The sequence below is a fragment of the Triticum aestivum genome, chromosome 4B (genome assembly GCF_018294505.1).
Source record: "Triticum aestivum cultivar Chinese Spring chromosome 4B, IWGSC CS RefSeq v2.1, whole genome shotgun sequence".
Taxonomy (NCBI): Eukaryota; Viridiplantae; Streptophyta; class Magnoliopsida; order Poales; family Poaceae; genus Triticum; species Triticum aestivum.
The window spans coordinates 300,710,063-300,782,151 of NC_057804.1; positions in this window are offsets into that span (position 1 = coordinate 300,710,063).

Here is a 72,089-nt window from a genome sequence, read left to right on the forward strand (position 1 = left end):
GTGTAACTAAAATAAAACATAAGAGAATAAAAAAACAAGAATAAAAGAAAATAAAATGAAAAGTGAAAAGAAAAGGCCAGGCTGCACTGTGCACTTGGCCCAGCCACGCAACACTGCAGCCCAGCCCAACTCCCCCTCCATCCTCATCCTCCTATTCACAGGAGGCACCGTGGACGCCCCTGCGTCGTCCATGGCGCGGAGGCCGCGCCGTGTCGGCAATCCCCGACCTCCCCGCCCCCCTTAAGAGAACCCCCACACCCCAACCCTAGCACGTTCCCCCCCTCTATCTCACCCCTCTCCCTCTCAGATTGGTTCGCGTCCGAGAGCATGGTCGCCGCCGTCTCGTCATTGCTGTGGTCTTCGGCCTCCCCGTGCCACGGGAGGTTGTCCGGGAGCTCCGCCGCATTGACACACGCCGTCCCCGCCCTTCTGCGTGAGTCCAGATCAACTACATCGATGGGATCGACGCATCTACCTCGCCAATGGCCGCCGCTGCCCCGCGCCCGATCTACCTCACTGGAGGTCCTCTGCCCCGCCGGACGCGTCCTCCACCTTCCCCTGTGAGCGCCACCCCCATTCCCCTCGTTTCCCCGTCTGTTCGTCGCTCTGTGGCGCCATCCCAGTGTGCCGCTGCGTCGTTGCTGCTGCGCTGCTGCTCTTACTTCCTACTAATGCTCTGGTTTCTACTTCGCTGCTCTACTATTGCTGCTGCTTTGCTGTTGCTGTTGCGCCATAGCCGCTACTGCTTGGACTGCTGCTGCTACTGCTGCCGCCGCTAGCTCTGCTACTAGTTGCTGCCACCGCGACCGCTGCTACCCGCTTCCGTATGCTACTGCTGCTGGTGATGCCCTGTTGCTGCTCTCACCGTTGTGCCGCTGCTACTGCAGTACCGCTTCTTATTCTTGCTACTGCTGGTGTTATACGCTGTTGTTGACCATGGCCATGGCCTGTGCCTTTGTGCATGGCCGTGAGATGGCCGGCCGGCTCTGTGGATGAGGCCGGCCCTGTTAGTCTAGCTTATACTCCCTCCATCACAGTTTAAAGGGCGTATCTCTAAAACCAGAATTTTTCACAATTAGAGGGAAATAGGGCGCAGGTCATTAATTAACCTATTAACTGCAATGTTTTGGGAGGAATTAGCTCCTTCCGCTTGCCTTCCTGGTGCGCATGCATGTGTGAACTGAAATTACTGCACCAATGCATGTGATGGTTTCCTTCTTTTACTGGACGGGGAGGTTACTATGCATTTTTTGGCGATTAATTAGGCGCATATCCTTAACTACCGCAGCTCCAGCGCATCAATTATTCCTTCCAATCGCTAGCAACCTTGGGCCCAGAGAGATGTGAGGTATGCCCTTTAAACTGTGATGGAGGGAGTAGTAGACTAATTAATGATTAGGTATAGCCTCACTTTGTTAAATAATCTTTTAATTAACTCCAACCAATGACATATGGGACCGGCTAGCTAATTAGTAAATTAAAACAATAGATAAATTCAGTTATAGATTGTGCATATGACATGTGGCCCCCTCTAGTGTAAATTAGCTTAAATACTTTTATTAGCACATGTGTCACTTACAAGTGGGTCCCTACTGACCCTGTTGACCAGTCAACCTTGACTGGTCAACTGTTGACTGACCCCCTGGCCCCATATGTAATAGACTCTGACTAGAGGAGTACTAGGTGACAAAAGTAATTCTTTTTTTTTTAAAAATCGAATTAATAATATTTGAGTAAATGGTTAAAACTGTGATAATTCATAGAAAAATAACCGCAGCTCGGATGAAAAAGTTTTACATATGAAAGTGGCTCAGAACAACGAGACAAATCCGAATACGCAGTCCGTTCGTCTGCCACTCATCCCTAGCATAGCGAACATGCAACCATCCCTCTCCGGTCCGACTGTCCGAAAACACGAAATACCGGGGATATTTTCCCGGATGTTTCTCCCTTCACCGATATCACCTACTACCGCGTTAGGGCACATCGAACACCGCATATTGCCTTGTTTCGCTTTGTGATGCTTTGATTGCTCTGTTATTTATTGTGTCCCCTCTCCGTTACTTCTTTCCGGTAGACCCCGAGACTGCCGACGACCCCAGTTCGACTACGGAGTTGACGACCTTCCTTCTTGCCAGAGCAACCAGGCAAGCCCCCCTTTGATCACCAGATATCGCCTATTCTTCTCTCTACTGCTTGAATTAGAGTAGTATAGCATGTTACTGTTCAGTTACTCCTATTCTGTTGCATATCTTGTCATTGTTGCTACAGTCATTGAAACCTTACCCGCAATCCTAAATGCCTAGTATAGGATGTTAGTTTATCATCATTGGCCCTACATTCTTGTCAGTCTGCCTTGCTATACTATCGGGCTGTGATCACCCGGGAGGTGATCACGGGTATATACTATACATATATACATACTATACAGATGGTGACTAAAGTCGGGTTGGCTCGTTGAGTACCCGCAAGTGATTCGGATAAGGGGGCTGAAAGGACAGGTGTCTCCATCTCGGTAGAGGTGGGCCTGGGTTCCCGACGGCCCCGACTATTACTTTGAGGCGAAGCAACAGGGCAGGTTGAGACCACCTAGGCGAGAGGTGGGCCTGGCCCTGGTCGGCGTTCACGGTTACTTCATAATAACCCGCTTAACGAGATCTTGGTATTTGATCTGAGTCTAGCCACTGGCCTATACGCACTAACCAACTACGCGGGAAAGATATGGGCACTCGACGTTGTGGTATCAGCCGAAGCCTTCGTGACGTCAGCGACTAAGCGGCGCGCGCCGGATTGGAACGTAAGCCTGCTCTTGTATTAATGGGGCTAGTTCTGCTTCCGGCCGCGTTCGCAACGTGCAGGTGTGCAATGGGCGATGAGCCCAGACCCCTGCGCGCATAGGATTTAGACAGGCGTGCTGACCTCTCTGTTGTGCCTAGGTGGGGCTGTGACGTGTTGATCTTCCGAGGCCGGGCATGACCCAGGAAAGTGTGTCCGGCCAAATGGGATCGAGCGTGTTGGGTTATGTGGTGCACCCCTGCAGGGAAGTTTATCTATTTGAATAGCCGTGTCCCTCGGTAAAAGGACGACCCAGAGTTGTACCTCGACCTTATGACTACTAGAACTGGATACTAAATAAAATACACCCAGACAAGTTCCACAGACAACCTGGTGATCGCTTTTTCACAGGGCGAAGAGGGGAGGATCGCCGGGTAGGATTATGCTATGCGATGCTACTTAGAGGACTTCAATCTACTCTCTTCTACATGCTGCAAGACGGAGGTTGCCAGAAGCGTAGTCTTCGATAGGACTAGCTATCCTCCTATCATTCTGGCATTCTGTAGTTCAGTCCACCGATACTGCCTCTTTACACATATACCCATGCATATGTAGTGTAGATCCTTGCTTGCGAGTACTTTGGATGAGTACTCACGGTTGCTTTGCTCCCTCTTTTCTCCCGCTTTCCTCTTCTTCTCGGATGCCGCAACCAAACGTTGGAGTCCAGGAGCCAGACGCCACCGTCGATGATGACTACTACACTGGAGGTGCCTACTACTACGTGTAGGCTGCTGACGACGACCAGGAGTAGTTAGGAGGATCCCAGGCAGGAGGCCTGCGCCTCTTTCGATCTGTATCCCAGTTTGTGCTAGCCATCTTATGGCAACTTGTTTAACTTATGTCTGTACTCAGATATTGTTGCTTCCGCTGACTCGTCTATGATCGAGCACTTGTATTCGAGCCCTCGAGGCCCCTGGCTTGTAATATGAAGCTTGTATGACTTATTTATGTTTTTAGAGTTGTGTTGTGATATCTTCCCGTGAGTCCCTGATCTTGATCGTACACGTTTGCGTGCATGATTAGTGTATGATTGAATCGGGTGCGTCATAAGTTGGTATCAGAGCCGACTGCCTGTAGGAATCCCGCTTCCACACTCCTTGGCCGAAGTCGAGTCTAGACATTGCAAAAACTTTTACTAACATGGCTATGTGTCTTACGGGCCCATGTCGCCATTTGGGTGGTATTAGGATCTTTTACTCCTCGTCTATACTCTGTGACTCTGGTCTCTCTTCTATTCGGGTTAAATGATTTTGCTAACTCTAACTCTAGGTTCTCGTAACAATTTCTCCCGAAGAGCCCTCATTCAGGAAGATCACCTGCTTTGTCAGAAGATTCTGAGGATATCCCTTGATATTTTCCTGAGACCCTTGTGCTCACCGCCTTTGCAATCCACTGTCCCCGATATATCCCTATGGATATCTGTATGCACTTGTCATTCTCTAGATCATTCCTCATCGCTCTTGTTGTTACAAGATGCCTCGAAATATTCGCCGTTGTCCTGAGAATCCTGTGAGTTTACTGTCTTGTAGTTTTATTTCGCATGAAAACCCTTATGGGTTTTTCCTCACATTTATCAAGGATCCGTTCTTCTCAATTGTTCATGTGTTTCACAAAAGTCTTCAAAATATCATTCGACCTTCCGAAAATCCTCAGGAGCCTTTTGCTCTTGAAATTCTTGCTTACTTGCATTATGATTAACCCATAAGTCTAGTAATCTTATTGACATCCTTTGTCATTATCATTTTGAGTCTGTTGATTCAATATGTTGTGGTTGCTCACAATCCTCAACCAAATCGTAGAATTCACCGTTCCGGCTGAGAAACCAATTTTAAACATGAGCTGGATCTCGACCAATGAAATTGCCATCGATTGTACCCTTAAGCCTACTCAAGTTATCCATCCTTGATCAGAGTGTTTGCTTCTGATCCCTTGATTTGGACCTCATAATTCCTTTGCATTTGAGCTTTGAATTAGTCTCTTATTTCTATAATCCTATGCTTTTGCATTATTTCTTCCTCTAGTTGAGTACCGATGCTTACATCAGATCCCTTGAGGACCATCGGATCCTTTGTTGAATTAGTATCCGATAGTGTCCTTCGTATACATAACCCTCAAGAAATTCTTTCCCTAATACATAATGCCATTTGGTAAATCCTATTCTCTGATTTGGCCAACCATGCTATGATTTCGAGCTGGTGATATTTACTCTTGAAAGTTGGGGTATATGATGCGGAGCATCCCACGTTCATCCCCATGTACACTCTGACTACTCTCCAAATCATAAGAGGACTTATGAAGAGACCTCAACTATACGCCATTGGACACAAGGTGAACTCGCTCCTCTCCGAACCTTCACTTCCCACATGTGAGACATGGTTACTACCTCATATATATGTGCTATGCATGACCAGGAACAAGGAGGAAGACCATGGACAAGACGACGAGGACACCAAGTACAAGGACCAAGAGAAGGAGCTGCCCGAAGCTACAGCGGCCGGACGTCCGTCCAGGACCGGACGTCCGACGACTCCCAGGCTCCGGACGACCGGCCCCCTCCGGACGACCGTGCCAACGACCACCGAACCAAATCTGCGGACATCCGAAGAACTCCGGACGTCCGGGACCCCGCGAGCCTCCGGACGACCGGCCCCCTCCGGACGTCCGACCGAAGCGCACCCGAGCCGAATCTACGGAAGTCCGAAGAGCACCGGACGTCCGGACCTTCCCGAGCTTCCGGACGACCGGAACCCTCCGGACGTCCGACGCCTGTCTGCGCACAGTGTGTTGGGCCGCAGCCCATGTACCCCTTCACTTACCCCTTCGTGGCCCTAGACTATATATACTCCTCCACCTCCTCCTAGTTAGATTTAGCGTTGATTTAGCTCAAGTTAGAGATAGAGCTTCGCTCATCCATCGGATCTCCTCCTCGTGAGAGACCGCGGCCTCCTCGGAGAAGATCCTATCGGATTCAAGACCCCCTCGTGGGAAGATCCCCTCGTGGATTCAAGACCTCCTCACGGAGAAGAACGGTTCCTTTGTATCCTTACCTTTGTTGATTATGAATCATATGTTACTCTATGTTGTCTGTGATCTAGCACTTGTGTGATTGATTCCATGTCGGTTGAGTGTTTCTCTCGTTCTCCCCCGTGTTTTCCCTCTAGTTCTTCCGCGTGTTCTTCGTGATTCCCCGTAGGATCCACTCCAAACATGAAAGATCATCCACATAGGGTTCTGCCCTACATCATCTTGGTATCATGAGCCATGTTGATCACGTTTTTGGAGCCCCTACCCCTCTTTTTCTATCTTGATTTTGTTGTGTTCTTGCCTAAATCCGAAAATCCCCACCAAAAATAGCCCCAATTTTTTTTGTGATTTGTTGGTTTGATGATGTTTTGTTGATTTTGATCCATGGATTTGCTTGGTTTCGAGTGGATCTAGCATTTCCCCAAGTTTCCCCATCTTTCATCCACGAAATCCCGCGAATTTTGACCCCGAAATCTCCATTTTCCGCCCAAAATCGCGCCCCCGAACTCGCATCTCGCGTTGACCCCGACCCACCGGACGACCGGAGTTTTACGGACGTCCGGAGCCCCAGGAACGACCGGACGTCCGACCTTTTCTGGACGACCGGAACCCCTAACCCGAACCGAATTTACGGATTTCCGACTTTTCCGGACGTCCGACGCCCGGGACATCCGACCTTTCTGGACGTCCGTAACATGTAGGTTTTGACTTCGGCTGATTCTTGTTTCGGCCATAACTAATTCATCCGAACTCCGATTTTGACGTTCTTTAGCTCGTTTTGAAGCTCTTGACATCCCCCATCCCACAAAAATTCCACCAACACCATTTGACTCCATAAAAGTTTCGAAAATTTGGTAAGTTTGCCTAGGCCTTCCACCATATCATCCGCATAGCCACCACCGACTTCCGCAACCTAACCCATTTGTTCACCATAGCATTAGTGGTTGCTTGAGTAGTGATTCGAGTCTCCTAAGGTGTTTCGGCTACTTAGGGACGATTGCTTCTTCATCAACCACCACCACCACTTCCGCATAGGCTTACCCACCATACACTTCCACCCCAACTTAACCCAATTTGTTTGAGCTTTTTGAGTTGTGGCTTGTGTCTCCTAAGGTGTTTCGGCTACTTAGGGACGGCAACTTCAACTCGGACACGTGTATAGCCCATCATTCCACTTCCGCATTGCCAAGTGCAAACCACCGCCGCTTTCCGCTACCACCATTGACATTTGTCATTTGAGATTTTGAGTTCGCGGTTTTTCCGTTTCCTAAGGTGTTTCGGCTACTTAGGGACGAGTCTCCATCATCTTGGTATCTACATCAAGAACACCGCCACTCATCATCGCAAAGGACGGTAACCTCGACGACACCATTGTATATTCCCCTTGCAATTGCATTGTTAACCCCTAGCCCATTTTGCGTTACTTGCCTATCGAGACTAGCCATTTGAGTATTGCCGGCAACGTTACTTGTGCACATTAGTGATCATACTTCCCATTGCATACATACCATATCATATTGGTATCATATCTTGTGTCACAAGTTTGTTCCCGCATATACACAATTGCTATCTTGGTTTGTGCATTGTGCAAAAGTGGCCATAGAAAAAAAAGAAATAAAGCTTTTAAGCAAAAGAAAGAGAGCAAAGAAGCTTGTAAGCAAGTGCCATAGCATCATACCACATTGCATATAAGATTGTCATATCCGATCATCTTGGATCATCTTGAGAGAAACACCGGGAACCATACATACATAGCATACTTGGGATAGAAGTTTATCCATTTTGCATCTTATAGGTTGTGCACAAGTGTCGTATCCGCCTATTGAGCAATCGTGCTAGCGTCTCTCTTGAGTTGTGCAACACGAGCGTTTTCCGTGGATTCCACATTTTGTGCTCATTCCTTGGTTGCACGACCCCATTTATCTACCTGTGTGTGTGTTTCCGTGTGCCACATATTGCTATTGGTCCATTTGTTTCACTTGCGAATTTGTGAATCTCTTTCAACATTATTGACTCTTGCTAACATTTTGCATTAAATTTTTGTGCCACTATCCTCACCGAGCTCCACTATAAGCTTTACTTGTGTAGGTGTGAGAACCGACAAGAATTGGTACCAATAGTGCTATTTCATTGTCCGCATTTGAGTGAACTTGATTCATTGTCAACATCGGTCAAGGTACATTGGTATAAGTTCTTCTCTTTCTCCCACTCATATTTGCTCGAGTCTTGTGATGGATAGGCAAGGCATTTCCTCTCCGGTCCTCGACAACAACGACGGCGTGAACAACTACATAACCAAAGCGTCTATCTTCGATCTACAACGACAAGTGCAAGGCACACAATCAAGATTGCGAGAGCGCATCGAGAACATCTCCATCGACATTCATCACTCCGAAGCAAGGAGAAGGGACTACTTCGACAAGAAGCTTGCCGCACATAAAGAGGAGCAAGATGCAAGGATGGAGGAGATTAGAGCCTTGATCAAGTCTACTTCCCCTTCGTCATCTTCAAGGCGGCGGCGACCAAGTCGATCATCTTCGGAGCACAAACAAGATGCAAGCGCAAGTCGTCCAAGTCAACATCTACATGGCGACCACCATCACGTTCGTGATCCACATCGTCATGAAGGGCAAGTCACCTCCAAGCATCATGTGCACGACGACGACGAACGCCTTCGAGCTCAAGCGCGACAACGACACCATCATCATGAAGATGCTCCACAAGCGCAAATGCACAAGTCCCAACACGCCAAGTCCAAGCTTCATAAGCACAAAAGAAGACCGCGAGACGACCACCACCAAGACGGCGCTACGGCTACATCAACCACTTCGGCATCTTCGCCAAGTGTTCTCAAGGCATCTTCGCCTATGGACGTACGACATCTTCGCCTACTTCCCACAAGTACGCCTACAACGACTTCATCAAGTCCAAGGCGACCACCTTCGAGAGAGGGCGACACTTCCATCTTCGGAAGCCCCCCAAGGAAGATGGCCGAGCATGGGAAATTCCCTTCGGTCATGGAGACGAGCTACGAGGTGCCACATCATATGGGCCTCCAACACCAAGACGGCGACAAGACGGTCGAGCAAGGGCCATCCCCTTCGACCACGGCGACGAGCGCGAACCTCTTCAACAACATGAAGACGACGCCCACATTGGACTCCTCCTCCGAGTCAAGCTACGCGACCGCGCATGGAGACATTTGCACCTACATCTCTCCGACACCCACATATGTCGAGATGCCCCAAGTGCCATGTGAGGAGAGCCACCACCACATGAGTGACATGAGTGACTCCACCATACGTGACATTGAGAGCATTTCCTATGAGAGGATGAGTGTGACCACCACTAGCCCCACACATGAGAGCATGCCACACATCCTATGTGAGGTTGAGCGCCATTTGAGTGACTCCACCAACCATATGAGTGAGAGCATCCTTGAGGGAGTGAGTGAGCCACAACACTTAGTGAGTGAGGTAGTTGACACGGCATGTGAGGCCACTATGATTTCTAACGACTTAACCTCTACTCCTAGTGTGTTTTCTTCTTTGGTGCTAGGTCTCCTACATGACGACACGCCTATCCTCGACGAGTCCATCCCTCCGATGGAGAAACCGATGGCCATGGTGGACGATGATGCACCCCCCACATGGTTCCATCAAGATGAAGATGACAACGAGACTGATCTTCAACACCTCACCTACAACACATGAGCGACGCTCCAAAGGTAACATAGGTGATGGTGCTTCTCTTGTCCCACTAGTGGACTCTCTTGACCAATGATTGCTTCCATGATGTTGACCCACCTATTCCCATGCTTCATGCTAGTGAGACTTCTTCATGCCTTGAATTACCTATTTATGATGAATATGATGATGAGCATGTTGAGTTGCCTAGTTGTGATGCTATGCTTCATAGGATATCATGTGAAAATTCTATTGGTCACTTCATGTTTGAAAATCCATTGAACTTGTCATATGCTATGAGTGAGATCTCCCATATTGCATCATTACAATCTCAACATAGTAACTATGCATGCCCCATTAAATAAATCCTATTTGCACTTATGGCATAGATGACAAGCCATGGTTATTGGCATTTGTTTTTCATGTGATGATATTGCCATGCTTCCTTTACATGACTTGTGCAATTCATCTACTATGCCATGCCATGATCACATTGTTCCAAATATGCATTGTTTTGGATGTTGTCAATATTCTCCATGTGATGTTTCCATTAATGCTCATGAGGAGACCCCCATAGCTTCCTCATGCATATTAGGAGATTTTGATGCATTCCATACTTTGCATGATTTCCATAATTGCTTGCACCATATGCATTCCATGAATAACAATGCTCTAGATATTTCTCATGATGCATTACATCATTTGAGTCTCCATTATGCCATACATAATAACAAACCTATCATGATGGATGACATGTTTCTATATCACGCATCTCATTTATTTGAGCATTGGATATTTTGTGCTAACCGACACATGCCCGTGCGCATCATGATGGATGATGTGTACATATACCATGCACACACAATTTTCTCTTTGTCTTTGTTTTGTGTAGGTACTTATGAACACTCGTCAACCTCACAATCCCATGAGTTGACGAAACGAGCTCTTGAGAGCAACGATGACTTGGGATCCGTGGACTATCCTTACCACCGTTCCCTTCGCGCAAGGACTACGCGCATCTCTTCTACTTGGCTCTCACACGGCTATGGGCTATTTACCACTTGTCACCTTATGCTCATTTTCCCGTGTTCACTTTGCATGTTATACTTGCTTATATGCATTTTCCATGCAATTGTGACCCTTGCTTGCATCTACCCATGATTCACCATTATGATACTTCTATGTGTATTTGCATGCTTGGTGGAGATACTTGTTGCTATTGCCATGTTTATCATGTGCCTCATACTATTGTTGATTCTTGTGTTGGGAGAGTCATGATGTTACATTGCTATTTACATAGGACTTCTTGCCAACACCATGAACCTACTTTCCTCATACCTTGCTTTCATGCTTGTGCTATGACATGTGAATTATTCATGCCCACTATTTGCACACATGACATGCTTGCCATGATTCCTTCTAGTATGTTGCATCTTCGCACTACTAGCTTGCTTGACTTGATTGCTATGATTGCTTGCTTGGTTGCATCACCCATGTTCCACTCTTACTCGCTTTCTTGGGTTGATGACATCTATGCCCATGCCTCTCACATGATATATCTTGATCATTGTCTCATGTGTCCATTAGTTGCCTCTTTCATATCCACTTGTATTGAGTGCAACCATACTATGCTTATTGATCTTGGAGACTTTGACACCTTACTTGTGATGCATGCTTGTTTGATTGAGCCTATTGCATTTGGTTGTAATCGCATCATATGCCTCCATACTATGAAATGCTTCCTTGTCCTTTCTTATGATGAGCATGATGCATACACTTGTTGGGTATATTACCACTCGAATGATAGGTTTTGCATGTCCGCTAACCTCATTTGTTTTTCCAAGTGTTTGTCATGTTCTTTCATTTTGGAGGATTCACAAGGCGGTGCCGTTATGAGACATATTGGTTATGTGAAGGCATACATGATGTACAACTCCAACATCTTTGGGAAGCTTCTTAAGGTGAACTCCTTCTCTTTGAGCCATCCTCAAATACACATATTGGATGGGTCACTCTTTCATTGTTGTTTCCTTCTTGTTGTCTACATGATACATCTCGTGAACGGAGGAGCAACATTGGAGATTGGCTACATGGACCTTCACATTGAGGAGCGCTCGCACTTATTGGATGCACCTTCGAAACTCCACTCATGCCTCGACATCGAGCTTTGGTACACCAACACCTCCATATTTGTTGATTGTGCTCATACATGTCATGCTCGATGGACATATCATACTCACCACAAGTTTGCACCCTATGCATGGATTGACTCACATTATGCTTGTCTTGTTGCATCTATTTCCATGTCATCCATGATATATGAGCTTGTGCACTTCCTTAGCAAATTTGTTGTGATCTTCCTTGATGGCATATTCATACATAATGACCACATTGCCTTCCATCAATTGCATGATAACTTACACATATTGAGCATCCATTGCCATATTCATGCTATTGATAAACCGTCTCACTATGACATCATTTTGCACCGTGGTTGCATTGTTCATATTTACAACACATTTGTGTGCACAATGATTGCATTTCCTCCCATGAATGCTTTGCATCTCATTCTAGATCATCTTGATAAGCTTCATGCGCTTTGTCACGACCAATCTTGCCGCACGGACTCATTCTTACATGATGGACACTTTGTGTGTGCTAACCATTGTATTCCCGAGTGTTGCTTGTGTTTGCTCTTTTTGCATGTCTATCACTCCGGCGACACCTTGGACTACTTGGATTGCGCCATGTCTTCAACTTCGTCCAACTACAAGTCCGTCCACGACAACCGTTTCCATGGTGATGAGGATCACGATCCGAGGTCGGATCTTTCCCAAGGGGGGGGAGATGATGCGGAGCATCCCACGTTCATCCCCATGTACACTCCGACTACTCTCCAAACCCCAAGAGGACTTATGACGAGACCTCAACGATACGCCATTGGACACAAGGTGAACTCGCTCCTCTCCGAACCTTCACTTCCCACATGTGAGACATGGTTACTACCTCATATATATGTGCTATGCATGACCAGGAACAAGGAGGAAGACCATGGACAAGACGGCGAGGACACCAAGTACAAGGACCAAGAGAAGAAGCTGCCCGAAGCTACAGCGGCCGGACGTCCGACCAGGACCGGACGTCCGACGACTCCCAGGCTCCGGACGACCGGCCCCCTCCGGACGACCGTGCCAGCGACCACCGAACCGAATCTGCGGACATCCGAAGAACTCCGAACGTCCAGAACCCCGCGAGCCTCCGGACGACCGGCCCCCTCCGGACGTCCGACCGAAGCGCACCCGAGCCGAATCTACGGAAGTCCGAAGAGCACCGGACGTCCGGACCTTCCCGAGCTTCCGGACGACCGGAACCCTCCGGACGTCCGACGCCTGTCTGCGCATAGTGTGTTGGGCCGCAGCCCATGTACCCCTTCACTTACCCCTTCGTGGCCCTAGACTATATATACTCCTCCACCTCCTCCTAGTTAGATTTAGCGTTGATTTAGCTCAAGTTAGAGATAGAGCTTCGCTCATCCATTGGATCTCCTCCTCGTGAGAGACCGCGGCCTCCTTGGAGAAGATCCTATTGGATTCAAGACCCCCTCGTGGGAAGATCCCCTCGTGGATTCAAGACCTCCTCACGGAGAAGAACGGTTCCTTTGTATCCTTACCTTTGTTGATTGTGAATCATATGTTACTCTATGTTGTCTCTGATCTAGCACTTGTGTGATTGATTCCATGTCGGTTGTGTGTTTCTCTCGTTCTCCCCCGGGTTTTCCCTCTAGTTCTTCCGCGTGTTCTTCGTGATTCCCCGTAGGATCCACTCCAAATGTGAAAGATCATCCACATAGGGTTTTGCCCTACATCAGTATATGTTTCTAAGAATTCCCTATGGGTTGAACATATGCCTTCTCTAAACCGTGTGAACCAGAGAGTTTTCACGGGTCATACTCTTCTAGTGCTTTGCCAGAAAAAAATTTCAACACTGCAACTTCTTCAAAGACGAGAAGTGAATGAAAGGTTATGCATTAAAGAAGTGGGAGTCGACCTTGAACTTTGTGTTCATGCCCATGGACCCGATGTGGAACTTAGCATGAAAGCTTCTTGCAAAATATTTAATCATTTGGGTAATTCTTCCGGTGTGATTAAATTGGATCCCTTGCAGCTATGGTTTCGACCATATTGTTCTTCTTTGATTCCATTTCTCGGGCAAGTTTAAATATTTGTCTTCTACGGATCAATACCCCAGTACAACCTTTACTTTGATCTATCGTCGAGTATTACACTCTGGTATCCCGAGATTATCATGGAACTGCATAACTACTTATGAGTTCTTCATCAAGTGCTACATTCTCACTAATTCCAATTTTCCACGGGCTCTGAGTTATTAGTCACTCGAGAACACCGATAAGTGAATCGATTCCGCACTATGATTCAATAACTCTAAGTAATTTTCATTGCTTACGAGTTTAATAATCCTTCAAGTCATTCCTAGCCTGATCGTCTATATCATTGTGCTATATTTTAACTGTGCTACCCGGTCCTTCTTCCCAGAGCATAATTATCGACGATGAGATAACCTTATGACATTCTTCCTCATCGTATCATTTCGCCTTGAACAACAAGCTTAATTTCGAGTTTGTGTCGTACCCGTGGATCCAATAACCTTTCGCTTCATCATTCCTTTGACTTGATGTCATCGCCGATCGATTACATCTTCATGAAATCTCGCGACAAATGTGTCGTGAACATCATCAACCTCCTAATCTCTTCTAGGATATCAATTGAATTCATCATGAGAAATACCATCCTTGCTTCGATGATTTGTGTTATCATCAGCAAGGTTATTGCCCCCCCTCCAATTCAGACTTGGTCATGTTATGGAGCTCTTTCCTGTCTAGCTTATGTTATGTTCTACCTTGGAGTATTACCATCTTTTATGTTAAGGATATTGTGAGAATTGCTCCACCTCTTGAGAATTCTTGATATAGTAATAGTTCTCGTCATCTCCATTCGTTTTCTGATCCCCGTGTTGTTCCTAACCTGAATACCGACAATTGAACTATGATGCGTGAATTCAAAACTTCTAGCAACCTTATTGCTTGAAGTAAATGGTTGATAGCTTGATCCTTAGTCTATTGGTTATTGAATCACCATTCTAACACTGACCATGCTACCTAAGCCCATATTCCAGGTGCAATTTTCAACCAATGTTTAACTGTGTATGTTTTCCTCGAGCATACCTCATTATATCATTTGATCCAACAAATGTTATCTCCTTGTTCACATAATTGTGAAAATCCAATTTGTTAGAATTCTTGATGAATTGTCGTTGAGTCCATCAGCCAGCTCCTCACCCTCTTCTTGGTTTAATGACAAACTCTTGTTTCGGAACTCGCTTCCATTGTACGTTTCTCAAGAATCGTACAATGTCGTCTCGTCAATTTGTTTTGCACCTTTTCTTCTCAGGCATCCTGAGTCTGAGGTATCCTAACACCGATAAGATCTGAATTTCGGTCAGATATGTTGGGTGGAGCATATTTTCAAGAGTTAAACATTGGTCTTTTATATGACCCGGTAAGATGATCTCATGCCCAACACCCCTGGTCGTAGGACCTATTGTTATAGTTTCTTTTTTTGCAAGGTTATCCATTATTCACTGAGGAAATTATAAGGCTTATTCTATAAGTTGTTCCTGATGAATCCTTTGTATATCCAATTCCAGCCTTTGCTTGAAGACCATGTCAGTGCTATCTCGGAGCATGTCTATGGTACTCTGATTTTCTATAAGAACATTTGAAGCACAATGCTAAATTTTCTTTATGAATTATCCAAATACCGTTGTATGGGTAATGTCATGAAGTTTCTCTCTCCTTATCTAAAGGGTTTTCAACTTTATATCCTGTCTTGGATATCATCCTCTGCTTGACTTTGGGAAGAATATACCCCTGATATCTGTGTTTAAACACATTTTACCTTTCCATTGGTTTGTTTGACCTTTCTAGTGATCTATATGATCTAAGAAGTAATAATTCACTGCTTATGTAAACACCTCTATTGTACAACTCTGTCAGTAAGGCCATTTTACTATTGCTGATGACATTCCGGTAACCACCCATGGACGAGAACTTTGCCTATTGGTCTGCCTCGTTCAACGAGAAGGAAAATCATTCTCTTCGTCCCTCGCCCTAGGTACCAACATTGTTGCCAACAAAACTGGCAGGCTATCCTCTGACATACCTTGCTATCTTGACCGTGCAGATGTCGACGTCCTTTCTACGTTTAACCCACATGGTGGGCCCATAACCCACAGTTCCATAGGATCGAAACCTGACTCTCCTGTACACCCTTATTGCCAAAGTTATTCCTCACACTTGATTTCGTATGTAATTCATGGGTCATCTTCCTAGTAATTTGCTTTGTTATCAGACGCAATACTTATTCTCGTTGCTTTGGACCCCTTTCACACTTTGTTTAGGCATCGAATGCTTGCCTACCCGCTTAAATTTCTCATGGTACCTTCTTACTTTGCTCTCAAAATTTTCTTAAGTTTTAGTTCGAGAGTTACTTTCCGCCACTTTCCCCCGATGTTAGCTACCAGGTAGTCAACCTTGCAGAGGTCCATTCTCCCGGAATACCCCTTTATTCTTTCGTAAGCATGATAGAGTTCCCGAAGAAAGGACACCGACTTCATCATGATGACCTGAAGCAGCGAAATGAAGACAACAACGTAATGGATCGACCTCTTCGAGAAGAGCAACCAAGACCGAGAAGAATCGTTAGAATTTTGTAACCAGAACTTTCATCCTTACCACACCTCTTAAATCTCGGGACGAGATTTCTTGTAGTGGAGGAGAATTGTGACGCTCGGATACTTAAGCTACAGTGAATCTTCGCTAATGATGCCACGTCACCATGATTACTGTTGCTAATCTCGGGTTAGTTTGAAACTGATTCAGATTCAAATTAAAAATCAGGCACACAACAAAAAATTTCAAACTTTAAAACTAAAATGTTTGAGTTGTGCCAAAAGAATGCAAAGGTAATTGTGGTGAAGAAACCCCACTTTTGTAAAATGTTTTACTACTCTAAAATGGTTAAAACAGTAGTGGAATCGATTAAGTAAGTGCCTTTGATATTTTAAGAAATTCTAAACTATTTTTATTTTGAGGTAAAACTTTTTAGAATAGTGGATTATTTTGAAACACTATTTTTGGAGTTGTTGTCATATTTTACTAAACTAAAAATAAAGTGTAACTAAAATAAAACAGAAGAGAATAAAAAAAACAAGAATAATAGAAAACAAAATGAAAAGTGAAAAGAAAAGGCCAGGCTGCACTGTGCACTTGGCCCAGCCACGCAACACTGCAGCCCAGCCCAACTCCCCCTCCATCCTCATCCTCCTGTTCACAGGAGGCACCGTGGACGCCCCTGCGTCGTCCATGGCGCGGAGGCCGCGCCGTGTCAGCCATCCCCGTCCTCCCCGGCCCCCTTAGGCTTTGTTCGGTTACACCCTGTCCTAAAAGGATTGGAGGGGATTTGGGGGGGGGATTTGACTTGTAGAGGATTTAATCCACCTCAACCCCTGTCAAAACCCCTCCACAACCCTGTCAACCGAACATGGCCTTAAGAGAACCCCCACACCCCAACCCTAGTACGTTCCTCCCCCTCTATCTCGCCCCTCTCCCTCTCAGATTGGTTCGCGTCCGAGAGCATGGTTGCCGCCGTCTCGTCGTTGTTGTGGTCTTTGGCCTCCCCGTGCCATGGGAGGTTGTCCGAGAGCTCCGCCGCGTCGACACACGCCGTCCCCGCCCTTCTGCGCGAGCCCGGATCAACTACATCGCTGGGATCGACGCATCTACCTCGCCAATGGCTGCCGCTGCCCCGCGCCCAATCTACCTCACCGGAGCTCTTCCGCCCCGCCGGACGCGTCCTCCGCCTTCCCCTGTGAGCGCCACCCCCATTCCCCTCGTTTCCCCCTCTGTTCGTCGCTCTGTGGTGCCATCCCAGTGTGCCGCTGCTGCGCTGCTGCTCTTACTTCCTACTGATGCTCTCCTTTCTACTTCGCTGCTCTACTACTGCTGCCGCTTTGCTGTTGCTGTTGCGCCGTAGCCGTTGCTGCTTGGACTGCTGCTGCTACCGCCGCCGCTAGCTCTACTACTAGTTGCTGCCGCCGCGACCGCTGCTACCCGCTTCCGTATGCTACTGCTGCCGGTGGTGCCCTGTTGCTTCTCTTGCCGTTGTGCCGCTGCTCCTGCAGTACCGCTTCTAATTCTTGCTACTGCTGGTGTTATACGCTGTTGTTGACCATGGCCATGGCCTGTGCCTTTGTGCATGGCCGTGAGATGGCCGGCCGACTCTCTGGATGAGGCCGGCCCTGTTAGTCTAGCTTATAGTAGACTAATTAATGATTGGGTATAGCCTTACTTTGTTAAATAATCTTTTAATTAACTCCAACCAATGACATATGGGACCGGCTAGCTAATTAGTAAATTAAAACAATAGGTAAATTCAGTTACAGATTGTGCATATGATATGTGGCCCCCTCTAGTGTAAATTAGCTTAAATACTTTTATTAGCACATGTGTCACTTACAAGTGGGTCCCTACTGACCCTGTTGACTAGTCAACTTTGACTGGTCAACTGCTGACTGACCCCCTGGCCTCATATGTAATAGACTCTGACTAGAGGAGTACTAGGTGACAAAAGTAATTCTTTTTAAAAAAAATCGAATTAATAATATTTGAGAAAATGGTTAAAATTGTGATAATTCATAGAAAAATAACCGCAGCTCGGATGAAAAAGTTTTATATATTAAAGTTACTCAGAACGACGAGATGAATCCGAATACGCAGTCCGTTCGTCTGCCACTCATCCCTAGCATAGAGAACGTGCAACCATCCCCCTCCGGTCCGATTGTCCGAAAATGCGAAACACCGAGGATATTTTCCCGGATGTTTTCCCCCTTCACCGGTATCACCTACTACCGCATTAGGGCACACCGAACACCGCGTATTGCCTTGTTACGCTTTGTGATGCTTTGATTGCTCTGTTATTTATTGTGTCCTCTCTCCGTTACTTCTTTCCGGTAGACCCCGAGACTGCCGGCGACCCCAGTTCGACTACGGAGTTGACGACCCTCCTTCTTGCCAGAGCAACCAGGCAAGCCCCCCCTTTGATCACCAGATATCGCCTATTCTTCTCTCTACTGCTTGCATTAGAGTAGTGTAGCATGTTACTGTTCGGTTACTCCTATTCTGTTGCATATCCTGTCATTGTTGCTACAGTCATTGATACTTTACCCACAATCCTAAATGCCTAGTATAGGATGCTAGTTTATCATCATTGGCCCTACATTCTTGTCAGTCTGCCTTGCTATACTATCGGGCCGTGATCACTCGGGAGGTGATCACGGGTATATACTATACATATATACATACTATACAGATGGTGACTAAAGTCGGGTTGGCTCGTTGAGTACCCGCAAGTGATTCGGATAAGGGGGCTGAAAGGACAGGTGGCTCCATTTCGGTAGAGGTAGTCCTGGGTTCCCGATGGCCCCCAACTGTTACTTTGAGGCGAAGCGACAGGGCAGGTTGAGACCACCTAGGTGAGAGGTGGGCATGGCCCTGGTCGGCGTTCGTAGTTACTTCATAATAACATGCTTAACGAGATCTTGGTATTTGATCTGAGTCTGGCCACTGGCCTATACACACTAACCAACTACGCGGGAAAGATATGGGCACTCGACGTCGTGGTATCAGCCGAAGCCTTCGTGACGTCAGTGACTGAGCGGCGCTCGCCGGATTGGAACGTAAGCCTGCTCTTGTATTAAGGGGGCTAGTTCTGCTTCCAGTCGCGTTCGCAACGTGTAGGTGTGCAATGGGCGATGGGCCCAGACCCCTGAGCGCATAGGATTTAGACCGGCGTGGTGACCTCTCTGTTGTGCCTAGGTGGGGCTGTGATGTGTTGATCTTCTGAGGCCGGGCATGACCCAAGAAAGTGTGTCCGACCAAATGGGATCGAGCGTGTTGGGTTATGTGGTGCACCCCTGCAAGGAAGTTTATCTATTCAAATAGCCGTGTCCCTCGGTAAAAGGACGACCCAGAGTTGTACCTCGACCTTATGACAACTAGAACTGGATACTTAATAAAACACACCCAGACAAGTTCCACAGACAACCCGGTGATCACTTTTCCACAGGGCGACGAGGGGAGGATCGCCGGGTAGGATTATGCTATGCGATGCTACTTAGAGGACTTCAATCTACTCTCTTCTACATGCTACAAGACGGAGGTTACCAGAAGCGTAGTCTTGGATAGGACTAGCTATCCTCCTATCATTCTGGCATTCTGTAGTTCAGTCCACCGGTATTGCCTCTTTACACATATACCCATGCATATGTAGTGTAGATCCTTGCTTGCGAGTACTTTGGATTAGTACTCACGGTTGCTTTGCTCCCTCTTTTCCCCCGTTTTCCTCTTCTTCTCGGATGCCGCAACCAGACATTGGAGTCCAGGAGCCAGACGCCACCGTCGACGACTACTACTACACTGGAGGTGGCTACTACTATGTGCAGGCTGCTCACGACGACCAGGAGTAGTTAGGAGGATCCTAGGCAGGAGGCCTGCGCCTCTTTCGATCTATATCCTAGTTTCTACTAGCCATCTTATGGCAACTTGTTTAACTTATGTCTGTACTCAGATATTGTTGCTTCCGCTGACTCGTCTATGATCGAGCACTTGTATTCGAGCCCTCGAGGCCCCTGGCTTGTAATATGATGCTTGTATGACTTATTTATGTTTTTAGAGTTGTGTTGTGATATCTTCCTGAGTCCATGATCTTGATCGTACACGTTTGCGTGCATGATTAGAGTATGATTGAATCGGGGGAGTCACAACACAGTAGCGTAAGTATTTCCCTCAGTTTTGTGACGCCCGGATAATTAAGGTACATTAACCCTCTGGAAATGATGCCACATCACCTTGGTTAGTGATGATATCTCAAGTTAGTTCAAAACTGATTCAAAATTCAAATTCAAAATATGGCAAACAACAAAGTTTTAAATCATTAAAACAAAAATGTTCCGACTGTGCCAAATATTACATAGGTAATTATAGTGAAGAAAGCACATGTTTAGAAAATACTTAAATGCCCTAAATTAAATAAAACAGAATAGGAAAATAAATAAAAGAAAAGAAAACACAAAAACAGAAAACAAAACTAACAAAAAAAGAAAGGAGCCCCCCCACTGGGCCAACTGGCCAAGTTGGCCACCATGCCGATTAGGCCGGCCCACCCCCACACATCCATAACCCCCCCATGACACCTAAACCCTAACCCGTCACCCCACTCCCCCCCACGTCGCCACTCCCTCTCCCTCTCCCGATCTGATCTGGATGAGGGACCAACCTCCCCACTCCACTCACTCCTCGCCCCCTCTGCTCGATCCAGATTGGGGCAACGGCACCTCGACCCCATTATCCCCGACGCGCTCGCCGCCTGGAGCGCCTGGACCTCGCGGAAGCCACCCCGCCGGCCTGCCTCCTTGCCTCCTCATCCCTCTCCTCGTCGGAGCATCGTCCCCGTCTGCCACCCCGAGCCCCGCTGCCATTACCCCACGAATGCCGGTGAGACGGCGAGCCTCCCCTCTCCCCTTGTCGGACGCCATCCGCCCGCCCCCGATCCCGCGCCCCTCGCTGCCCCACCTCACCGGCGCTGCTGCAGCTCACCGGTCCCGTTGCCTCTGCCACCCGCTCGCCGCACCCTCACGCGTTCCTCCTTCCCGCTCGCCCTGTCTCGCGTCGAGGAGCCTCCACCCCTCTCGCCGCAGCATCACGCGCCTGTCGTCCGTCTCTAGCCGCCCTGCTGCGTGTAGGCAGCCATGGCGCTCCCCATGCTCCTCCCGGTCGCAGCCGCCGGAGCTCCATGCCGGTGCGCTGGCGCCCGCGCCCACCAGCCGCCCCACGATGCCAAGTCGGGTGCGCCCCCGTGGGCCAGCACCCATTCAGGCTGTGCCCGTTAGCACCCAGCGCCTGTAACCCGCATCAGCCCCCAGGTCGAATGACATGTGGGGCCCAGCCCCCAGAATGTTAAAAGAAAAAAGAAAGAAAGAAAAGGAACTAAAAATATAATAATTAAATTAGTAATTAATTAAAGAATTAATTAACTTAATTAATCCGGATTAGATTAACCTAATCCTCTAGTTAAAACTAATTAACCCTATTTAATTACTATGAGACTATGACAAGCGGGACCCACTAGTTAGTTTGACCAGTCAACAGTCAATGCTGACTGGGCTGTTGACTTTGACCGGCCCCATCGGTCAGCCTCTGCTGACTGGGCAGTTGACCAAGTCAACTGGGCCTACTGGTCAGCCACCCAAGCCCATCTGTGGATACACTTCTATGTACCCATAGCAATTTAACATTTAATTTTCGAATTAAAAATAATTTAGAAAATGATTTAAAACTTTAAAAATCAATATAAAATAATCTGTAACTCGGATGAAAATACTTTGTACATGATTGCTCAGAACGACGAGACAAATTCGAATACGCAGTCCATTCATCCGCCACGCATCCCTAGCATAGCGAACACGCACCTTTCCCCCTCCGGTTCACCTGTCCGAAAACGCGGAACACCGGGTGACGTGGAATTAACACGTCAGATGTCCTAGCAAGAGGACTTAGTCGTGGAGCCATTGCAATGAGATTAGAAAAAAGGGTTAAACCGGACAAAGGACATGGGGAGTTTATACTGGTTCGGCCCCTTGCGGTGAAGATAAAAGCCTACGATCCAGTTGTGGTGGAATTGATGGGGTCTCGATGAGCAGGGAGCGAATCCGCTTTACCTATCTCTCGAGTTGTTGTTTCTTGTCCCTGAACCGCCGGGTTAACGGCCGGCGGTTTACAGAACACCGAGGCCGGCTCATACACGTGTCCGGCTCGGTTTCTACCTTTCCTAACTTACAACACAAGTTTACGCATCTCATACTGGTTTACATTTATGGGCTCTAAACCGCCTTTGGGCCCTGGGCCTCTAAGCTTCAATGGTAGAGCGCCATACTTCGTTGTCTTCATGGGCTTCAATACGAATGAGCGTAAACCGGCCCCTTCTGGGCGGTTTACACTCAGTAGTTATATCCCCAACATTAGACCCCAGATTGATTTGAAACTATTCATGTCAATCTTCAACACTTAGAAAAATTCCTTGAACATCCTCCTATGATCCTTGTAAACTGCCATGACGTCTCCTCCATATGAGCTTGCTAAACCGCCATGACGTCATCTTCTAAAATTGTAGCAAATCGTCATGACGTCATCTCTATATAAAAACCTGTAAATACCTCTTTTATTAATTAATTCTCGAAGACCGAGGCGATAGCTGTATCAAATATCCGATTTTTGGCTCCTCGATTCTTGCGCCTGTCATTTATCGCTTCGCCCTTATAAATAAGACCGGGGGTCCTTTCCATTCTCCCCCTTGCCTCTTCATCTCTTCTTCTTCCTCGCGACCCCGAAGAGCCCGAGCTCCGCCGCCGTCGTCGTCCTTCGAGCACTGCATCAACAAGGCCGCTGCATCAACCTGTTCTTGATCAGATAGACTGTGGCGCCCCTCCGCTACCCTGCAGCATCAGTAAGTACTCCTCTTTCCAAATATTAGATCTGCATTAGGGTTCTGCTGTTCGTTGGTGTTCTTCATCATTCATCATTTTTCTTTCCTAGATCTCATAAATAGATCCGAAACTGATAGCAAAGGTGTGCGGTAGTAGTTCAGCGCCCCTAGTTACCCTCAGAAACCACTTTTTACTGCATGAGATCCTGCCCAAGCATATGCGCTCTTCTGCTGTCGCGACCTTTAGTTTTAAAATTTCTCCCCTTTTGATGAACTGCGGTAGATCCGAAATTATCACATCAACTCGTAAAACCTGTTTGTGCAACACTTAAGAAAATTTCAGACATGTCCCTTCTGCACCATTGTAGGCGGTTTAACTGGTAGAAATTGATAATCCGCCGGGCACCATTAGCCCTCTCTCAAAACCGCCACTTTTACCTGAGCATCAATATCCGGTTTAACATGTATATTTTCCTTATTTAATCCCTTCGCCGACCTGACGCCGGTTTATACGTATTAATCTTGGACCGTAATCCGGCATCTAAACTTCTTTTACAACTTTTCATCAAAAATGACCAAACAGTTCTTCTCCTGCAATTGGGCTCCCTCCCAGGTTACAGAAGAGCAGCTTACTAGTTATGTTGTGACTGGCGCTTTAGCAAAACAAGAGTTCATCCATTGGAGAGCCCCGGGTACTGAAAACCCTCCTGAACCTCAAGATGGAGAAGTAGTTGTCTTTGTACATCATTTGGACCGAGGGTTTAGCCCTCCCGGATCAAAAAATTTCCGGGATGTACTTGCCAGTTTCCAACTCCACCCTCAAGATATTGGACCAAACTTCGTGTCCAATATTTGCAATTTCCAAGTGCTTTGTGAGGTTTACCTGCAAGAGGAACCGACTGTCGATTTTTTCAGAGACTTCTTCCACTTGAACCGCCGTACTGAGTTTACTGACGGCCCCAACACTGAACTTGGCGGGGTGTCTATTCAGAAAAGGAAAGAAGTCAATTTTCCTCTTGCCAAACACCACAACCACCCCAAGGATGGGATCAAACGTGGTTTTACTGCCGGAATACCGCTCCTGAAGATGAAAATCCTCTGCCGGGTAATCGTGCTCACCGGCTCAGTAATGAACATCCATTGCCTCAACGGCTCACTGCCAAGGAACGATCGGAATATGCACCATAGATTTCCAAGATCCGGGCTTTTATGGCAAACGGTTTAACTGGTATTGACCTTCTCCGTTGCTGGGTGTCGTGGAGTATCTTGCCCTTAAACCAGCGTCTCGGTTTAATGTGCGAGTACACAGGAGAGTTAAAAGATCCGCAATGCCATATTGATGTCCAGCTAAGTGATGAAGCAATTACTGAAGCTGTCAAAAAGATGTTGGATGAACCGATATCTGAGTGCAGCTAGACTGGACTGCGTCCCTTTTATGCCTCTGATACGTCTCCAACGTATCTACTTTTCCAAACACTTTTGCCCTTGTTTTGGACTCTAACTTGCATGATTTGAATGAAACTAACCCGGACTGACGCTGTTTTCAGCAGAACTGCCATAATGTTGTTTTATGTGTAGAAAAGAAAAGTTCTTGGAATGTCCTGAAAATCCATGGAGGCACTCTTTGGAATTAATAAGAATTATTGGGCGAAAGAAATACGCCAGGGGGCCCACACCCTGTCCACGAGACAGGGGGGCGCGCCCCCTATCTCGTGGCCCCCCTGGACCTGCACCGACCTCAACTCCAACTCCATATATTCATGTTCGGGGAGAAAAAAATCAGAGAGAAAGTTTCATCGCGTTTTATGACACGGAGCCGCCGCCAAGCCCTAATCTCTCTCGGGAGGGCTGATCTGGAGTCCGTTCGGGGCTCCGGAGAGGGGGATTCATCATCGTCGTCATCATCAACCATCCTCCATCACCAATTTCATGATGCTCACCGCCGTGCGTGAGTAATTCCATCGTAGGCTTGCTAGACGGTGATGGGTTGGAAGAGATTTACCATGTAATCAAGTTAGTTTTGTTAGGGTTTGATCCCTAGTATCCACTATGTTCTGAGATTGATGTTGCTATGACTTTGCTATGCTTAATGCTTGTCACTAGGGCCCGAGTGCCATGATTTCAGATCTGAACCTATTATGTTTTCATGAATATATGTGTGTTCTTGATCCTATCTTACAAGTCTATAGTCACCTATTATGTGTTATGATCCGACAACCCCGAAGTGACAATAATCGGGATACTTTTCGGTGATGACCGTAGTTTGAGGAGTTCATGTATTCACTATGTGCTAATGCTTTGTTCCGGTTCTCTACTAAAAGGAGGCCTTAATATCCCTTAGTTTCCGCTAGGAGCCCGCTGCCGGAAGGGTAGGACAAAAGATGTCATGCAAGTTCTTTTCCATAAGCACGTATGACTATTTACGGAATACATGCCTACATTACATTGATGAACTGGAGCTAGTTCTGTGTCACCCTATGTTATAGCTATTACATGAGGAATCACATCCGACATAATTATCCATCCTTGATCCATTGCCTACGAGCTTTTCACATATTGTTCTTCGCTTATTTACTTTTCCGTTGCTACTGTTACAACTACTACAAAAACCCAAAAACTATTATCTTTACTTTTGCCACCGTTACTTCTATTATCATACTACTTTGCTACTAAATACTTTGCTGCAGATACTAAGTTATCCAGGTGTGGTTGAATTGACAACTCAACTGCTAATACTCAAGAATATTCTTTGGCTCCCCTTGTGTCGAATCAATAAATTTGGGTTGGCCAGTCTGGTTATGCTATCCTTTTGCGCCGACATTCTTCTTTCCCTTCTCCAGCTTCTCTTCGTCAGACTCGGGATCCTTGGTATTATCAGAATCGGCATACTTAACCAGAGCTGCCATGAGCGTTCCCATAACATTGCAATGACGCTTGAGCCGTCCAATTTCATCTTCAGCGACTTAAACCGGCAATTGCCCTCCAACGTTATAATCGCCGAATCAGCATTCATGCGGTCCGATGAATGCAGGATTTTCGAAACCCAGCGCACCCAATGAGTTGTTGATTCGTTCTCTCCTTGGACACAAGCAGCCAGATCCACAATGGACATGGGTTGTTTGCACGTATCCTTCAAATTCGCTATAAACCGGGCCTTCAACTCATCCCATGAACTGATCGAGCTAACGGACAGACTCTTTAGCCAGGTGCGAGCCGTTCCGTCTAACATCATGGTGAAGTATTTTGCACATGCCACTTCATCCACATCCAGCATCTCCATTGCCATCTCATAACTTTTAACCCATGCCTCGGGGGGTTGATCGGCGGTATAGTTAGGCACCTTACGCGGACCCTTGAAATCCTTGGGTAGCCGCACATTACGCAGAGCCGGGGTGAGGTACGACACTCCCCAAGAGCTAAAAGCCAATCCACGTTCGACTGATGCCGCTGGTTGAACCAGAGCGGGTTGATGATTCGGGTACTGTGCTGCCAACTGCGCCGCTAACTCTGCCTCTCGTCGTGCTCTGCCATTGTTTACCACATCCTAAGCATTCATACCACCGCGTGCCGGATTAGGCCCTCTAGGGGCGTCACACTGCCGCGCACTGCTTGACACAGCCGGTTCATCAATGTGCCTGCTGTAACTCTTACTTGGATGGGGGGTTGAATGTATCCTGTCCCGACTATATGAATAAGCCTGCTGTTGGACCATGGCGGTTTGAAGAAGATCCCTGGCCCGTCGCGTTTCAACTGCCGCGAGTGATTCGCCCTCCATCGGAATAGCTGCTAAACGAGACGCCGCAGCAATCATGTTATCCAAAGGGTTAGAGAAGTGACCTGGCGGCGTTGGTACGTATTGCGGCGGGTTATCCGTCCGTCGAGGCGGGTCCATCACCCGTGGCTGACCTGGAGCTCCGGTCCCATGTGTCTCGGCCCGGTTCACTGCTACCGGATCACTTGGCCCGGCCCTTGGCGTATTGAAGAGATTCATTCCTTCATAAACCAGCGGCAGACGAGATCGGTGCCTCCTCCTCAGCACTTCGTTTGACGCGTTCTGATCTAACATAAGCCGGTAATTCTGCGCCTGGATCTGCTGTGACTGGGCGTCTAAAGCGGCCCGTTCTTCAGTCATCCTGGCTTCCTTAGCCGCCAAGTCCTCCTTGGCCTGAGTTATCTGATCCCTCATTTCCGTAACCTCCGCGTTATGTTGATCCCGAGTCTCCGGGGTAACTGTCGCAGTCAGCAATGTCGTCCAAGCATCCAACAAACCGGAAAGAACTTGAGCCGGCCCGCGCGCAGGGCCTCCTGCCCCGGCTGCTGATCTGGAAATCATTGCTGCTGCAGATGAAGATTGCAACGTGGGTTGTGTACCGGCCATGAAGATTGCAACCCGGTTCAACGATTCAAAGGGGTCCGGAATACTGTCGCCATCGGAACAACCCCCAATCCGGCCGTCTTGCAATTTGTACAATGACTCGGTTTCGCCAGTGGATGATTCACCATCCAAGTAGATGGCCGTCTCACCGACGAACACCGGTTCAGATCCTGCACCATGGATGAATCCTACGAACGCATGCTTCACGGCAGGCTGAATCCGGGCAGGACTCGCACGCTGAGCCGTCTCGACGAGGTCGGTGGAGGTGTCCGGCTCAGGGCCCAGTTCACTGATCTTGCCGATGAAAACGTGAATTCCGCCAAAGGGGACCCGGTACCCGTACTCAATTGAGCCGGCCTCAGGGCCCCATCCAGCGTCATCAATGTAGAGCTTGCCGCAACGACTCTTGGTCATCCGGCCAACCGCATATCCCTTGAGTCCTTCAAAGTTGCCCTTTAAGAACTCGAAACCATCATGCGATAGCCCCACAGTGGGCGCCAAGTGTCATGGAATTAACACGTCAGATGTCCTAGCAAGCGGACTTAGTCGTGGAGCCATCACATTGAGATTAGCAAAAATGGGTTAAACCGGACAAAGGACACGGGGAGTTTATACGGTGAAGGTAAAAGCCTATGATCCAGTTGTGGTGGAAATGATGGGGTCTCGATGAGCAGGGAGCGAATCCGCTTTACCTATCTCTCGAGTTGTTGTTTCTTGTCCCTGAACCACCGCCGGGTTGTCCCTTTATATACACAGGTTGACGCCCGACGGTTTAGAGAACACCAAGGCCGGCTCATACACGTGTCCGGCTTGGTTTCTACCTTTCCTAACTTACAACACAAGTTTACACATCTCATACCGGTTTACGTTTATGGGCTCTAAACTGCCTTTGGGCCCTGGGCCTCTAAGCTTCAATGGTAGAGCGCCATACTTCCTTGTCTTCATGGGCTTCAATACGGATGAGTGTAAACCGGCCCCTTCTGGGTGGTTTACACTCAGTAGTTATATCCCCAACACCGGGGATACTTTCTCGGATGTTTCCCCCTTTCGCCGGTATCACCTACTACCGCGTTAGGGAACACCTAGCACCGCTCCTTGTCATGTCTTGCATCGTCATGCTTATGTTTGCATTGTATTTATTGTTTCTTCCCCCTCTTCTCTCTGGTAGACTACGAGACTGACGCTGCTGCTGCCCAGTTCGACTATGGAGTTGACGACCCCTCCTTCTTGCCAGAGCAACCAGGCAAGCCCCCCCCCCATGATCACCAGATATCGCCTATTCTTCTCTCTACTGCTTGCATTAGAGTAGTGTAGCATGTTACTGTTCGGTTACTCCTATTCTATTGCATGGCCTATCATTATTGCTATAGTTGTTGATACCTTACCCGCAATCCTAAATGCTTAGTATAGGATGCTAGTTTAATATCAGTGGCCCTACATTCTTATCAGTCTGCCTTGCTATACTATCAGGCCGTGATCACTCGGGAGGTGATCACGGGTATATACTTACATACATACATAGTATACAGATGGTGACTAAAGTCGGGTCGGCTCGTAGAGCACCTGCAAGTGATTTCAATGAGGGGGCTGGAAGGACAGGTGGCTCCATCCCGGCAGAGGCGGGCCTGGGTTCCCGACGGCCCCCGACTGTTACTTTGCGGCGGAGCGACAGGGCAGGTTGAGACCACCTAGGAGAGAGGTGGGCCTGGCCCTGGTCGGCGTCTACAGTTATATTAAAATAACACGCTTAACGAGTTCTTGGTATTTGATCCGAGTCTGGCCACTGGCCTATATGCACTAACCAACTACGTAGGAACATTTATGGGTACTCGATGTCGTGGTATCAACCGAAGCCTTCTTGACGTCAGCAACTGAGTGGCGCGCGCCGGATTGGACCGTAAGACTGCGCTTGTATTAAGGGGGCTAGGTCTGCTTCCGGTCGCGTTCGCAATGTGCAGGTGTGCAATGGGCGATGGGCCCAGACCCCTGCGCGCATAGGATTTAGATCGGTGTGCTGACCTCTCTGTTGTGCCTAGGTGGGGCTGCGACCTGTTGAACTTCCGAGGTCGGGCATGACCCAGGAAAGTGTGTCCGGCCAAAGGGGATCGAGTGTGTTGGGTTATGTGGTGCACCCCTCCAGCGAAGTTGATCTATTCAAATAGCCGTGTCCCTCGGTAAATGGACGACCCAGAGTTGTACCTTGACCTTATGACAACTAGAACTGGATACTTAATAAAACACACCCAGACAAGTTTCAGAGACAACCCGGTGATCGCTTTCCCACAAGACGACGAGGGGAGGATCGCCGGGTAGGTTTATGCTATGCGATGCTACTTGGAGGACTTAAATCTATTCTCTTCTATATGCTGCAAGAAGGAGGCTGCCAGAAGCGTAGTCTTTGATAGGACTAGCTATCCCCCTCTTATTCTGGCATTCTGCAGTTCAGTCCACCGATATTGCCTCTTTACACATATACCCATGCATATGTAGTGTAGATCTTTGCTTGCAAGTACTTTGGATGAGAACTCACGGTTGCTTTGCTCCCTCTTTTCCCCCTCTTTCCTTTTCTTCTCGGATGCCGCAACCAGACATTGGAGCCCAGGATCCAGACGCCACCGTCGATGAGGACTCCTACTACACTGGATGTGCCTACTACTACGTGCAGGCCGCTGACGACGATCAGGAGTAGTTTAGGAGGATCCCAGGCAGGAGGCATGCGCCTCTTTCGATCTGTATGCCAGTTTGTGCTAGCCATCTTATGGCAACTTGTTTAACTTATGTCTGTACTTAGATATTATTGCTTCCACTGACTCATTTTTGTTCGAGCACTTGTATTCGAGCCCTCGAGGCCCCTGGCTTGTAATATGATGCTTGTATGACTTATGCTACGTCTTGAGCTTGCATTGGTTTTCCTTGAAGAGGAAAGGGTGATGCAGCAATAGTAGCGTAAGTATTTCCCTTAGTTTTTTAAAATCAAGGTATCAATCTAGTAGGAGGCTCCTCAGAAGTCCCACGCACCTACACAGACAAACAAAGAACTCGCAACCAACACAATAAAGGGGTTGTCAATCCCTTCACGACCACTTGCGAAAGTGAGATCTGATAGAGATAGTATGATAAGATAAATATATTTTTGGTATTTTAAGATGCAAAAAGTAAAGATGCAAATAAAAGTAGATTGAAAGATTATATGATAAAATATAGACCCAGGGGCCATAGGTTTCACTAGAGGCTTCTCTCAAGATAGCATAAGTATTACGGTGGGTGAACAAATTACTGTCGAGCAATTGATAGAAAAGCGAATAATTATGAGACTATCTAGGCATAATCATGTATATAGGCATCACGTCCGTCACAAGTAGACCGACTCCTGCCTGCATCTACTACTATTACTCCACACATCGACCTCTATCCAGCATGCATCTAGAGTATTAAGCTCATCAGAACAGAGTAACGCATTAAGAAAGATGACTTGATGTAGAGGGATAAACTCAAGCAACATGATATAAACCACATCTTTTTATCGTCGATGGCAACAATACAATGCGTGCCTTGCTGCCCCTGCTGGCACTGAGAAAGGACACCGCAAGATTGAACCCAAAGCTAAGCATTTCTCCCATGGCAAGAAAGATCAATCTAGTAGGCCAAACCAAAATGATTATTCGAAGGGACTTGCAAAGATAACTCAATCATATATAAAAGAATTCAGAGAAGATTCAAATATTTCTCACAGATAAACTTGATCATAAACCCACAATTCATCAGATCTCGACAAACAAACCGCAAAAAGAGTTTACATCGAATAGATCTCCACAAGAGAGGGGGAGAACAGTGTATTGATATCCAAAAAGAGATAAGAAGCCATCTAGCTAATAACTATGGACCCGAAGGTCTGCGGTAAACTACTCACAACTCATCGGAGGGGCTATGGTGTTGATGTAGAAGCCCTCCTTGGTTGATTCCCCCTCCGGCGGAGCGCCGGCGAAGGCTCCAAGATGGGATCTCGTGGATACAGAAGGTTACGACGGTGGAAATTGTATTTCGTTGGCTCCTTGGATGTTTTCGAGGTACGTGGGTATATATAGGATGAAGAAGTACGTCGGTGGCCGCCTGTGGGGCCCAGGAAACAAGGGGCGCGCCCAGGAGGGGTGGGCGCGCCCTCCCATCTCTTGGCCGCCTCGATTGCTTCTTGACTTGCACTCCAAGTCCTCTGGATCACGTTCGTTCCAAAAATCACGCTCCCGAAGGTTTCATTCCGTTCGTACTCCGTTTGATCTTCCTTTTCTTCGGAATACTGAAATAGGAAAAAAAACAGCAATACGGGCTGGGCCTCCGGTTAGTAGGTTAGTCCAAAAAATGATATAAATATGTAAAATAAAGCCCATAAACATCCAAAAGGGGTAATATAATAGCATGGAACAATCAAAAATTATAGATACGTTGGAGACGTATCAAGCATCCCCAAGCTTAATTCCTGCTCGTCCTCGAGTAGGTAAATGATAAAAACAGAATTTTTGATATGGAATTCTACCTAGCATAATTCTCAATGTAATTTTCTTTATTGTGGCATTAATGTTCAGATCCAAATGATTCAAAATAAAAGTTCATATTGATAAAATAAATAGTAACACTTCAAGCATACTAATCAAAGCAATCATGTCTTCTCAAAATAACATGGCTAAAGAATGTTCATCCCTACAAAATCATATAGTTTGGCTATGCTTCATTTTCGTCACACAAAGATATTCCCAAATTCTACACCCTCGATGACAAGCCAAGCAATTGTTTCATACTTAAATAATCTCAAACTTTTTCAACCTTCACGCAATACATGAGCGTGAGCCATGGATATAGCACTATGGGTGGAATAGAATATGATGATCGGGATTGTGTGGAGAAGACAAAAAAGGAGAAAGTCTCACATTGACGAGGATAATCAACGGGCTATGGAGATGCCCATCAATTGATGTCAACATGAAGAGTAGGGATTGCCATGCAACGGATGCACTAGAGCTATGAATGAATGAAAGCTCAACAAAAGAAAACTAGTGGGTGTGCATCCAACTTGCATGCTCACGAAGACCTAGGGCATTTGAGGAAGCCCATCGTAGGAATATACAAGCCAAGTTCTATAATGAAAAATTCCCACTAGTATATGAAAGTGACAACATATGAGACTCACTATATGAAAAACATGGTGCTACTTTGAAGCACAATATATGAGACTCGCTATATGAAGAACATGGTGCTACTTTGAAGCACAAGTGTGGAAAACGAGATAGTAACATTGCCTCTTTTTATTTATTTCCTTTTTTCCTTTTTTTCTTTTTTTTCTATTTTTTTCTTTGGCCTTTTTTTTCCTTTTTTTCTTTGGGGCAATGCTCTAATAATGATGATCATCACACTTTTATCGATTACAACACATGAATTACAACTCGAAACTAGAACAAAGTATGACTCTATATGAATGCCTCCGGTGGTGTACCGGGATGGTGCAATGAATCAAGAGTGACATGTATGAAAAATTATGCATGGTGGTGTTGCCACAAATACGATGTCAACTACATGATCCTGCAATGGCAATATGACAAAAGTAATGTATGTCATGATGATGAACGGAACGATGGAACGTTGCATGGCAATATATCTTGGAATGGCTATGGAAATGCCATAATAGGTAGGTATGGTGGCTGTTTTGAGGAAGATATAGGGAGGTTTATGTGTGATAGAGCGTATCGTATCACGGAGTTTGAATGCACCGGTGAAGTTCGCACCAACTCTCAAGGTGAGAAAGGGCAATGCATAGTACCGAAGAGGCTAGCAATGGTGGAAACGTAAAAGTGCGTATAATCCATGGACTCAACATTAGTCAAAAGAACTCATATTCTTCTTGCAAAAATTTAGAAGTCATCAAAAACAAAGCACTACGCGCATGCTTTTAGAGGGATAGATTGGTAGGAAAAGACCATGCTCGTCCCCGACCGCCACTCATAAGGATGCACAATCCAAGTACACTTCGTGTTTCAAATTTGTCACACCACTTTAACCATACATGCATGCTACGGGACTTGCTAACTTCAACACAAGCATTCTTTAAATTCATAATCACCCAACTAGCATGACTTTAATATCACTACCTCCATATCTCAAAACAATTATCAAGTATCAAATTGATCATAGCATCCAATTCACTTCCTATGATAGTTTTTATTATACCCAACTTGGATGCCTACCATTCTAGGACCAATTTTATAACCATAGCAAATACCATGCTGTTCTAAAAGACTCTCAAAATAATATAAGTGAAGCATGAGAGACTAGCAATTTCTAAAAAATTAAGCCACCGCCGTGCTCTAAAAGATATAAGTGAAGCACTAGAGCAAAAACTATCTAGCTCAAAAGATATAAGTGAAGCACATAGAGTATTCTAATAAATTTCAATCAAGTAGGCTTCTCCCAAAAGGTATGTACAGCAAGGATGACTGTGGTAAACTAAAAAGAAAATACTAATATCATACATGACGCTCCAAGCAAAACACATATCATGTGGCGAATAAAAATATAGCTCCAAGTAAAGTTACCAATGAACGAAGATGAAAGAGGGGATGCCTTCCCGGGGCATCCCCAAGCTTAGGCTTTTGGCTACTCTTGAATATCTTGGTGTGCCATGGGCATCCCCAACCTTAGGCTTTTGCCACTCCTTATTGTTGGAAATATGCCCTAGAGGCAATAATAAAATGGTTATTCTTATATTTCCGTGTTCATGATAATTGTCTATTGTTCATGCTATAATTGTGTTATCCGGAAATCGTAATACATGTGTGAATATATAGACCACAACACGTCCCTAGTGAGCCTCTAGTTGACTAGCTCGTTGATTAGTAGATAGTCATGGTTTCCTAACTATGGACATTGGATGTCATTGATAACGGGATCACATCATTAGGAGAATGATGTGATGGGCAAGACCCAATCCTAAGCATAGCACAAGATCGTGTAGTTCGTTTTGCTAGAGCTTTTCCAAATGTCAAGTATCATTTCCTTAGACCATGAGATTGTGCAACTCCCGGATACTGTAGGAGTGCTTTGGGTGTGCCAAACGTCGCAACGTAACTGGGTGACTATAAAGGTGCACTACAGGTATTTCCGAAAGTGTCTGTTGGGTTGGCACGAATCGAGACTGGGATTTGTCCCTCCGTATGACCGAGAGGTATCTCTGGGCCCACTCAGTAATGCATCATCATAATGAGCTCAGTGTGACCAAGTGTCTGGTCACGGGATCATGCATTACGATACGAGTAAAGTGACTTGCCGGTAACGAGATTAAACGAGGTATTAGGATACCGACGATCGAATCTCGGGCAAGTAACGTACCGATTGACAAAGGGAATTGTATATGGGATTGATTGAATCCTTGACATTGTGGTTCATCCGATGAGATCATCGAGGAGCATGTGGGAGCCAACATCGGTATCCAGATCCCGTTGTTGGTTATTGACCGGAGAGTCGTCTCGGTCATGTCTGCACGTCTCCCGAACCCGTAGGGTCTACACACTTAAGGTTCAGTGACGCTAGGGTTGTTGAGATATTAGTATGCGGTAACCCAAAAGTTGTTCGGAGTCCCGAATGAGATCCCAGACATCATGAGGAGTTCCGGAATGGTCCGGAGGTGAAGATTTATATATAGGAAGTCCAGTTTTAGCCATCGGGTAAGTTTCGGGGGGTCACCGGTATTGTACCGGGACCACCGGAAGGGTCCCGGGGGTCCACCGGGTGGGGCAACCTATCTCGGGGGGCCCCATGGGCTGAAGTGGGAGGGGAACTAGCCCCTAGTGGGCTGGTGCGTCCCCCTTGGCCCCCCCTGCGCCTAGGGTTGGAAACCCTAGGGGTGGGGGGCGCCTCACTTGCCTTGGGGGGCAAGCCACCCCCTTGGCCGCCGACCCTCCATCTAGATGGGATCTAGAGGGGCCGGCTCCCCCCTGGACCCCTATATAAAGAGAGGGGGAGGGAGGGCTGTGCACCCTAGCCCCTGGCGCCTCCCTCTCCCTCCCGTGACACCTCTCCCTCTCAATGTGCTTGGCGAAGCCCTGCCGAGATCGCTGCTGCATCCACCACCACGCCGTCGTGCTGCTGGATCTCCATCAACCTCTCCTCCCCCCTTGCTGGATCAAGAAGGAGGAGACGTCTTCCCAACCGTACGTGTGTTGAACGCGGAGGTGCCGTGCGTTCGTTGCTAGGATCTCCGGTGATTTGGATCACGACGAGTACGACTCCCTCAACCCCGTTCTCTTGAACGCTTCCGCGCGCGATCTACAAGGGTATGTAGATACACTCCTCTCTCTCGTTGCTAGATGACTCTGTAGATTGATCTTGGTGAAGCATAGATTTTTTTTTATTTTCTGCAACGTTCCCCAACAGTGGCATCCTAAGCTAGGTCTATGCATAGTTTCTATGCACGAGTAGAACACAAACTTGTTGTGGGCGTAGATGTTGCCAATTTTCTTGCCACTACTAGTCTTATCTTGCTTCGGCGGCATCGTGGGATGAAGCGGCCCAGACCGACCTTACACGTACGCTTACGTGAGACATGTTCCACCAACTGACATGCACTAGTTGCATAAGGTGGCTAGCGGGTGTCTGTCTCTCCCACTTTAGTTGGAGCGGATTCGATGAAAAGGGTCCTTATGAAGGCTAAATAGAAATTGGCATATCACGTTGTGGTTTTACGTAGGTAAGAAACGTTCTTGCTAGAAACCTATAGAAGCCACATAAAAACATGCAACAACAATTAGAGGACGTCTAACTTGTTTTTGCAGCATGTGCCGTGTGATGTGATATGGCCAAAAGGATGTGATGAATGATATATTGTGATGTATGAGATCATGTTCTTGTAATAGGAATCTCGACTTGCATGTCGATGAGTATGACAACCGGCAGGAGCCATAGGAGTTGTCTTTATTTTTTGTATGACCTGCGTGTCATTGAATAATGACATGTAAATTACTTTACTTTATTGCTAAACGCATTAGCCATAGAAGTAGAAGTAATCGTTGGCGTGACAATTTCATGAAGACACGATGATGGAGATCATGATGATGGAGATCATGGTGTCATGCCGGTGACAAAGATGATCATGGCGCCGCGAAGATGGAGATCAAAGGAGCAATATGACATTGGCCATATCATGTCACTATTTGATTGCATCTGATGTTTATCATGTTTTACATCTTATTTGCTTAGAACGACGATAGCTTAAATAAGATGATCCCTCACAATAATTTCAAGAAAGTGTTCCCCCTAAAAGTGCACCGTTGCGAAGGTTCGTTGTTTCGAAGCACCACGTGATGATCGGATGTGATAGATCCTAACATTCGAATACAACGGGTGTAAGTCAGATTTACACACACAATACACTTAGGTTGACTTGATGAGCCTAGCATGTACAGACATGGCCTCGAAACACAAGAGACCGAAAGGTCGAACATGAGTCGTATGGAAGATACGATCAACATGGAGATGTTCACCGATGATGACTAGTCCGTCTCATGTGATGATCGGACACGGCCTAGTTGACTCGGATCATGTTTCACTTAGATGACTAGAGGTATGTCTGTCTGAGTGGGAGTTCATTGAATAATTTGATTAGATGAACTTAATTATCATGAACTTAGTCTAAAATCTTTACAATATGTCTTGTAGATCAAATGGCCCATGCTAATGTTGCCCTCAACTTCAACGCATTCCTAGAGAAAACCAAGCTGAAAGATGATGGCAGCAACTATACTGACTGGGTCCGGAACCTGAGGATCATCCTCATAGCTGCAAAGAAAGATTATGTCCTAGAAGCACCGCTAGGTGAAGCACCCATCCCAGAGAACCAAGACGTTATGAACGCTTGGCAGTCTCGTGCTGATGATTACTCCCTCGTTCAGTGTGGCATGCTTTACAGCTTAGAACCGGGGCTCCAAAAGCGTTTTGAGCAGCACAGAGCATATGAGATGTTCGAAGAGCTGAAAATGGTTTTCCAAGCTCATGCCCGGGTCGAGAGATATGAAGTCTCCAACAAGTTCTTCAGTTGTAAGATGGAGGAAAATAGTTCTGTCAGTGAGCACATACTCAAAATGTCTGGGTTGCACAACCGCTTGACTCAGCTGGGAGTTAATCTCCTGGATGACGCAGTCATTGACAAGAGCTTTGTGATGAACTTCAATATGCAGGGGATGGAAAAGACCATTCCTGAGGTATATGCAATGCTGAAATCAGCGGAGGTAGAGATCAAAAAAGGAACATCAAGTGTTGATGGTGAATAAAACCACTAAGTTCAAGAAAGGCAAGGGTAAGAAGAACTACAAGAAGGACGGCAAGGGAGTTGCCGCGCTCGGTAAGCCAGTTGCCGGGAAGAAGTCAAAGAATGGACCCAAGCCTGAGACTGAGTGCTTTTATTGCAAGGGAAGTGGTCACTGGAAGCGGAACTTCCCCAAATACTTAGCGGACAAGAAGGCCGGCAACACTAAAGGTATATGTGATATACATGTAATTGATGTGTACCTTACCAGTACTCGTAGTAGCTCCTGGGTATTTGATACCGGTGCGGTTGCTCATATTTGTAACTCATAGCAGGAGCTGCGGAATAAGCGGAGACTGGCGAAGGACGAGGTGACGATGCGCGTCGGGAATGGTTCCAAGGTCGATGTGATCGCCGTCGGCACGCTACCTCTACATTTACCTACGGGATTAGTTTTAAACCTCAATAATTGTTATTTAGTGCCAGCTTTGAGCATGAACATTGTATCTGGATCTCGTTTAATGCGAGATGGCTACTCATTTAAATCCGAGAATAATGGTTGTTCTATTTATATGAGAGATATGTTTTATGGTCATGCCCCGCTGGTCAATGGTTTATTCTTAATGAATCTCGAACGTGATGTTACACATATTCATAGCGTGAATACCAAAAGATGTAAGGTTGATAACGATAGTCCCACATACTTGTGGCACTGCCGCCTTGGTCACATTGGTGTCAAGCACATGAAGAAGCTCCATGCTGATGGACTTTTAGAGTCTCTAGATTATGAATCGTTTGACACATGCGAACCATCCCTCATGGGCAAAATGACCAAGACTCCGTTCTCCAGAACAATGGAGCGAGCAACCAACTTATTGGAAATCATACATACTGATGTGTGCAGTCCAATGAGCGTTGAGGCTCGCGGAGGATATCGTTATGTTCTCACTCTCACTGATGACTTGAGTAGATATGGGTATGTCTACTTGATGAAACACAAGTCTGAGACCTTTGAAAAGTTCAAGGAATTTCAGAATGAGGTAGAGAATCAACGTGACCGAAAGATAAAGTTATTACGATCAGATCGTGGGGGAGAATATTTAAGTCACAAATTTGGTACGCACTTAAGGAAATGTGGAATCGTTTCACAACTCACGCCGCCTAGAACACCTCAACGTAACGGTGTGTCCGAATGTCGTAATCGCACTCTATTGGATATGGTGCGATCTATGATGTCACTTACTGATTTACTGCTATCATTTTGGGGATACGCTCTAGAGATAGCTACATTCACTTTAAATAGGGCACCATCTAAATCCGTTGAGACGACACCGTATGAATTATGGTTTGGGAAGAAACCTAAGCTGTCGTTTCTAAAAGTTTGGGGATGCGATGCTTATGTCAAGAAACTTCAACCTGAAAAGCTCGAACCCAAGTCGGAAAAATGTGTCTTCATAGGATACCCTAAGGAAACCATTGGGTATACCTTCTACTTAAGATCCGAGGGCAAGATCTTTGTTGCCAAGAACGTGTCCTTTCTGGAGAAAGAGTTTCTCTCAAGAGAAGTAAGTGGGAGGAAAGTAGAACTTGATGAAGTACTACCTCTTGAACCAATAAGTAGCGCAGCTCAGGAAGATGTTCCTGTGGTGCCTGCACCAACAAGAGACGAAACTAATGATGATGATCAAGGTACTTCGGATCAAGTTACTACTGAACTTCATAGGTCCACGAGGACACTTTCCACACCAGAGTGGTATGGCAACCCTGTCCTGGAAATCATGTTGTTAGACAACGGTGAACCTTCGAACTATGAAGAAGCAATGGCGGGCCCAGATTCCAACATATGACTTGAAGCCATGCAATCCGAGATAGGATCCATGTATGAAAACAAAGTATGGACTTTGACAGACTTGCTCGATGATCGACGAGCGATAGAAAACAAATGGATCTTTAAGAAGAAGACGGACGCGGATGGTAATGTTACCATCTATAAAGCTCGACTTGTCGCTAAGGGTTATCGACAAGTTCAAGGGGTTGACTACGATGAGACTTTCTCTCCCGTAGCAAAGCTGAAGTCCGTCTGAATAATGTTAGCAATTTCCGCATACTATGATTATGAGATATGGCAAATGGACGTCAAAACGGCATTCCTTAACGACCATCTTAAGGAAGAACTGTATATGATGCAGCCAGAGGGTTTTGTCGATCCTATGAATGCTAACAAGGTATGCAAGCTCCAGCGCTCCATCTATGGGCTGGTGCAAGCATCTCAGAGTTGGAACATTCACTTTAATGAAATGATCAAAGCGTTTGGGTTCATGCAGACTTATGGAGAAGCCTGCGTTTACAAGAAAGTGAGTGGGGGCTCTGTAGCATTTCTCATATTAATGTGGATGACATACTTTTGATGGGAAATGATATAGAACTTTTGGACAACATTAAGGCCTACTTGAATAAGTGTTTTTCAATGAAGGACCTTGGAGAAGCTACTTACATATTAGGCATCAAGATCTATAGAGATAGATTGAGACGCCTCATAGGTCTTTCACAAAGCACATACCTTGATAAGATATTGAAGAAGTTCAATATGGATCAATCCAAGAAGGGGTTCTATCCTGTGTTGCAAGGTGTGAAATTGAGCTCGACTCAATGTCCGACCACGGCAGAAGATAGAGAAAAGATGAGTGTCGTCCCCTATGCATCAGCCATAGGGTCTATCATGTATGCCATGACATGTACCAGACCTGATGTAAACCTTGCCGTCAGTTTGGTAGGAAGGTACCAAAGTAATCCTGGCATGGAACATTGGACAGCTGTCAAGAACATCCTGAAGTACCTGAAAAGGACTAAGGATATGTTTCTCATATATGGAGGTGACGAAGAGCTCGTCGTAAAGGGTTACGTCGACGCTAGCTTCGACACAGATCTGGATGACTCTAAGTCACAAACCGGATACGTGTATATTTTGAATGGTGGGGCAGTAAGCTGGTGCAGTTGCAAGCAAAGCGTCGTGGCGGGATCTACATGTGAAGCGGAGTACATGGCAGCCTCGAAGGAAGCGCATGAAGCAATCTTGGTGAAGGAGTTCATCACCGACCGAGGAGTCATACTGTCGTGGAATTAACACGTAGGATATCCTTAGTGTCAGGACTTAGTCGCGAGGCCAACGCATCTATGTGGTAGCTTGAGAGGGGTTGATCGGGACGAGAGACGCAACACGCAAGACAAGGATTTAGACAGCTTTGGGCCCCGGGAAACATCATCCGGTAACAACCCTACATGCTGTTTGTGGCTAGGTCTCATTATGCTCATGAGAAGAGTCGCCGTAAGCCGGCTCCCCCTTTGTGTCTAGCCCTAGATATTGTTTCTTGTTGCTTGTCCCTCTTTGGGGAGCCCTGCCCCTCCTTATATAAGTTAGAGGGGTGAGTTACATGTGGAGTCCTAGTAGGACTAGCCTATCTTGTACTACAAGCCGGATTCAAGTCCGTGTCTTGATTCCTTGTAAGGGAGATACTCCTCACGCCTTTCCTCTTAAGCCGGCCTATCATAACGTAAGCCGGCCTTCTTGGCCTTGAGCCTCCTGGGCCCCCGGGCCTTGTCGCTCCTTTGATCCGCTTGCCAGGTCACCCATAAGTCGCCAGGATCGGGCGGGTCACTTAGTGTGTCGTCCAGTCAGGGCGGGTCATTAGTGAGTCGCCAAGTCCGGCCGGGTTATACTTCCGGCCGGGTTACACCGTGGGGTATATCCTCGACATTAGCCCCCCAAGTTTAGCTTGGATTTATCCATGGTAAACTTATGCTGCAAAATAAACACAAGAACAAATTTGACAGGTTGTGCTCCGGGTTAAGAATTCTTGTAAACCGGCACCTGAACATCCTTAAGTCCTTGTCATTTCCTTCTTCTAGAAAATCCGGGTCAATAGACCAGCTTCATAATTAATTTGCTTGTATAAGAAATATTTGTAAACAAATAATCCATGTGAGTCGGCTTCCAAAGCACCGGCTTAAAAATATAGGTCTTGAAATACTCATCTGATTTTCAACCGGCTTAAAGATATAGATCTTGCCGAGTTATAATTTCCAAAATCTCTGAGTTATAAAAACTGATAATTCCTGGTCATGATTGTTTCCAACGCCGGTTCATGATTGTTGCCAATGCCGGTTCATGATTATTGATGACGCCGGGTTATGATTGTTGCAGACACCGGGTCATAATGATTGGTGATGCCGGATCAATCTGGTTTGCTCAAAACTGGAAATTGGAAGATATTCCTCTTTATATATGCATAATACCTGTAGCCCCCAAGTCTTAAGAGGAGAACATAGTGATAGCTTAAGACTTGCTCCAATATAAGTGTTGCAACCAAAGAAGAAATCTGGTTTGTTCATCTCAATCATTAGTCATAAACTGAATATTCCACATAGGTACCCCCCAAGTTCCGGGTTGTCATGCTTGCAGCAACCTGGGACTTGTAATTGCCTTATGCTCATAAAAACTTCAACCAGTGTAGCCTCCAAGGGCCGGGTCATTATGCAATAATGAGCAAGTACTTTATAAATATGATCATGTAGATTTGAACAACAACGTGTAGCCCCCAAGGGCCGGCTCAGTAAGATAATATTGAGCTGGTACTTTATATATACTTCTTTGAAAAGAACATCATGTAATGTAACCCCATCATGGGGCGTGAACCCACGTCCACAAGGTTGAGAGCTTTGTGCTTTACCAACTGAGCAGTGGATCTCTTCAATAATAGATGAAAATTTGTGTACCTTGAATTGTTGACAGGAGCAATTGGTAGCCCCCAAGGGCCGGCTCATTTAAAATGTGATGAGTCGGGTCTTCAATAAGTTGAGCAAAAAATTGACTTTGCATTAGCCCCCAAGTGCCATGGTGCATGCTGGCAGTGACATGGGACTTGTATATTCGATGTAATCTCGATTTGAATAATGTAGCCCTCAAGTGCCGGGTCGTAAGCCTGCAGCGACTCGGGACTATTCCTTTCATTGTAGAATAAATCATATCCATTGATAAAATAATAGCCATTGCGCTGAAGCGACTTTGAAAACCTCAATCATAACACTGGTTATTGATAATCACAATAGAAATCCAGCCATGTTGGCTATTTAAGATTTGATCAATATAAACCGGTATGAAAACCTCAATCATTCAATATCATCATGAAAATCTAGCCAGTTTTGGCTATTAAAGATGTAAATACCTCATTGGTTGACAAGTAAATCCGGAGTTTAGATACATGGCGGCTCTTGGCCGATGACGACTTAATGTGCATTCATTGTAAGCCGATTTTTGTAACCCGGTGGCCTATAGCCCTTGAGAAAATCAATAATTGATAACCCTTTTGAGACACCAATTTCAATGATGAGCTTGGACTGAAGCATTTATGTAAGTCATAATTCTGCAAATCCTGCACAGAGATTAAACAACATATGCCCTGGCGACTTCACATCAAGAGCCAAGGCAGGTAACCACCCAAATGTAGTCTTATCCTGCACACAAGTAGATTACAAGATCCCTATGATCCTTTGAATGATACCGCCGGTTTATGTGACCCGGACAGTGAAGTTGACTCTGTAAGAGCCAGCACATATGATATTTGTGACAACTCAAAAACTTGCGATTGTATAAAAACAGATAAAAATTTTGAGGCTTCTGATTCGAATACGATCAGTAAACCGTCCCAAAGGGGTTAAGCTAAGATTCGAATACGATCATATAGCCCCAGTGCTGTGGCTTGCCGATCAAAGTGGGTATCGACAGCTATGTTCTCTTTGGTTCGAATATGACCTATGTTTGAACAGGAAAACCCCCAAATGACCACTGTAATATTGAATTTGTACTGCCGGGTTATATGACCTGTGTAATAAGGGTGATAACCCAATCCTTAGAAGCCAATGCTTCCATATAAATGATGGTTGTCATAAGCTGGCGACTTATAGTCAAAAGTCAAGCCGGTTAATCATAAAACACTTATATACATTTGAGATATAATCCCCAAAAGGTCTCAAGTTAAGTAATTGTGGCTACAATAAACTTTACCAGAGATAGAATAAAACTTTTTGAGGCTTCTGATTCGGATACGATCAGTAAACCGTTCCAAAGGGGTTAAGCTAAGATTCGAATACGATCATATAGCCCCCAGTGGCTTGGCGATGCCGATCAAGTGGGTATCGACAGCTATGTTCTCTTTGGTTCGAATACGACCTATGTTTGAACAGGAAGCCCCCAAGTGACCATAAGAGTTGTTTAACGACGCTGATTCGAATACGATCCACGTCGATTCCCAAAGGGGTTGAGCTATGATTCGGATACGATCAAGAAGCCCCCAAGTAGGTTCAGCAGTTTGCTAATCAAAAGGGTATCGACAGCTATGTTCTCTTTGGTTTGAATACGACCTATGTTTGAACAGGAAGCTCCCAAATGACCGTATAAATTTTGGCATTGCGCCGATCAAGAGGGTACTGATGGCTATGCCCGATGAGCAGGAAGCCCCCAAGTGACCATAATAAGATAAGCCGTAAAGCAGGATACCCATGTTTTGAACCGGAATTTCTTAAACCGGATATTGAGATCCTCAAAGCTTTGTAAGGGACAAATTTACCTTGATCCGGATGTTGAACCGGTTTTGAGAGCTTAAAAGCTTTGCGGGAGAGAGATGTCTCTTGAACCGGCCTATTGAACCAGAATTTTCATCTGTATGGTAGTGTCCTCCGGAACCGGGTTATCATCCCCTCCCATGACCCGGAGTTCCCGAGTCATGTCACTGTAGCCCCCGAGTTTTAAGACTACTCAAGGAGTTGGCTTGAGACTCTCCATACTTGATCGTGATATAAACCGGTATGAGTCATTCAACATCTCAGTGACATAACTTGTCCTACACTGGAGAACTTGCAAGCCAGAGTAATTGCTCTTTTAAAGAAAGCAATATATAATATAAAATATACTGGATGGATTTCACCTGATGTGTTGAGCCGGAATTAATCCATCGCAGAGTTGATGATCACTGCAGTAAAGTTGAAATCAATGACGGGTGAGTCGGCCACGGGAGCGGACAGATGAGTCGGCCGCGGTGTTGTAAGCCGGCGTGGACGAGTAAGTTGTCCTCCTTGTTGTAAACCGGCATGGTCATAAAATACGGCAAGTGCATTGTAAACTGGCGCGGTCGCGAAAGACGGCCACGGCGTTGTAAGCCGGCGCGATCGAGAGAGAAGGCCACGGTGTTGTAAGCCGGTGCAGGAGTCCGTTGAGTAACGACGACCACCTGCGCCAAAAGATGTTGGCGTGTCTCCACCTTAGCGGTATAATATCAATTTTTATCATAAATAATTTGCCCTGCATAAACAATATTGCAGACCAAGGCAAAGATAAACTTGTTCTTTGACAAAAACAACATGTGATAATAAAAACAAACTTGGATGGATATCACCTGATGCGTCAGGCCAGTAGTTATCCACCGCGGAGTTGATGATCACCGCGGTGAAGGTGAAATTAATCACGGGTGAACCGGCCGTGGCGTCGTAAGCCGGTGCGGTTGGGCGAGTCAATCGCAGGAGCAGTAAGCCACTCGGACGCCGAGTCGGCCACGGGGGTGGACGGGTAAGTCGCCCGTCACATTGTAAGCCGGCACAGACGTGTGAATCGGCTGGCGCATTGATGTAGATCGGACCGCAGGGGCGGCGGCTTGCACCCACCTGTTGAACAGTAAGCGGTCGCCGATGCTATTGCATGATTATGCTACCGCACACTCCATGAATATGGCATTACACCATCTTTATGATGAATCATTGTCCTGCACATAAAGGTGTACATACCAAAGTGATTGTTTTTTGACAAAAAACAATATGCGCTAATAAAATAATCTTAGATGGATATCACTTGATTTACTCGGATGGCCGATGATCCATTTAATGCAACGGAAAATGGCTCAGATAGACCGGCAACCCATGGCGGGTCAACACAGCAGAGGCGAATCAACGCAGCCCCGGCGGCTCATCGCACGACCGGTGCAGCTGAGGCTTAAATCGCGGCGGGCAGTTCAAAAGCGGAAACCAGTAAAGGCGTCGGCGGCTCAATGCACAGTCGTGGAGATGGCAACTGGTAGCCCAAGGTGCGGCAATTGTCCTAGCATTTTTGTCAGACAAACGCGTACGCTGATGTTGGATGATGCTTAGTGCGTGTCCCGATGATTTTTCCAATGTGCGTACACTGATGCCGGCTTACGGACGGTGAGTCGACAGCGGCTCACGGTCAGGGTGCGTCAACGGTGGAAACCGAGGCGCGGTGCGAGCCGACGCATGGATTATGGAAAAAGCACACGGGCGGCCCCAGCCGCGAACCGGCGGGCACACCGGCAGCTTAGAGGCGATTTGGAGTCGGAGATGAGGCCGAAGCAGCTTTGGTATGGCTGCGGGCCGGTGTCCTGGCAGAGGCGGAGGCGAGCCACGACAAGGGCAACATGAAATGGCCGGGCGGCTTGGCGCGACCCCAGCAGTGGTAGTAACCCCAACGGGGCAAGCCACGGCGACGGGAGAGTACGACCGCGTGGGGCGGGGCAAGGCGGAACCAGCGTGGCTTGATCACACACAAAGCGAGGCACCGACGACTCTGGCGGAAGATGCGACATCTTGCCAGAAGTGGAGCGCGCCGTGGCAGGAGAGACAGGGTAACAGGCGACTCGGACGGGTGCCCGGCGATGCGCGGCCGCGGCCGCGGCAGAAGAACATCCGTAAGGCGGCCACGATAGCTCAGGTGACTCGGCGTAAGGCGAACGGCAGAGCCTGCGGCCCAGTCCGTTTCCGGGTCGTGATGGCTTTGTGTTTTCCTTCTTCTTCCTTTTCAACTCCGTATCCTGTTCATCCTTCTGTATGCTCAATGCATGAACCTTCCATGCTTCAGCCCTGTCACATTATTGCTAGTTCCTCGACTCCCAATCGAACATGCAACGAGCAAAAAGCACCAAAACACCTTGTTCCTTGTATAGCCCATACTAGTACAATAATAACTAGTTCAGTAATCTGTCTTCACGTCAATTGCGGCTGGCTTACTGTGATGTAAACGACGGCAGTTGATTTTGACCACTGGGTTTGACTGACAAAGCACCTCCTTGTGCACAGATTTGCTTTAGTAAGGATTTGTAAAACAATACTCGTCCACAAATAAGTTCTCCTAGGAGCTTTGTCTATGTACGTGGCGATGTACTGGCCTGGCATATTACTTTTATTTTTTCTTTCAGACGGATTTGACGCGGAGGTCGCGTGCACCAGCTGCGACTTCCATCGATCAGCCTAATCCTCGGGACTTTAAAACAAATCCGCATATTTTGCCTGCCATGGATCTAATCTGCTTCACGTGCACTAGAGAACGGCAATTAAACAATGCAATACTCTGAGTCGGTCTCGGACTCGGCGGATTACCACGGCGCATCTCGCGGCCATACAATATGTAACCCTAAAACAATCTCAATCTCCTACATGCTGATCTGACTGCTCGTTGATGGCGTAGATCCTCTTCATGCCGGCTCTTGCTTTACCCAAAAAATTGTGAACTCCTCGAACCCTAAAAAAGTTCTCTTCAAGAACTCAACACCACCATGCGCAGCGCCCCACGATGGGCGCCAACTGTCGTGGAATTAACACGTTAGATGTCCTTAGTGTCAGGACTTAGTCGCGAGGCCAACGCATCTATGTGGTAGCTTGAGAGGGGTTGATCGGGACGAGAGACGCAACACGCAAGACAAGGATTTAGACAGCTTTGGGCCCCGGGAAACATCATCCGGTAACAACCCTACATGTTGTTTGTGGCTAGGTCTCATTATGCTGATGAGAAGAGTCGCCGTAAGCCGGCTCCCCCTTTGTGTCTAGCCCTAGATATTGTTTCTTGTTGCTTGTCCCTCTTTGGGGAGCCCTGCCCCTCCTTATATAAGTTAGAGGGGCGGGTTACATGTGGAGTCCTAGTAGGACTAGCCTATCTTGTACTACAAGCCGGATTCAAGTCCGTGTCTTGATTCCTTGTAAGGGAGATACTCCTAACGCCTTTCCTCTTAAGCCGGCCTATCATAACATAAGCCGGCCTTCTGGGTCTTGAGCCTCCTGGGCCCCCGGGCCTTGTCGCTCCTCTGATCCGCTTGCCAGGTCACCCATAAGTCGTCAGGATCGGGCGGGTCACTTAGTGTGTCGTCTAGTCAGGGCGGGTCATTAGTGAGTCGCCAAGTCCGGCCGGGTTATACATCCGTCAGGGTTACACCGCGGGGTATATCCCCGACACATACCCAATGCGTCGGGGCTGATCACACTCTTCTGTGACAACACTGGAGCTATTGCACTTGCCAAGGAGCCCAGGTTTCACAAGAAGACCAGGCACATCAAGCGTCGCTTCAACTCCATTCATGAAAATGTTCAAGATGGAGACATAGATATTTGTAAAGTACATACAAACCTGAATGTAGCAGATCCGTTGACTAAACCTCTCCCTAGAGAAAAACATGATCAACACCAGAACTCTATGGGTGTTCGATTCATCACAATGTAACTAGATTATTGACTCTAGTGCAAGTGGGAGACTGTTGGAAATATGCCCTAGATGCAATAATAAAATGGTTATTATTATATTTCCTTGTTCATGATAATTGTCTATTGTTCATGCTATAATTGTGTTATCCGAAAATCGTAATACATGTGTGAATGTATAGACCACAACACGTCCCTAGTGAACCTCTAGTTGACTAGCTCGTTGATCAATAGATAGTCATGGTTTCCTGACTATGGACATTCGATGTCATTGATATCGGGACCACATCATTAGGAGAATGATGTGATGGATAAGACCCAATCCTAAGCATAGCACAAGATCGTGTAGTTCATTTTGCTAGAGCTTTTCCAAATGTCAAGTATCATTTCCTTAGACCATGAGATTGTGCAACTCCCGGATACCGTAGGAGTGCTTTGGGTGTGCCAAATGTTACAACGTAACTGGGTGACTATAAAGGTGCACTACGGGTATCTCCGAAAGTGTCTGTTGGGTTGGCACGAATTGAGACTGGGATTTGTCACTCCATATGACGGAGAGGTATCTCTGGGCCCACTCGGTAATGCATCATCATAATGACCTCAGCGTGACCAAGTGTCTGGTCACGGGATCATGCATTACGGTACGAGTAAAGTGACTTGCCGGTAACGAGATTAAACGAGGTATTGGGATACCAACGATCGAATCTCGGGCAAGTAACGTACCGATTGACAAAGGGAATTGTATACGGGATTGATTGAATCCTCGACATCGTGGTTCATCTGATGAGATCATCGAGGAGCATGTGGGAGCCAACATGGGTATCCAGATCCCGCTGTTGGTTATTGACCAGAGAGTTGTCTCGGTCATGTCTGCATGTCTCCCGAACCCGTAGGGTCTACACACTTAAGGTTCGGTGACGCTAGGGTTGTTGAGATATTAGTATGCGGTAACCCGAAAGTTGTTCGGAGTCCCGCATGAGATCCTGGACATCATGAGGAGTTCCGGAATGGTCCGGAGGTGAAGATTTATATATAGGAAGTCCAGTTTCAGCCATCGAGAAAGTTTCGGGGGTCACCGGTATTGTACCGGGACCACCGGAAGGGTCCCGAGGGTCCACCGGGTGGGGTAACCTATCCCGGAGGGCCCCATGGGCAGAAGTGGGAGGGGAACCAGCCCTTGGTGGGCTGGTGCGACCCCCCTTGGGCCCCCCTGCGCCTAGGGTTGGAAACCCTAGGGGTGGGGGCGCCTCACTTGCCTTGGGGGGCAAGCCACCCCCTTGGCCGGCGCCCCCCCCATCTAGATGGGATCTAGAGGGGCCGGCGTCCCCCTGGACCCCTATATAAAGAGGGGGGAGGGAGGTCTGGGTACCCTAGCCCCTGGCGCCTCCCTCTCCCTCCCGTGACACCTCTCCCTCTCGCTGTGCTTGGCGAAGCCCTGCCGAGATCGCTGCTGCATCCACCACCACGCCGTCGTGCTGCTGGATCTCCATCAACCTCTCCTTCCCCCTTGCTGGATCAAGAAGGAGGATACGTCTTCCTAACCGTACGTGTGTTGAACGCGGAGGTGTCGTCCGTTTGGCGCTAGGATCTCCGGTGATTTGGATCACGACGAGTACGACTCCCTCAACCCCGTTCTCTCGAACGCTTCCGCGCGCGATCTACAAGGGTATGTAGATGCACTCCTCTCTCTCATTGCTAGATGACTCCATAGATTGATCTTGGTGAAGCGTAGAAATTTTTTATTTTCTGCCTCATTCCCCAACACTTATTACATAGTCCATCAAATCTTTACCCAAAACTTGAAAACTTCACAACACAAAACTCAACAGGAAATCTTATAAGCTCCGTTAGTGAAAGAAAATGAAACCACGACATAAGGTACTGTAATGAACTCATTCTTTATTTATTTTGGTGTTAAACCTACTGTATTATAACTTCTCTATGGTTTATAAACTATTTTACTAGCCATAGATGCATCAAAATAAGCAAACAACACACGAAAAACAGAATCTGTCAAAAACAGAACAGTCTATAGCAATGTGTAACTAACGCAAACTTCTGGAACTCTAAAAATCCTACCAAAATAGGAAGTCCTGGAGAATTTGTCTATTGATCAGAAGCAAAAAGAATCAATGCAAAATCACGTTTCTGTGATTTGACAAAACTAATTTCGTGCGCGCAAAGTTTCTGTTTTTCAGCAGAATCAAATTAACTATCACCATAGGTTATCCTATAGGTTCTACCTGGCACAAACACTAATTAAAACATCAAAACACATCTAAACATAAGGTAGATGCAAAATTTATTACTTAATAGAAAAAACAAAAAACACAAATAAAATTGGGTTGCCTCCCAACTAGCGCTATCGTTTAACGCCCCTAGCTAGGCATAAAAGCGAAGATAGATTTAAGTAGTGCCATCTTTGATTTTCAGTTTTTTAGCGGGGTCATGCTCGAATCCGGGAGGTTCTTTTCGTTTCCCTTCATACTCGGATATTTTTAGATCTAAAGAATCCAACCGCTTATTGCAAAGAGTAATCAACATATTCATGCGGTGAAGATTTTCGCTAACACTTTTAAGAGGCTCAAGAGACTTTTGTAATATTTTTGTTACTTCGAAAACCTTTCCAAACACTTGCATTTCTTCTTGGGTAGGATTGGTCCTCCCTTTTGAGGTAGTGTTCCCACTATTCCCTCTATAATTTCATATGCAATACTAGGATCAATTTCAATAAAATTTCCCTTGGCAATGCAGTCCAAGAGTTGTATGTGCGTCTTGTTTAGACCAACATAAAAATTGCGAAGAAGAATTCTAAAATTCACCTCTAGGGTGCAATTGCGATAAGATTCCATCATCCTATACCAAGCATCTTTTAAGTTTTCTCCTTGCCTTTGCTTGAAGTGAAGAACTTCAAACTCGGGAGACATAGGAGCGAATAAGGAACTAGCCATAACATCAAGGTAAACGATCTAACACACGAGCAAACGGATAAAGGCAATCGAAAAAGAGACGAGAAGATTGGGAAAGAGAGGGAGAATAAAACGGCAAGGGTGAAGTGGGGGAGAGGAAAACGAGAGGCAAATGGCAAATAATGTAAATGCGAGGTAGATTAGTTTGTGATGGGTACTTGGTATGTCTTGACTTGAGCGAAGACCTCCCCGACAACGGCACCAGAAATCCTTCTTGCTACGTCTTGAGCTTGCGTTGGTTTTCCTTGAAGAGGAAAGGGTGATGCAGCAATAGTAGCGTAAGTATTTCCCTCAGTTTTTGAGAACAAGGTATCAGTAGTAGCTCCTCAGAAGTCCCACACACCTACACAAACAAACAAAGAACTCGCAACCAACGCAATAAAGGGGTTGTCAATCCCTTCACGGCCATTTGCGAAAGTGAGATCTGATAGAGATAGTATGATAATATAAATATATTTTTGGTATTTTATAATATAGATGCAAAAAGTAAAGATGCAAATAAAAGTAGATTGAAAGCTTATATGATAAAAGATAGACCCTGGGGCCATAGGTTTCACTAGAGGCTTCTCTCAAGATAGCATAAGTATTATGGTGGGTGAACAAATTACTCTCGAGCAATTGATAGAAAAGCGAATAAGTATGAGATTATCTAGGCATGATCATGTATATAGGCATCACGTCCGTGACAAGTAGACTGACTCCTGCCTGCATCTACTACTATTACTCCACACATCGACCGCTATCCAGCATGCATCTAGAGTATTAAGTTCATAAGAACATGGTAATGCATTAAGAAAGATGACATGATGTAGAGGGATAAACTCAAGCAATATGATATAAACCCCATCATTTTATCCTCGATGGCAACAATACAATATGTGCCTTTCTGTCACTAGGAAAGGACACCGCAAGATTGAACCGAAAGCTAAGCACTTCCCCCATGGCAAGAAAGATCAATATAGTAGGCCAAACCAAACTGATAATTCGAAGAGACTTGCAAAGATAACTCAATCATACGTAAAAGAATTCAGAGAAGATTCAAATATTTCTCATAGATAAACTTGATCATAAACCCACAATTCATCGGATCTCGACAAACACACCGCAAAAAGAGTTTACATCGAATAGATCTCCACAAGAGAGGGGGAGAACATTGTATTGAGATCCAAAAAGAGAGAAGAAGCCATCTAGCTAATAACTATGGACCCGAAGGTCTATGGTAAACTACTCACAACTCATCGGAGGGGCTATGGTGTTGATGTAGAAGCCCTCTGTGGTCGATTCCCCCTGCAGCGGAGCGCCGGCGAAGGCTCCAAGATGGGATCTCGCGGATACAAAATGTTACGGCGGTGGAAATTGTTTTTTGTCGGCTCCCTGGATGTTTTCGCGGTACGTGAGTATATATAGGAGGAAGAAGTACGTCGGTGGCCGCCTGTGGGGCCCAGGAGACAGGGGGCTCGCCCAGGAGGGGTGGGTGCGCCCTCCTATCTCCTGGTCGCCTCAATTGCTTCTTGACTTGCACTCCAAGTCCTCTGGATCACGTTCGTTCCAAAAATCACGCTCTCGAAGGTTTCATTCCGTTTGGACTCCGTTTGATATTCCATTTCTTCAAAATACTGAAATAGGCAAAAAACAACAATACGGGTTGGGCCCCCGGTTAGTAGGTTAGTCCCAAAATAGATATAAATATGTAAAATAAAGCCCATAAACATTTTTGGTATTTTGATGATATAGATTGGAAAAGTAAAGATGCAAATAAAAGTAGATTGAAAGCTTATATGATAAGAGATAGACCCGGGGGCCATAGGTTTCACTAGTGGCTTCTCTCAAGATAGCATAAGTATTACGGTGGGTGAACAAATTACTATCGAGCAATTGATAGAAAAGCGAATAATTATGAGATTATCTAGGCATGATCATGTATACAGGCATCACGTCCATGACAAGTAGACCGACTCCTGCCTGCATCTACTACTATTACTCCACACATCGACTGCTATCCAGCATGCATCTAGAGTATTAAGTTCATAAAGAATAGAGTAACACATTAATAAAGATGACATGGTGTAGAGGGATAAACTCATGCAATATGATATAAACCCCATCTTTTTATCCTCGATGGCAACAATACAATACGTGCCTTGCTACCCCTGCTGTCACTTGGAAAGGACACCGCAAGATTGAACCCAAAGCTAAGCACTTCTCCCGTTGCAAGAAAGAGCAATCTAGTAGGCCAAACAAAACTGATAATTCGAAGAGACTTGCAACGATAACTTAATCACACATAAAAGAATTCAGAGGAGATTGAAATATTTCTCATTGATAAACTTGATCATAAACCCACAATTCACCGGATCTCGACAAACACACCACAAAAAGAGTTACATCGAATAGATCTCCAAGAAGATCGAGGAGAAATTTGATTGAGATTCAAAGAGAGAGAAGAAGCCATCTAGCTAACAACTATGGACCCGAAGGTCTGTGGTAAACTACTCACAACTCATCGGAGAGGCTATGGTGTTGATGTAGAAGCCCTCCATGGTCGATTCCCCCTCCGACGGAGCGCCGACGAAGGCTCCAAGTTGGGATCTCACGGATATAGAAGGTTACAGCGATGGAAATAGTTTTTCGTGGTCGCTTCTGATGTTTTCGGGGTACATGGGTATATATAGGAGGAAGAAGTAGGTCAGTGGACGCCCAAGGGGCCCACGAGGGTGGGGGGCGCGCTGGGCACCCTCATGGTCACCTCGTTTGTTTCTTGACTTCCACTCCAAGTCCTCTGGATCACGTTTGTTCCAAAAAGATCGCTCCCGAAGGTTTCATTCCGTTTGGACTCCGTTTGATATTCCTTTTCTTCGAAACACTGAAATAGGCAAAAAAACAGCAATTCGGGTTGGGCCTCCGGTTGAAGGTTAGTCCCAAAAATGATATAATTGTGTAAAGTAAAGCGCATAAACATCCAAAACGGGTAATATAATAGCATGGAACAATCAAAAATTATAGATACGTTGGAGACATATCACATTCAGAAATGTCTCCTCAAGCTACTCGGCAGAAACACCCATGTCTACGTGGACGACATGGTGGTGAAGACGGAGAAGCGTGGCATGCTGCTAGAAGACCTCAAGGAAACCTTTGAAAACTTGCGCCGATTTCAAATCAATCTCGACCCGGAGAAATGCATCTTTGGAGTACCAGGCGGCCAGCTCCTTGGCTTCCTGGTCTCAGAGCGCGGCATATGGTGCAACCCTGTGAAGATCAAGGCCATCGAGGAGATGGAGGTGCCCACCCGACTGTTGGACGTGCAATAATTCACCAGCTGCTTGGCATCCGTCAGCCGTTTCATCAGTTGGCTGGGCGAGAAGGCTCTTCCCCTATACCAGCTCACGAAGAAGACCACTTTTTTTGAGTGGAACAATAAGGCCGATGAAGCTTTTCTCCAGATCAAGAAGATGTTGACCACTCTGCATGTCCTGATGGCTCCGACTGCTAAGGAGCCCATGCTTTTCTACATCGCCGCTACCAGTAGGTGGTCAGCACAGTCATAGGTGTGGTGCGTAAGGAAGAAGGCAGAGCACTACCAGTCCAGAGGCCGGTGTATTACCCGAGTGAAGTGTTGTCCGCCTCCAAGCAGAACTACCCCCACTAGCAGAAGATGTGCTACGGCATGCATTTTGCCGCCAAGAAGCCGAAGCCATACTTTTAGGAGCATCCAATCACTATTGTCTGCACTGCTCTGCTTGCTGAGATCATTGGAAGACGAGATGCTTCGTGCCGAGTGGCCAAATGGGCCATATATTTGCCCCCTACACCATCTACTACCAGCCTCACACCGCCATCAAGTCACAAGCGCTGGCTGACTTCCTCGTTGACAGGGCCGAGACCTAGTACTTGCCGCCAGCGCCGGACTCCACCCATTGGCGGATGCACCTCGATGGTTCCAAGATGCGCACCGGTTTGGGAGCCGACATCGTCCTCACCTCTCCCAAAGCCGACAAGCTCAGATATGTGCTGCAAGTTCACTTTGCCACCTCCAACAATGTAGCTGAATATGAAGCACTTATACACGGGCTCCGGTTGCGAAGGAACTCGGCATTCGCTGGATCCTGTGCTATGGTGATTCCAACTTGGTGGTCCAGCAGTCGTTGAGCGACTAGGACGCCAAGGATGCAAATATGGCAAGCTACCGCTTCCTCATACAACAACTCAGTGGATACTTCAAAGGGTGCGAGTTCCTCCATGTGCCAAGAAATGACAATGAGCAAGCAAATGCCTTGACACGGCTCGGCTCCAACCGACAAGCGATACCAGCCGGCATCGCCCTGTAACGCCTCCTCAAACCATCTGTCAAGCCGTCGCCAGAATCAGACTCCATCTTCGTGCCGGCTCCTCCTGAAGCAGTTGGATCCGACTTGAGGACCCCAGCAGCCGGCACGGGGACTTCGGCAGGCGGCTCAGGGACTGCAGAGGTCGCACCCGGCCTGGGGACTTCATAACCCGGCCCGGGGACTGCAGCAGTCGGCCCAGGGACTTCTCGGACTCAGCAAGTGGCAGCCGACTCCAACCCGCCGCCTCCCGGCCCAACTGCCCTCGTGCAAATTGCAGTTCTGGCAGTCGAAGAAATAGCAACACCTTCATGGGGTTAGCCCATCCTCAACTTTCTGGTGAACAAAGAGCTGCCGACTGATGAGATCTCGGCCTGAGAAGTGCAACGCCAGGCAGCAGCATACACCATTGTCAACAGAGAACTGGTGAGGTGCAGTGTCACTGGTGTCTACCAGCGCTGCGTAGAGCCAGACAAAGGCCAATCAATCCTCAAAGATATCCACCAAGGCAAATGTGGTCACCACACGGCTTCAAGATCACTTGTTGCCAAAGCTTTCCACCATGGTTTTTTCTGGCTGACTGCTCTAGAAGATGCCAAAGACTTGGTCCAGAAATGTAAAGGGTGCTAGAAGTTCCGTTCCAAGCCACATCTACCGGCTTCTGCACTCAAGACCATTCCCATTGCCTGGCCCTTTGCCGTCTAAGGGTTGGACATGGTGGGACCATTCAAGACAGCACGCGGCGGCATGACTCATCTACTTGTCACCATGGACAAATTCACCAAGTGGATAAAGCAAAGCCAATCAAGAAGTTGAATGGGCCGACTGCTGTGACTTTCATCGCGGACATCACCATTCGGTATGGCATACCACACAACATCATCACCGACAACGACACAAACTTTGCCAAAGGCATTTTGGCTCATTTCTGCGCGACGCAGGGCATCCGACTGGACTTAGCGTCCGTTGCCCATCCGCAGTCAAACAGCCAAGTGGAGCAAGCAAACGGCCTCGTTTTGTTGGGCATCAAGCCCCAACTGGTCGAGCCTCTAGAGCGTTCGGCCGGCTGCTGGCTCGATGAGCTGCCGGCCGTCCTCTGGAGCCTGCGCACAACTCCGAACAAGTCAACCGGCTTCACGCCTTTCTTCCTTGTCTACGGTGCCGAAGCCATTATCCCGACGGACATAGAATTTGACTCCCCTCGAGTCACCATGTACACTGAAGAGGAGGCAAAAGAAGCACAAGAAGACGGCGTTGATCTGCTGGAAGAGAGCCGGCTGTTGGCGCTCAGCTGGTCCACCATCTACCAGCAGAGTCTACGCCAATACTACAATCGGAAGGTCAAGCCAAGATCCTTCCAAGAGGGAGACCTTGTGCTCCGGCTGATACAGCAAACAGCCGGCCAGCACGAGCTCTCGGCACCTTGGGAAGGCCCCTTCATCATCAACAAAGTTTTGGGCAACGATTCCTACTACCTGATCGATGCTCAGAAGCCTAGAGCACGCAAGAGAGACGACTCCGGCAAGGAGACAAAGAGGCCGTGGAATGCAAACCTCCTTCGAAGATTTTACAGTTAATGCAGTATATACCATGCTACCTTTTGTATTAAGTACGAAGACTCCGGGTCCCCCCGAGAAGAGCTCGGGGACTACCCTCTTTTATCTATATGATAAGTATTATGCGTATGAATGTGTTATTTCATTATTCCGCCTGGCATCGGGTTCGACTAGTCGGCCTGGGGGCTCGCCGCCTTCTACTATGTGGCACTTCCTGCAGTCGGACAAGTAGTGTGTTGGCACCTAAACCTTCTCTTGCTAGAATCCGCAGCTCGCAGAGCGACTGTCCGATGGGAAGAGGTTGTAGAAATGGTGTCCACACAAAAAATGGCTAAGGATTCAAAGTGCACACGTAGTCTAGGCCGGCATCCCGCCTCATCGACCGGCTGCTGAGCAGCCGGCCGGCCTGTTTCAACTTACCTTGCCATTGCTCCAGTTGGCTAAGTACTTGCCCTCCCGAAAGTAGCTAAGTACTTGACTCAGCCGCAGTCCGCAGAGCGGTTGTTTGGCTGACAAGAGGGCAACAAAGGGAGGGCGGCAAAGGAAAAAACCAAGGAGCAGAAAGCAAGAAAAGTCAGAACTCGGCAAAAAACACAACTTGTGTTGAAGAATATTTACATGTCAAAAGGCCCATTGGCTAGCTTTCAACAGAGTTTGAAATACACCCCGCGGGTGGAATTTTGCAAATTTAACAAAGTTTGTCAAGACTGATAAGCAGGAAAAATAAAAGTCGACGGCCTAGGGAGCAACAGAGGGGTCTGGCTGGATAGCGGAGTCGGTGGTGCCGTTTGGTGGAGTGCACGGTTGGTCAGTCCCCTCTTGGTCGCCCCCAGCAACAGTCGGCGTGCTCGAGCGCGGCTTGTTGTTCAACGCGCGGTCAAGCTGAGGCTAGCCATTCGCTCTGACCTCTAGCGCATCTTCTCCGCTTTCCTTGTCCTCCTCATCCTCTCCCTCGTCGCTGGAGTCGATCACCTCGGCCGAGTCCTCGCCATCCTCCGGGTTCAGTCCAAACCACTCCGGTGGTGCCTCAGCACCATTCTCAGCCAGCTCCGGGATGAAGATGCTGGTGTTGGTGTACTCGGCGATAGCCACTGCCCGTTCGACAAGATCACCCTCCACCGCCACCAGCTCCTCCTGAGCCTCCTACCGAAACATGGTCAACTGGGCTAGATTTAGCCCAGGGTACCACGCCTTGACGAACTCCAAGGCCCCGGCGCACTCCAGCCCGGGCCGAGGAACCCTTCCAAGCCTCCACACGGCCGGCCGCCACCTCCACCCAGTCGGCAGTCCGGCTAGGAGTGCGTGGAGCTGGCATGTCTAGCCATAGGGCGGAGATCGCCTGGCCCCCGACAAGTTGAAGACGACGCAGCATCCGATAAGCCGGCCAAAGGCGGGCTTGGATGTTGAGAAGCTGCTCGCTAAGGGTCCGGGGGGCATCGGTAGCGATCCGTGCACATTCCGCCCTCTGTTCCTCGCGATAAGCCTCAATGGCCTTGTTGGCGGCGCCAGAGTGGCCAGGGAAGAAGTCTGCTCGGGTAGAGAGCAAAGAAGTCAGAAGTCAGAAGCTAGGAGTCGGCCCGATCAGAAGCCAGCAGCTCAAAGAAATAATAAAAAGAAGAAGCTTACCATCAACATGTCTTCAATACTACCGAAGCCGGCAGTTAGTAGCGTCTCTTTTACCTCTGCCTCCTTCTGAGCCTTATGGAGAAGTTCCGCCTGCTCCGCCAGTTGTGTGGCCAGCCGGTCATGCTCCTCGGCCAGCTTGCTGCACTCTGCATCCTTGGCACGCAACATGGTGTTGGCTTCGCCCAGCTGCTACTGCAGGACGACATTGGCCTCTGCAAAAGTAGAAGAAGAAAAAGACGTGAACAATCAACAAGGAAGAAGTGCAGTTGCCGGGGAGATCCATCCCGACTGCTCAGCAGTCGGCCCGAATCTCAGGGACTACAGCCCGCGGGTGCGCTATCGCACCCCCGCAGAGAAAGGAGTTATCAACGGTCAGCAAAGAAGAAATGCAGTTGCCGGAGAGATCCGGCCCGACCGCTCAGCAGTCGGCCCGAATCTCGGGGACTACAGCCCATGGGTGCGCCAGCGCGCCCCCGCAAAGAAAGAAAACGAAGACTTACTTCGGCTTTCTGACAAGTCGGTGGTCCACTGGTCCAGCTCTCGGATGCTGGAGTTGAAGGTGGCCGCACGAAGGTTATGATAATCCTGCAACGAGGATATCACACAAAGTTAGCACTCTGAGCTTGCAAATTAAAGTTCTGAGCCGCCTGCTCAGCAGCCAACCCGAAACTAAGGGACTACACCCAGTGGGTGCGCCGGCGCTCCCCCACCAAGAAATACAAGGACCAAAGAGGAAGACGCAAGAAACATATCCGAATGTCCGCTCGCGAATCCAGGAACGCCTCGTTGCACCGCTTGAGAGCATTAGTCTCGGCTTGGAGTTTGGCAAGGACGTCAAGAATCGCCTGGTTTAAGGTTCCCGTCCCGCCTCCACGCACCCAGTCGGCGGGTGCAGCGCTGGTCGTCTCAGTGTCTGGGATTGACGAGCTCGCGGTGCCGATTTCCGGCGGTCGTGGCGCTGAGGCCGCCTTCGCGAGGCGACGACGCGTGGATGTGTGGGCCTCAGTAGTTGGGCCCGTCACCACCTCGTTTCCAGCTGGTGGCGCCGGCGGGGCGGCCGGCTGCTTATCTCGTGCCCCTCCAGATGGCGGTGGCGGAGGCACGACCATGTCCGGCATGACGACATCGCCACCTTCCCTCTCCATGATCGGGTGCTCGTTGTCGGCTCCCCCAGTCAGTGCCGTGAACTCTGGATGAGGCGGCACGGAGTTCAAGGGAAGGACGAATAGTGGCTCCTGGCGGCGCGCGGATTCTTCAAGCCGCTTCTTCGCTGCGGCATCAGCCTCAACCTCCGCCAGCTTTTTCAGCGCGACGGCCTCCGCCTTGTCTGCCTCTGCCTTCTGCAGGAGGGCGGCTTCCTGCTCCTCGGCGCCTCCCGCGCGTTTCGCTCCTGCGCCTCCTGGAGGTCGTCGGCCGGATCAATTCACTGGGTCATGGTGGAGGTCTCCGCCGACCTAATGACAGAGGCGGCGATCGACTTCTCAAGGGAGAGCGGGGACCTAAGTCAAGAAAAATAAAGCAAGGAAGCTTAGAAAGAATCAACAAGAAAGGAAAAGCACAAGAAAAGATACTTACGCCGACACCATGGGAGGCACCTTCGGGAGCTTTTGAAACATGGCCGCCTTTGCTGTGGCCTCCTTCCGCCTGGTCGCGGCGGTCGGGTTCTTGGCCTTCTTCGGCACGCTACCAAACAAGACGATGCCCTCCTTTCACTTACGCGTACCGCCTCGAACAGTTGGCTCAGCAGAGGGGCCCGCACCCGCTTTGCCGACGCCTCATGCGGGGCGCGGCTCGTCTTCCTCATTGTCATCGTCGGGCCAAGTCTCGATGCCACCCCTTCTTTGGAGCCGCCTGCTCCGTCACCACCGCCTACAGCGTCGTCCTCCAAGGAGGCCGCCCCCAAGTCGGGGTCGTCCATGTTGCTTACCTCCCGGTCCGGCTGGTAGTCTCCAACCGGCCCTACGACGGTGGCTGTCGCCGGAGACATGAATATCTATGTCCAAAATATCGACTGTTTAAGACCAAGGCAAGTACTTAAAAGAAAAGGCTGAAGAACTTACAGCAGGCAGCGGGTTGACGCGGGAGTATGGCCGCTTGCCAAACTGCCAAGACCCCTCCGATAGCTTGAGGTCGGCGATCTCATTCACCATCCGGGCCACCTCGGCTTTTGGCATGTCCCTTGTGCACATCCGGCTCGGGTCGCGGTGCCCTCTCATCCGACAGATCAGATGAGGCCGGCCTTGGAGCGGGAGAACCCGGCGCTCGACAAAAGCGACAAGCAAGTCGGCCCTCCGCCTCCGTCAGCACTCGGAGCCGGTTGACGGCGGCAGTGGCGTCGGCTGACACGGGCTTTGGCTTGAGCCCCAGTTGGCCCGACAGCCGGAGGGCCGGCTTCGTAGGGCGGCAAGTTGATGAAGTCGATCGCCGGGTCGATGTTCTCCACGTAGAAATATGATTTCTGCCACAGTTTCACCGACTGTGACACTTCATGATGGGGAAGGCGTTCTTCATCGACGGCCGACACACCGCGACAAAGGCACCACACTGGGTCGCCTTCTCCTTAGTGGAGGTGCCCATCTTGGTGTAGAAGAATGCTCCCCACAGGTCGATGGTGGGGAGGATGCCGAGGTAGCCCTCGCACGCCATGATGAAGGCGGACAACAGCGTCACGGTGTTGGGCGTCAGGTGATGCAGCTGAAGACGGTAGAACTCCATGAAGGAGTGGAAGAATCCGCTCGCCGGCAGGCCAAAGCCGCGGAGGAAGTGCTAGCGGAAGACGACCCGCTCGCTTCCTTGCGGCGCCGGCGAGACTTCCTTCTCCGGTGGCACGCGCACCTTGACGAAGCTTGCGCCGGGCAATCAACATGTGGACCAGAGGAAGTTGAGGTGGTCGTCGATCAGAACCAAGCCATCCCAGTCCCCTCCCTTCTCGCGCGCCATGGATTCCATGTGGGATCAAGCGAGAAGCTTGGGGCGAAGGAGCCTGACGGCGGCGAGCTGCGGTAGCGCCTCGACGGAGCACGGAGATGCAGCGGAAGTAGGGAAGGAAGAAGGTGAAAATGGCGAAGGGAGAGGAGGGCGCGTGTGCTCCGCTGCTCCCCCTCCTCCCCCTACTTATAGCCCTCGGGCTACGAAGCCGAGGGGGCGGGGCACGGGATCGTGGGATTAACTGCGTCCACGAACCCATGACCCTGCATTTATTTCACAAAGTTACTGCACAGTAAGTCCCCTCGGAATCGCAATCGCTCGCCTCGGCCGCAGTGGATCCGCCTGTGCGCTGAGGCCCGGTGTTGGCAGGCCCGGTCTGCTATCACGTCCCTTTGTGAGCGTGGGTTGGCAGGCTGGCCCGCCTAGCGGGTGCCACGTGGCGTACTTGCAGCGGGCGATAGGCCTAGAGGCTTAGCAAGCACGCCACCTGGTTCCCGCCTTGGCATTTCAAAATTATCAGATGAGCCCGCCTGGTCATGTCGGCTCCCGGTAGCCGGCACGCCAGGAGGCGGACCAAGCATTTAGCAAGAGCACGGCGGAGAAGGAAACTGCTGAGACTTCTCAACTTATCAGCCGTGAACCCTCACCAGCTTCGGGGACTACTGTCGGAGTAATGGGCCACGGGTAGCCTAACCCGAGTCCCTGAACCTTTCAAGACATTGGGCCGGCGGCGCCCCACGAACATCCAGAATGAAGCGCCGCCTTCTGCTGGTCGGCTGGCTCAAACGACCGGCTTCCAGAAGACGGCCAAGTACCAGAATACGGCACCAAGACGGGCCGACTCCTAGCAAGCGGCCTCCAGAGAGGCTGGCTCCTAGCAGGCGGCCCACGACGCCCTCAGAATCTGCGCCCCCCATTAAGAAGACAAGATATGATGAGGCTACAGTGTAGCCCATCACCCCCATATCCAGGGCTTGGTGTGGCGACAGTGCCCCGTACAGGTGGAGATCTCCGCACGACGCGGCATTGTTGCCACTCCACCCTTGACGTCACTCCTATCAGGCGGGGCCCTGCTCCCACGACGGCCTGTCGGTACGGCTTGCATGTGGCGGGCCCTACTAGGCAGCGAGAGCCCAGAAGGCGGCATATCCTGACCAGTCGGACCCAAGGGGATCCGGCTTCTAGCAGGCAGCCAACTCCTCCCTCGAGGCCTGTGCGCCATTAACCAGACAATACAGATGAGGCTACAGTGAACTCCCACCAGACGGTGGAACTGTAGCCACGCCCCTCCCCCGACCAAGCCCGCGTCATTAGCATTGCGGCTACAGTAATCAGCTGCCGACCAGACCGATAGCGGCGAAGGCAGCCTGGCTCTATACCAGACCAGTCGGTGGGGCCCACTAGGCGGCGGGCCCCAGCAGCCGGCGTGAAGCCGACGACCGGAGACACTAATAGCCGGGTCCTACACCCGGCCTGATTACCATTGTACCCCTGGGGGTAGGCCTATATAAACCCCCCAGGGCACCCATGCAAAGGGTTCCCAACCTGTTAGAACGAGACTCATACATAGAGGGAGAAGGGAGCAAGCGTTGCCTTCTTCTACCTCTAGCATACAGCTCGAGGAGCACATTTTGTACTCACTAGTGCATTAGTGATCATGCGGAGACCCCGGAGAGCAGGACTAGGGGTGTTATCTCCTAGGAGAGCCCCGAACCTGGGTAAAGTGCGCCGGCGTTCGTGTCTACGCCTCTTCCCGCTTCCAGGCACCGGCGACGTTCTACTCGCTCCCACCATGATAAGCCATCCTTTGGCATATGTCGCACCCAACCCCTGATAACCGACAACTAGAATGAGTGTGTGAACATGAATGTAATGTCGGTGAGAAATACGTACTCCCCCAAGCTTAGGCTTTTGGGCTAACTTGGTGCATGGCCATGGGTAGCCTAGCTGATATCCGAAATTGTAACTGGGGTCGTACTGAGATGCAGCAGCCATCGCCTCCTGAGCTGCAGCATGGCGTACTCGTTTGCCTCCGTCCTCCCTGGTTATAACATATCTTCCTTTTGCCTAATAGTCAAAGAGGGCAGGAGCAGGGAGAGTAATATGGACAACGTGACGTCTATCAAAGATTAGTCGATACTGGAGGAATTGTTCCTTCCTCTCAAGAAAATGATGATTAACCATGGTATTATAATCTAAATAAGCGGGAGGCAACTCCCTATCATTTTCATGTGCAGGTATACCAAGATAATTAGCTACACGGGTCGCATAAATCCCTCCAAACAAGTCTCCAACTAAACCACTATTATGCAACCTACGTGCAACAATTGCCCCCAAGTTGTATTGTTTATCACCTAATACCGCACTCTTGAGAACACAAAGATCAGGAACACATATGTGACATGCTTCATCTTTATCGTTAATGCATCTACCAATGAAGAGAGCAAAATAATGTATAGCAGGAAAGTGAATGCTCCCTATGGTAGCTTGTGCTATTTCTCTAGATTCTCCCACAATGATACTAGCAAGAAAGTCTTTATATTCAGATTTATGAGGTTCATTAACATTGCCCCACTGCGGGAGTTTACAAGCAATAGTAAAATCCTCTAGGTCCATGGTATATGATTTATCATAAATATCGAACAGGACATTTTGAGAATTATGCGAAGATGTAAATTTAAACCTTCTCACAAATGAATCAGTCAAATGGTAGTATTGAGGACACTTATCTTGCATGAAGTCCTCAAGATCAGCATTACACACATATGCATCAAATTCATCCTTGATTCCTGCGTTGACCATAAAGTCCTCTGACGGCCATTCATAAGGCCGCACGTCAGCTTACCTTGGTGGTTCGTCGTCTTGCTCACGTATTGCAAGCCTGGGCCCTTTCTTCCTTGAAGAACCACCTTGGTACATTTTCCTGGACATATTTCTTCCTTTTAAAAATTTATAATTTTTTAGTAACTCAAAATAAAAGTGAACCAAACTCCACAAAATTGATAGAAACTACTCCCACAAGTGCCTAGAGCCTATATCATGCATTAAAATTACTTGGGACCATCTAATTTAAATTTTACATGCAAGCTCAAGAACAGGGTCACCTAGGAAGCAAAAATTTGCAATGATTAAAGCACTATAACAAAAACTAATTGGACCATTGGAGGAGTCACATACCAAAGAACAACCCCCCAAAGCAGTTTTGTGAATGGAGCTTTGAGCAAGGAGATCGAAAATGGTAGCAAGGTGAGCTAGAACTCGTGCTTGAGCTGGATGGTGATTTTTTTGGGAGGAAGAAGAAGTGTGTGGGTGTAGGAATAAGTGGAGGGGGACACCATGGGCCCACGAAGCAGGGGGCGCGCCCTGTAGGGGTGGGCATGCCCTCGACCCTCGTGGCCAGGTGCTAGCTCCCCATGCTGTGTTCTTAGTGCCAGATATTCTCAAATATTCCAGAAAAAATCATATTAAATTTGCAGGGCATTTGGAGAACTTTTATTTTCGGATATTTTTTTACTGCATGGATAATTCAGAAAACATACATTTTTTTTACTATTTTTACTTTATTTAATTTAAATAACAAAAAGTAAAAGGAGGGTACAGAAGGTTGTGCCTTCTAACTTCATCCATCTCATGCCCATCAAAAGGAATCCCCTAACAAGGTTGATCAAGTCTTGTTAACAAACTCATTCCGAATAACATGGAACCGGAGAAATTTCGAATAACACTAGGTTACCTCAATAGGGATATGCACATACCCAATAATAAAAATATCATATTTCTTCTTGATAGTAGGAATAGGAAATTCAAAACCTCCAATAATGATAGTTGGAATTTTTCCACTAGAATTGATGCTATGAACTTGAGGTTGTTTCCTCGGAAAGTGTATTGTATGCTCATTACCATTAACATGGAAAGTGACATTGCCTTTGTTGCAATCAATAATAGCCCCTGCAGTATTCAAAAAGGGTATACCAAGGATAATAGACATACTATCATCCTCGGGAATATCAAGAATAACAAAGTCCGTTAAGATAGTAACGTTTGCAACCACAACAGCCACATCTTCACAATTACCGACATGTATAGCAGTTGATTTATCAGCCATTTGCAAAGATATTTCAATAGGTGTCAACTTATTCAATTCAAGTCTACGATATAAAGAGAGAGACATAACACTAACACCGGCTCCAAGATCACATAAGGCAGTTTTAACATAGTTTCTTTTAATGGAGCATGGTATAGTTGGTACTCCTGGATCTCCAAGTTTCTTAGGTATTCCACCCTTAAAAGTATAATTAGCAAGCATGGTGGAAATTTCAGCTTCCGGTATCTTTCTTTTAATTGTAGTAATATCTTTCATGTACTTAGCATAAGGATTCACTTTAAGCATATCAGTCAAACGCATACGCAAAAAGATAGGTCTAGTCATTTCAGCAAAGCCTCAAAATCCCCATCATCCTTTTTCTTGGATGGCTTAGGAGGGAAAGGCATGGGTTTCTGAACCCATGGTTCTCTTTCTTTACCGTGCTTCCTAGCAACAAAATCTCTTTTATCATAATGTTGATTCTTTGATTGTGGGTTATCAAGATCAACAGCAGGTTCAATCTCTACATCATTATTATTGCTAGGTTGAGCATCAACATGAATATTATCATTAACATTATCACTAGGTTAATGTTCATCACCAGATTGTGTTTCAGCATCAGAAATAGAAATATCATTGGGATTCTCAGGTGTGTCTACAATAGGTTCACTAGAAGCATGCAAAGTTGTAACGCCCCAGATTCGATGCGCCAGGTGTCTGCCGGTTATTCGCCGTCCTTGCCATGTCATTTGCTTGCATGTTGCATTTTATCATGTCATCATGTGCATTTCATTTTGCATACGTGTTCATCTCATGCATCCGAGCATTTTCCCCGTTGTCCGTTTTGCAATCCGGCACTCCTATGTCCTCCGACGTCCCCCTTTTTCTCTCCTTTTGCGAGCGGGTGTTAAACTTTCTCGGAATGGCCCAAGATTTGCCAAGTGGCCTTGGTTCACCACCGGTAGACCGCCTGTCAAGTTTCGTGCCATTTGAAGGTCGTTTGATACTCCAACAGTTAGCCGCGTAGCCCGAAACCCCCCTTCTCTTTGCAGCCCAACACTCCTCCAAAGTGGCCCAAAAACCCATCTATGTCTCTTCAATGCTCTCGGTCATTCGATCACGATCGTGTGGACAAAAACCGCTCCCCGTTTGGACTCTCCTAGCTCCCAGAAACTATAAATTAGCCCCTCCCCGTCCAAAATCTCGGATGAAATAGACCCAAACCCTAACCCCTTCTTCCTCCGCGCGCCGGACACGTCCGCGCGGCGCCGGACATGTCCAGCCGCCCCCCCGACCAATCGCCTCCTGCCACGTCGCCGCCACCCCCCCCCTCTCTCTCCTCCGCCGCCAGGGCCCGCGCGGCCCAGATCCGGTTCGCATGGCCCGCCCCGCGCCCGCCGCCGCCCGTCCGCGCCACAGCCCGGCCCGGTCGCCGCCGCCGCGCGCCCGCTGGCCTCCTGCCATTGCCGGCCCGCGCGTACCCTGCCGCCCACGCCGGCCTGGGCCGCCGCCGCCCGCCGCCACGGCTGCCGCCTCCGCCGCCTCCCGCCGCGCGACGCCTCCCTCTGCTAACCGTGCCCCGCCTCGCCGCCGGTTGCCCGAGTCGCCACCGGCTGGAGCCGCTGTGGTCCGCACCGGTGTGCCCCGCGCCCGCCTCCGCCTCGCCGGCCCCGAGCTCCGGCGAGCTCGCCCCCGCCTCCACCGCGCCGCCCCTGCCGGGATCTGGCCGGATCCGTCCCGATCCGGCGGAGGGAGCCCCGGATTCGTCTTCCCCGCGCTCCGACCGCCGTCTCCTCCAACTCCGGTGGGATTCCGGCGAGATCCACCGCCCGTGGACTCCCCCCCCCCCCCGAGGTTGTTTTTTTGCTAAGTCCCGAGATTTTGCATATTATCATGACATGTTCATCGCATCATATCTCCGAGCATACTGCTCCATTTTGCATGCATAATATATCAAAATGTTCGATGTGAGATGCTCTACAGTTCATTCCATTGCGCCATGTTCATTTGACTTCATCTTGATGCCTGAATCATCATTGCAAGAGTGCTATATGATGTTAATATGCTGAAACTGTTATAACTTGGTGATTTGTCATTTTTGTTGCATTTGATGTGTGCATCTTATGAGCATGAGCTCTACATTTGTTTCGAACTACATCATGCCATATTTATAGTGGTGTATGCCATGTATTTTTGTGATCAATGTGGTGACTAGAACAAGCATGCAAACTAGGCTTCGTGATGTTGCTGATTTCAGTCCCTGTTCTGCTGTTATGTTTATGCCATGTAAACTTGATGCTACAGAGAGATCCAAGCATATTTTGAGATACTTCAGTGAGGATGTTTTGAACATATGGTTATTATATTTTTATTCATGCCCCTGTTTGCATTTATGGAGTAGTCTAGCATGTCATTTTCTTGCTCTACTTTTGTTATAAAATGTTTCCTGGCAGATTGTTTACATGTTATTCAATTTTTCCAAGGTTGTTGTAGTTGATCCTTGCATGCTATGAACTTGTTCTTGCTTTGGTTAGTTTCATAAACATGTCTTCTTGCTGATGCTATGCTTATCTTGTCATGCAATGACTTGTGGTGAGTGAATCGAGCTCGTGAAGTAGTGTATTTGTTGTTACTGTTTTGCTAGGCTGAATCTGTTATTTTGTGATGCTATGTAAACCTGCTGCTACAAGTCATTCCATGCATAATATGGAGATGTTCACTAAGGATGTTTTGTTATACATGCCATGCTCTATCCATCCATGCCCTGGTTGCATTTATAGCCTGCTGTAGCTTGTTGCAATCTTGCTCTAAAGTTGCTAAATATTGTTGCTGTCACCCTGTTAACATTAAGTGCAATGTTGCCATGTGTGTTGCTAGTGATACATGCACCCTATGAACTTTCTATTGGCATGCTTAGCTTCATAAACATGTATTCTTACTGTTAGTCACCTTGCCATGCCTTTTTATGCTCTGTGGTGAGTGGTACAAGCTCACCAACATGCCTACTTATCGTTGTTCCTGCCATGTATGAATCTGTCATACAACTTGCTATGTTTATATGGGTGCCATCATATTTTTTGTGCCCTTTTGGCCCATGGTCAGTAAGGGACTTTTGTTCTATGCAATTGGTAGATTCATGCCATGCCTTTGTTTGCCATGATAAGATCCTGTAACATGTTGTTTGATAGCTCTAAACTTTGCAACCTGATGTTATTTCTGCAAACTCTGAAACTGTTATTATTTGCAATATTGCCATGTGTTTTGGAGCATGTTCTAGTGATTTCTGGAGATAGCTCAGTGTTCATGTTTTGTTATGATTTACCTGTACATCATGTCCATGCCTTTTGTTCTCATGTTGGGGTGCTGTAGCATGTTGTTTTGATGCTTGCAATATGCCTAGTTGCTGTTTTGGACAGCTTGTTCTTTAAACATGTATAGTGTGTGTGTGTTGAACCGTTGCTCCGTTTTGAGTGTGCTCAATATGAAACTTGCTTTATTTTGCATGTAGCTTCATATTATCATGTTGCATCCTTGTTTTGAGCTGATTGCTTGATGTTTTTATGCCTTTTGCATCAATGCCAAGTTTAACCTGTTTTGCTCATATCTTCTAGGTCGTAGCTCCGAATTAAATGAACTTTATATGTAACTTGACTAGAATGTCGTGTAGATCATCTTGGTGCATCTTAACTTGCTGTTTAACAAATTGAACATAAGGTTTATTCAGATCTGGACCAACTTGGAAATTTGCATATGAGTACTTACAGGATTTGTTATATGATGTTTCCGGCCTCATTTAAACTTGCCTTGATGTGTTGCTCTTGTTTGTCATCTCTTGCCATGAGTAGCCTCATCTAGCTTTGTCATGCATCATGCTTGTTGTGCATCATGTCTTGTCTATGTGTGGTGTGTTTACCATGTTGTGTGCTTCTTCTCGATAGTTCCCGTTTTCGTTGCGATCGTGAGGATTCGTTCGTCTACGCTTGGTTCAGTTTCATCTGTTCGTCTTCTTCATGGAATCGTTCTTCTTCCTTGCGGGATTGCAGGCAAGATGACCGCTACCCTGGATCTCACTACTATCGTTGCTATGCTAGTTGCTTCATTCTATCGCTTTGCTGCGCTACCTATCTTTTGCTCCTCAAGCCTCCCAATTTGCCATGTCAGCCTCTAACCTTTTTCACCCGTCCTAGCAAACCATTTTTTGGCTATATTACTGCTTTTGCTCAGCCCCTCTTATAGCGTTGTTAGTTGCAGGTGAAGTTGAAGATTTCTTCATGGTGGACAGGATTATGTTGGGATATCACAATATCTCTTATTTAATTAATGCATCTATATACTTGGTAAAGGATGGAAGACTCGGCCTTATGCCTGGTGTTTTGTTCCACTCTTGCCGCCCTAGTTTCTGTCATACCGGTGTTATGTTCCCGGATTTTGCGTTCCTTACGTGGTTGGGTGATTTATGGGACCCCCTTGACAGTTTGCTTTGAATAAAACTCCTCCAGCAAGGCCCAACATTGGTTTTACCATTTGCCTCACCTAGCCCTTTTTTCCCTTGGGTTTCCGGAGCCCGAGGGTCATCTTTATTTTACCCCCCCGGGCCAGTTCTCCTTCGAGTGTTGGTCCAAAGCGAGCGATGTCCGGTGCCCCCTAGGTAACCAGGGTCTATGCCAACCCGTCGTCTTGCTCATCCAGTGTGCCCTGAGAACGAGATATGTGCAGCTCCTATCGGGATTTGTCGGCACATCCAGGCGGCTTTGCTGGTCTTGTTTTACCATTGTCGAAATGTCTTGTAACCGGAATTCCGAGTCTGATCGGGTCTTCCTGGGTGAAGGAATATCCTTCGTTGACCGAGAGAGCTTATCATGGGCTAAGTTGGGACACCCCTGCAGGGTTTAAACTTTCGAAAGCCATGCCCGCGGTTATGCGGCAGATGGGAATTTGTTAATGTTCGGTTGTAGATAACTTGACACTTGACTTAATTAAAACACATCAACCGCGTGTGTAGCCGTGATGGTCTCTTTTCGGCGGAGTCCGGGAAGTGAACACGGTTTTTTGGGTTATGTTTGACGTAAGTAGGAGTTCAGGATCACTTCTTGATCATTGCTAGCTTCACGACCGTTCCATTTGCTCTCTTCTCGCTCTTATTTGCGTATGTTAGCCACCATATCATGCTTAGTCGCTGCTGCAACCTCACCACTTTACCCCTTCCATTCCCTTTAAGCTTTGCTAGTCTTGATACCCATGGTAATGGGATTGCTGAGTCCTCGTGGCTCACAGATTACTACAACAACAGCTGCAGGTACAGGTTATGCAATGATCATGACGCGAGAGCGATATTTGCTTGTTTTGGAGTTCTTCTTCTGCTTCTTCTTCGTTCAGGGATAGGTTCCAGGTCGGCAGCCTGGGCTAGCAGGGTGGATGTCGTTTGAGTTTCTGTTTGTGTTTCGTCCGTAGTCGGATGATGCTCTTATGTATTGTGATGTTGTATTCATGTGGCATTGTATGCCTCTTGTATGTATCCCCATCTATTATGTAATGTTGATGTAATGATATCCACCTTGCAAAAGTGTTTCAATATGCGGTTCTATCCTTGGTGGGACCTTCGAGTCTCTTTAGGATAGTATCGCATATTGGGCGTGACAAGTTGGTATCAGAGCCTCGACCGACCATAGGAGCCCCCTTGATTGTTGGCCGATGTTGAGTCTAGAAGAAAACTATTTTCGGAGTCTAGTTATATTGGAGAGTAGGAATTCTTTTTACTCCTCAGCCCCTTCGTCGCTCTGGTCAGGAATCTTGACGTAGGTGTTTTGAATAACTCCTCTTCCCTTTCAAATTTTCTTTAGGACCACGCGGTGAGTTTCCGTTCGTTGGTTCTCATTTCTTTTCATCCGGTGCATTTCTCGTCAAGTTGACTCGAGCCTTTTCGTCTTGCCAAGTTCAATCCTTAGTTTTTTTCTTTCCCCACCCTCCCACCCTTTTCATCTCGGAGTCGAAGTCCGTAATCGAGTATCCATCCTATTCGTGCGAAGTCTTTGTTTTCTTTCCTCAATGATTTCAACCGGTGTTTTCTCTTCAAGATATTCATCGATTTTCCCTTCCAAGTTGCCTTTATTTTTCACGCCCTCCCACCCTTTTCTTCCCGGAGCCCGATTCTGCTTCGACCATCAATTTCATAAGTGTGGTGCCTCTTCAGCCTTCTGTCAATTAATTCAACCGGTGAATTCTCGTCTCGTTTGCCATTCTTCATCCCTTTCTT